This window comes from Rhododendron vialii, chromosome 13a (assembly GCF_030253575.1).
Source record: "Rhododendron vialii isolate Sample 1 chromosome 13a, ASM3025357v1".
NCBI classification, from domain to species: domain Eukaryota; kingdom Viridiplantae; phylum Streptophyta; class Magnoliopsida; order Ericales; family Ericaceae; genus Rhododendron; species Rhododendron vialii.
Window position 1 is genome coordinate 22,931,029 of NC_080569.1, and position 60,948 is coordinate 22,991,976.

Genomic DNA, 60,948 nt, shown 5'->3' on the forward strand with positions numbered 1-60,948 from the left:
AGCAGAACAACTTTATAACATCACTGCACCAGAGATGGTCAATAATACAACCGATGTATGTTATATAATACCTTTCCCTCATTACATAACCATGCCTAAATTAAATACAGTACAAATACCTAACATAAAACCCCACACAGGGTAATATGTCAGTTGAAATCATCCAAAAGCTATCGACTCCAATAAAATGGGCTATCATGCTGAGGGCATCAATGTACACCTATGGAACAATTAGCCAATGTGTATTCAGTGTGCACTCTATCTTCAACACAATTTCTGAACAGCAAGCACTTGAGGAAGTGTCAAGCTGGAATCTAGAACCAAAAGCCCCAAAGAAGCGTGGAACAAGAACAATCTGCACAACAAAATCACCAATAAATGACGCCACCATGGAAGAAGATGGAGCAGCTGAACCTTCTAAGAACAAGCAGAAGAAGGAATAGCTCTACAAATGAAACCTTTTGGTATATCTCTTGAAATAGTAGACGTTGCAGCAGAGCTTTTGGTGTCCATGCTTTGCAGCCATATTTACTATTCTAGCTCCAAGACTTTCCTAAAACTAAAGGAAAATCTTTTGCTTCACGTCCTTCGCCTTAAAACTCTACCAAACTCTTTTTCATGTAATTAACTTGCCTGTCACTTCAACGTCTTGTAAATATATGAAGACTGCTTCCAAAACAAATTGTGCTGTTACAATTCCAACACTACAAACACACATATAACACCTCCTACCAATATCAGGCATGAGACATCTCGTGCTGGCACGAGCCGGTCACCCTGTAGATTCATAATTAGGACCACATTGGATGACTGTCTCTTGGTGTCTAAGCTACCCGTCCAACAGTATCGTACACTTCAAAATCACAGGGTAAGATTATTTGTAACCACAAAATGATTTATAATGTTTGATTGCTTCATGTGGTTTTTAACCTTTCATGGGTTTTCCATGTATATCGGTTCATTCTTTGTTTGGTTGCTTCCGTTTTTGTGATTGGTAGAAATATTGATTGGTGGTTTAATTTTTTTTTATTATAAATAAAACATAACAAATCTATAAACCTAGACGAACTATGATTTTTCAACATTTAATCGAAATTTGATCAATACCTTATTGGGTTGCCAATCAAATTTTCTTCCTAGTTTGAACTACATTAAATCGAAAGCTCTCCGTTCCAAATGAGCGATATCACTTCAATTTGATGATTTTTTCTAAATTGTTCTTTTTCGTTCAAAAAAAGAAAATCGAATGATGAATGATGCTATTCTATTTTAGAAAAAAAGAAAAAAACTCTATCAGCACTTCCAAAAAAATAAAGAGGAAGACTAGACCGACTAATAAATTGTTCTTTTTCATACTTTTTCAGTCAACTAGTGGAATTGCACGTGCGTTGCACGTGGTATTTTGTCATCGTTAAGGGAAAATCAGGTGGAAACGTTTTCTCGATTAACTTACTGTGTGCATATTGCGGAATGTAAGTCCAACGTGAGTTGATAAGCTTCACTCACAAATTGAGAGAGAGAGAGAGAGAGAGAGAGAGAGAGAGAGAGAGCTTTATTCGTGTTGCGTCAACGTGTGAGGGGAAATAGTGGAAGAGGAGCAAGTGGATACACCTCTCATACCAAGATTTAACTGAGAAAGACCCATTCTTGTTATCCCATCTCCTTTAGCTGCTTCATTTCCATTCAAAGATACAAGAAAGCAGACATAATAACAAAAATGATTGGTTGACAAGGAATTTCCTTGATACTAAGTGAATTTCCAATCTGCAGTCACATTGTAAGAGATTGCTCCAGAACTTTCCTCCATATGAACACAAGTCACAAGGAAAAAGCTAACACAAGCTGCACCAGATGAAAAAAAATGTGTGAGCAATCATGTGAATGGACAATGAGGTCCAAAAGGAAGGAGCAAAAACCAACAGTTTCATAATTGAAAATATATACCACAGCATTACCATAAATGAAAATGATACCACAACGGTTCCATAGCATAAATGCATTTAACAGTTCCATAGCATAAATGCAAAATGCAAAATGCAATTCAGTAAACTGAAATCCATTGTTGTTCAAGGGAGAGAAAAACACCATGCAACATTGTTGGAGGGAAAAACACACACCAACTGAAATAAAAAGACACCAAATATTTCAATGAATCCCGACTTTCCAATTTTTGATTCGCGTTCAGGTTTCTTCATGCAAACCTCAATCCAAAAACTAAAAAGTAGCAAAATTGTATACGAAGCTTAAAAAGGATATAAAACATACACCAAAACTTGACCCCTTGGCGTTTGTCAAAAGGAGTTTTCTTCTCATGAAATTTGTAGTACTTGTGCACTTCACAAAGGTTTGATGTTAGACATAAATGCAAATTTCAACATTTCAAAGATAAAACTATGGCACTTTGATAGTAGTATGTTTCCAAAAGTTTCACAATGATGACCATAATGCTCAGCCATATTTATATTTCTAAACAAATGAAAAAAACTTTTAAATCGTTAGTAATTGACATAAATTTTGAATTGTTCATTTCGTGTTTTCTACAAAGAGAGTACTCTATACATCAACAAACACATTGTCCACGTAACAAGATCTTACAATCAAACCCCATAATTTATCAGCGCCAATCATTATTCACTCTTCTTCATCTATCTTTTCAGTCTCTCTTTTCAATTCCAATATTGGAACTGAAAAATGAGCCAAATCATTACTTTTTTTTTCTCGTCATCAATTTGTCTTTGCCTACAACTTCCTATATCTAACAATCTCATTACACAAATGTCTCGAATCATGTATCGCCTTTCTTTCTCTCTTTTTCAACTTCTCTTTTATCCTCATGCCTTTTTCCCATTTCTAATACAGATCCATCTCAGAATAATACGATGACTAATCACATGAAGATGTACAACCATTAATACCTCAGCCTCAAGTAGTTAGCTAACTCATTGTGATGATAACCGATCAAGGAAAAAAAGTATAGAAACAACCATCCAAACCAAAAAAGGGCATGAAAAATATAAATAAAAAGTAGGGAAAATGGAGTCTTAGAAAGACACCTATTGCTTCCCCACTCTTGGAGAACTTCTAAATCCCAATACATGGTTTCTTGCTTAAACTGTAATGGGGACAATTGTTAGAATGCCGGCGCTTTCGACTATGTATCTGATCAAAGAACTTCTCACCTGCCGGGCTTTTTCAACATTAGATTATGGAAATTATGCTCCTATTTCCCTGACATTTAGGCTCCTCTACATAACCTGCAATAACCATCCTGAACTACCAACGTTATCAAAAGGTGCTCACATAGGTCTTCCCCGAAAACCCCCAAAATCTTCTTGTTCTTTTGCATTGTTATAGTCTGATATGCCAAATTCCAAACTTTGGTAATTACATATCAGTAAGCATCTAGGAAGAGTGTTATTTCTAGTTATGGACAAGAAAATCAAAGTATCGACAGGTGTCCAGGACTGCCCAAGAAATGTCGGTGTCAAACGCATATAGGACATCCACACGTCACCTTCTTTGAAATGTCCATGCTTCTTAGCTATCATGTATCAACACATGACCAAAGAGAATATACATCTACAATGAAAAAGAAAGCTATGTGTCAAGAACTTAAGGTGCAACTCATTTCTTAAAATGAGAGAGATAATGATTTGGACATTGAGAGAGAGAGAGAGACCCAGTTCAATTGACAAAGACCCATTTTATCCCATCTTCTTTATCTGCTTCATTTCCATTCAAAAGATACAAGAAAGCGGACATAATAACAATGAACAATAACAAGAAAATATCACGTGCAGGGGAGTGGCATTAACAAAAAAGAGAGTGGCAAAATCAACAGCTATATATATATATATATATATATATATATATATATATATATGACATGAATCGTGTTTATGAAGCTCTCACACACCTAAGTCACCGCCGTATCCATGCAAGACATGCCAGGGATACCGAGCCCGCTACGAATACACGTGAACATGTATAGGACAGGACAAATTACTTTTCCACTTAAATACAATAAAACGTTGAGGATAAGTATGGGGACTCAACTTAGTGCCACTATGTAATGTAAAAAGTTTATCAAACATTTACCAAGCATTGTCTGCTAAACCAAAATTATACACTATGTTGATGAGATATTAACCAACGATTGATCCACTAATGAAATCAATTAATCGTTCCGAAGGTTGCAAGATGGGCTATCAATCCACACGTCTCTCGCACATTTCATTGAACATGTGAAATGCAAGTAGAAATGGGGGATTATGGGTGTTCACAAAGGCACACGGAATTTTGTGATATCAGGGAAGCAATTTATCTATTCTCAACAAGTGTTTCAATCAAAAAAATGATGGAAGGTTTTAAAAAGTAATATAGATACCGAATTTTGCAAGGAAACCTGATGCCTCCTTCGGAAAAATGGTGCCGGTTCTGTAACCCGGTGCGCTCTTCAGGATCCTTCGGAAAACCAAAATTTTCTATAGTCGATTTCGTAACAAAATGCTTTTCTCCATTCCATTTTCACCGCAAAGGATCCCAGATCTGCAATTTCTCTTCTCAAGTACAAACGCTCGTAATCTAGAATGGGAGAGAACACATATTCCACTGAAGTACCCATCAGTAGCAGTACCCAATTTCTGTATCAATGAAACCCCAACGGAAGATTGAAACTCGGAAAGCAAAATGAAAATGCATCCAAACCCAAGAATTAGAGAACCGATTACGTCGAATTGAAGCACGGAACCCAGGGGAAAATTCACAAGAAGATTCAACAAAACGTTAAAACCTAGGAAGCAAAATAAATCAGGGATCTAAACACAGCACAAAAATCGCGCTCGAATCCGACCAATTCTGATATCGAAGAGAGAGAGAGAGAGAGAGAGAGAGAGAGAGAGAGAGAGAGAGAGAGAGAGAGAGAGAGAATATTGAATGGTTGCTTCCCCAAAAAAAACAAACAATGAACGGTTGTCGGTTTTTTCGGTTTGTTCCCGGTTGGTACTCCTTTGAGACGTTTCGTAACTTTTGTTTCGTGGGTTTTCCTTATATTTCAGCATAAAGGGTTTTTTTTTTGTATTGCATCCATTGAGAAGAGGCATAAGAAGGGGTGGGAATTAATTGCAACTGATTGGGGTATTTTTGGAAAATAAAAAATAGGAAACGCTTTCGTACATTTAAAAAAAGTAGTATAGATTGCACGGGTCACATGAGCAATTTCACTAAAAAATTGTGTGTACACGAATTTAATTACAAACAAATGCTAGTGACACACACTCACACTCACTCACATACTTGAATATACACGTGTACCCACAGGTACTTGGAAGTCGACATAATGACTTTTGTTTAAACTAGCTATAATATTCAACATTCATGTCCTGCCGCTTCTTCCTCTTCCTCTTTTCCTGACGCCTATATCAAACCAGTGTGTTCGAATGCAAAATTCGGTGACTCTCTCACTCCTTCTGAGCTCTGATACCAATTGTTGTACCATGCATATGGGTCACTCATGCACACAACACACTGATTTCAAAAAAAACTCCCACGTATATATATACATAAACGTATACAAGATGAAAAACTCTCTGGGAGCCACATTCCGGGTCACCGCTCAACCTCACCCACTCAAGACTACATTCTGCTAACCCACACTCTTACACTGAGCATTACGCAACATTATATAGGCAAAGGGAGGGAGAATTAGTACAAAGAGCATTGAATGCTCTTTTCATGCGTGAGAGAGAGTCAAGATTTGCATGTTGCAAATCTTCTGCAATCCTAGCCAATCCAGCAGCCCATGTGGAGAAATCAGGAAAAGTCCACAACGTGTGGGTACACGTGCTTAAACACTGATCATTATTGCAGCGGAAAATGCGTTAATATGAAGATGGACATTTTGAATTGCGGGGCGTGTGGGAATAAGTGCGGGCTCAATTTGAACTGGTGTAATGGGAGAATTGTGAATTTTCAGACCAATGAGAAGCACTGTGGTGGGTGCCAAAACAAGTGCAAAAAAGACGATGCCTGCATGAATGAGATGTGCGAGTATGCATGATCAGTGGTTGATACGGTGATAGAGAATGTTAAATTTGTATTTGAAAGTTTTTATTTGATTTTTGTATGTACTGTTGTCTTCTTCTTTTTTAATTGGCGCCATGTATATTTGAAAGCATGACTTTGTGAAGTTACTAGGTACGGGGCGACGTGCAAGGCACGTATGTCATGCCCGTTGAAGAGAATGAGTTTGGATTTTGTAGAATCAAAATATAGGTTGTGGTCACAATGGTAAAAACAAATGAGTTTAACAAAAGCACCGCTATATTTATGAATGATCAGTATGAATTTGATTACAAGCATTTTATCAAACGCACCCGACTAAGTAATTTCCTGCACCTAGACCGAGCCTACTACAACTCCAGTGCCACACCTAAGACAAGCTTTCATAACAACAAAAATTACTTCCTCGGTCCCTATACTGTGAGGTTCAGTTCTTCACAATGGGTAGGACATGTCAAAATACAAATCGTAAAGTGACTAAGAACAATTATGCTAACGCCATACTTAGGGAATACCAGTTCACTAGCAAATATAGTTGTGAATCCATCAGCTATCTGACCAGAAAGCATGACCGCAGCAGTATCCCTGATAACTTTACAAGTTATGATTAACCTTCAAATTGCTCTGAACCTGCAGTTGTACATACCTTCTTTATTATGGGCAACTGGAGTCAAAGATGTCACATGGAAGTTATATGAAACTTACCGAGAAATGGACAACCATCCCATCCGAAGCAAAGAACAGTTTGTTTCTAATACAACAAAGTTCATGGTTAAGTAATCGAAGACCAACGCACAATAAAGGAACATAATATGAATTATAAAGAGAAATACTTTGGATTACAAGGGTCCACAACTACATACTATCCTAATCTCTTTGAGTCAATGTTCACACTTCCACGATTACAATAAGCTCAGCCGAGGACTCGAATAATTTATTGAACACTCCAGCCTTAGAGGTACACATATGCATGTGCAGAAAGTGTGTCCTAGGTACAACTGGATGTAGTGAAGTGAATCCATCAAGGTTTTGAGTATTTGAAATGAGTCATGCGCAATATTAGTCAGCTGAGCATCTAATGCCTCAAAATATTGCATAAAAAAGGCCACCAGGTAATCATAATCTCAGCTCCATCAAGAAATACAAGTGATAAACTGCACAAACTACCAAGGAGTGATCAAGTGAGAAATACTGCACATCTGCAATGAATTGCAAGCTAGGCTCGTGCCGGAGAATTCATTAAATGAAAATTATATTTTTCTACTGCAAAAGTTCTTGAAAATTGCATACTAAACATTATGAAGGACAAATATGTAGCCACAAAGATAGACCACCCGATTCTGGAACTATTGAATAATTGCTTAAAACTGTTGTATTCACACCGTGAACCATTTTCTTCACTCAACAAGCCCCTAAAATCTTCAATGTTGGAGTTCGAATGACTCATAACTCACACAAGTAGCACCTCTCTCTTTGCTCTATCCTTTTTTCTTTTTCTCAATTTGGGGTTGCCGAGAGTGTGTCAAGGGAGGATAAAGTGAAGCATACAGTTCTTTTGCAATTAATAGTCTATTGCTTGAACCAATGGTAAAAGATTTGTTCTCAAATGTGAGAAAGTTTATAGTCCAAGGCCAACAACTTCATCTAAATAGAATCGAAAGCCTAACTTTCACCCAAACACCTTCTAATAACTTCTCAAAGTCTTGGTAGGTTTGGTTCATTCTTGTATCTTTTGATGGAATCCGTATTGCCTTTGGGCTTTGTTTTGAATTGAATTGAATGTGTTAAAAAAAAAACCAACACCTGATTCAAGTTTAAACTTAGAAGTGCTAGAAGGACAGGGCAAATGCCAATAAAAAATAAAGGAGACAATAGAAAATAATCAAGCATGGGTGAGCCGGTGAGGTACATGACATGGCATAGAAACCTTGAACTTTAGAGCTAGCTTGTTGGACTGGACTCATATTGAAGGTACTTAGACCCATATGATATTTTGTCCATGGAACTGATAGCTATAGGTTTAATAATCCTGCATTACCATGGTACTATACATCCCATGCTTTGTAAAATTAGATATCATAAGTAGATTTAATCCAGTTTGTAAGAGTTGTAGCGAAACACCAGACATGTGGTCCCATTGGCTAAACAATTAAGTCCTATCCAATGCTCGTATCAGGTAAAACAAATGGACCCTTAGTATTGATATGGCTTTTGCCTAATGCTTTACCAATATCCATGTCACCAAACGCAAGTTTCTCAATGCTTCCTTATTAGCATTGAAAATAGCATCGAAACTGAGGCTGAAAAACTGGGTGTAATTGGTTCAAGGCAGAAAATGGAAAACTGATTATCAATAATCAAATTGCTATGATTATTGATTAATCAGAAAAAACTAATTACTACTTATGTCGTTCACAAGTTACATTAGTGGAAGCTTAGCAAAAAAAAAAGTTACATTAGTGTAATCGAAACCCTAGCATGCATATAAGTATACAGATATGTAGGCTTACAGCTTACCAATTATTTTGGTAAATCAGACTTCCTTTCCGTTGTGTACATCGATCGATCGAGTTTCAAGATCGTCTTTGAAGATGCTCGCCTGGAACACGCCCGATTTTGTACAGATTGAGACCCAAACAATGAAACAAATCTCTGCTATTAATTTGTACCAATCGCCTCCGCAGGGCTAGTGCTAGATCCTCAAATTTACTCTGCAAAAAAAAGTTACAAGAGGAGAGGAAGGGAAATGATTTGAGATCAGTGAGACATGCAGAACCTGTGCAACTTTTATAGTGCGACTGTGTGAGTGACTCACCGGCATGGTGATAGGTATGTTGGCGGCCGGAAATTTGGACTGCTCTGGAATAGAGTTGCATGTCCTGATCTGGAGAGAGAGAGAGAGAGAGAGAGAGAGGCCATGGAAGAAAAATCGCTGGTGAGAGAGAGACGACGCGAGGGAGTAGAACTATAGAAGGCGATCGTGGTTTCAACGCCTACGTGGCTGTGCGTGACGCACCCATCTAGGCCATTAAGGCAAGGAGGGGAAATTACCATTATGGACACCAGACTAAACTGCATGCCCCCCAATTAGGGGGTAAAATTGGAAAAATTGGGCAATTTGTGGCAAGCGGAAATTGAATCAAAGTGTTTCTTCTTAAGAAGGAGTAGGATTACATTTGAATTACTAATATATACATGAGAATAAAAATTGGCACTCATTGCGTAACCTCATGGAGTGTGATGTTAATTATGTTACATACTTACATGTGAGTAGCAATAGCGTGCCCAACCATGTAATGTTCTGTATTTTTATGGCGGATGTGAGACCCTTTTTGGTGAATATTATACTACCATTTTTTGATATTAATTTTTTTCTAGTCAATTTGTGATTTTTGGTTATGTCTTCGTGTTGGTTAATATTGTGCATTTAAATTGTGAAAATCAACGGGGATCATGACTCACCCTTGGTGATGAGGAAAAGTTCACCAAATTTGATGAAAAAATTAATTAAATCGAGTTTCACCCTCTTGACTCTTGAGTGTTCCTTAAAAGTTTGATGTTTGCAATGCCACTGGATTGATCATAGTTGTTAAATATGAGCGAATAAATGTTTTATTGAATTCGATAATAACATGTACACAGGCTTTTGTATTTATACAAGAGTGAAATCCTAAATTATGGAAACAAAATCAAATCCTATACTATGGAAAGATAATCAAATCCTTAATCCTAATCAATTACAATCGATTCAATCAACTATAATCAATCAGAATATTTTCATTATTCTAACAATAGTCTTGAATAGTAAACTTGGAATTAATCATCTTAATTTCCAAATTATTTATTTATATTTACAGCAATATTTATATATCTATGTATCTATCAATTAGCACTAGCACTTCGGCCCATTGAGTCCAGTTCGTATTTGAATACAGCGGAAGCATCCTTATCTCCACGCCCACTAATATTCACCACAACCTTTGTACCATTTGGTAAAGTGGGGCAAAGTTTATCTAGGAATGCCAGTGCATGGGAGGCCTCCAATGCTGGAAAAATTCCTTCAAGTCTGCATAGTCTTTTGAATGCTGCAATGGATCAATAAATAAATAAATAAATAATTAATTAAGCACTTGTATTAATGTGGTTAATTGTACAAGAAACAAGCACTGAAAAATATGTCAAAAGATAATCAAGGTGTCAATCAAAATTAGTTTAGGGGGGATTCCTACTAAACCCGATTGAATATAGCCGTACCACCGTTAAATTTCTTGTTACAAAGTTAAATCCAACTTGTCTCTGTTCCTAGCTTTCTTTTCTCAATAACGTATGTACATATAAGCCAATATTGTGGCTTACCATTCACAGCTTCTTGGTCCGTGACAGTGTAGAACTCTGCCCTTCCAATTTCTTTAAGGAAGCTCAGTTCTGGACTTACTCCTGGACACTCCAACCTGCATATTCTAAAATGTGTTAGTTCTTACCGATGATAAGATATTTAGAATATCGATCGATCTCTATGACTTTGATGCATTACAACTTGGTCTATGAGGTTTCATCCAAATTTACCTATATTCATCAATCTTTGTAGAATGAGATAAGTGATTTTTGTTATATTAGCAATTCACATGATGGCAATTTTTTTTTTTGTTAGATGTTCGAAAACATACCCAACAGCGATAGAATGTGCCCTAACGATCTGGCCTTCGTCATCTTGCAACAAATAGCTCATAGCTCCATGATACACGCCCACCTCTCCTGTAACCAGAGTTGCCGAATGTCTCCCGCTATCGATCCCGGAACCGCCACCCTCAACTCCAATCAATCTCACATCTTCATCTTTCAAGTATTCATGGAAAAGGCCCAGCGCATTAGACCCAGTTCCAACACAAGCGACCAACACATCAGGTTTCCCACCCCATTTTTCCATTGCCTGTTTTCTGGTCTCTTTTCCGATTATGGATTGGAACTCTCTAACCATTGTTGGACAAGGGTGGGGCCCCACTGCTGTGCCTGCTAAGTAGTAGCTGGTGTCTAGGTTCCCAACCCATTCTCGGAATGCTTCCGAGCATGCATCTTTGAAGTTTCCTTCAACAACTTTAACCTAAATGAAGGTGCAGAGCAGATAAGAATTTTATACGATAATAGAGACACAGAGTTTAACATGATAATGTCTCATGGACGAGTGTAAAAATCTGTCGTCTCTCTGCTTATTTTTTAAATTATTCACAAAATTTTTAGTTTGGTTCATAGTTTTTTGCTTTGATTTCTTTTGTTAAGACGAATTAATAATTTACAATAATTTGATGTAAGGGCTAACAAGTGCGAAAAATTTAAATTAAAGACAAGAAACATCGAAGTGACACTACAAGAAAAAACACCATTCCTGACTAATTGTTTAGTCGGGAAAAGTAGGCATTTTTGTCGGCAAAAGCCTTCCCCGACTAAAAATTTTGGTCGGCAAATTAATCGGTGAAACGCGTCGGCAAATGTCATGACCAGTTTTTATTGTTTATCTGTTACTTGTTTTAAAGAAGGATCCCCCCCCGAAGTACTGGCAAAATGTTATACAAGACCGCGCCAAAAAAAAACTAAAAAAAATGCTGTCTCGTAAGAGACCCCCAAAGGCCAAAAATGCCTCACCAGATTTTTTTTCGATAAAAAAAAGATGGAGCAGCATTTTTCCTTAGAAAAGAATAAAGGGCAACTCAATTACCTTGGCACCTAAGAGATTCATAAGGACCACATTGGACGATTGTCTCTCCATGTCTAAGCTACCCATCAATATCGTACATTCCAGAGATAGTTTAGCACATGCCGCGGCAGTTGCGACGCCGTGTTGCCCCGCTCCAGTGGCGGTAACGATGCTTTTTAGGCCCATTCGCTTGGCGAGCATTGCCTGCGCGATGGCGTTGTTGATCTTGTGGGCTCCGCCGTGGTTGAGATCCTCTCTCTTCAGGTAAATCTCCGGGCCTTCTCCGTTGCGATTCTTGTAGTGATCCGTTAGCCGTTGAGCGAAGTAAAGAGGGGTTTCTCGTCCAATGTAGTCTTTTAGTGCTGTTGCAAGCTCCTCCTACGTACAACGACAATGAAGTCATGGGTGAACACATCTTTTAACTAGTTCAGAGATTTATCAACAAGTCTAGAGATCAATGATGTATGTTTAATTTTCTCGTTGTGATGCTCTTTTTGCTTATTAGCACCGACACTCCGCTGGAAGTGACGTACTGGTATTAGACACGCTCTCGACATGGGTCCGAATTTTCAATAATTGGGGTCCGACACTTTATGAACTCTCAGGATACTTTAGAGGTAAAAATACAGTTATGAGAACATTTTAAATGTGGTAGACTGTAATAACTAAAACTTTTCAAATATATGGATCCAAGTGTAATTAAAAAAATATCCTTGGCATAAACGTTACACTGACACACAAAGATATAGACACGAAGAGGATAACGTTGGTTCCCTGATGAGAGCGATCGAGGGAAAGAGAGGAGCCAAAACCAAACCAACAGTCATCAATCGATTGGTATTGGTAAAGTTTGCATGTCGCTTCCCTGATTTCAATTGTTGAGATCTTGTGTCAACTTTTGTGTGGGTGAAATCGGTCACACACACACACACATATAGACATGTCTCTAAATGTGTCATGTCTCTATTTTTTGAAATTTTTATGTTGAAATGCTGATATCGTGTCTGTGCTACATAGGTTTTCGCATTTGTTTACTTCAGTAGGTGTATCTATCTTTCAGATCAAGGATATAACCAACGAATTTTTGCAAATATATACATACATACATATATACATACATACATACATATATATATATATATATGAGTTTCCTTCTTATAAGGACTACCTTATTTTAATAAAATGCGGACCTCCCTTTTCCGATCGAATTTCGATGATCCAAGCCGCTCAATGTGTTCGGAACGTGATTTTAAGGGTACACGCAAGAAATCAGCAAAATAAAAGACCTGGAAGGGCTTCATCCGAGCAGTTTTTGTTTATTTTTTATCGAACGGTTCAAATAACAACTGCTCAAATCAAGCCATTCCCGGTCATTTTTTTTGCCGATTTATATCAGAAATCTTCAGGTAAGGACCTTATATGCGGACCTCCTCATTTCTCGCATTTTTTGATTGGATTTCGATGATCCGAACAGCTCAATGTGTTCAGAACGTAATTTTAAGGGTACCCGCGAAAATCAGCAAAAAAAAAAAATGACCGAAAAGACTTGATTTGAACAGTTGTTATTTAAACCGTTCGATAAAAAATAAACAAAAATTACTCGGATAAAACACTTATATATATATATATATATGTATGTATATATAAAACCAACGAAAATCCTATGTATGCAGTACTGTGAAAGAGACCCGCAGTACTGAGAAAGACCCCAGGACCAGGTGGCTAAAGTCCACAATAACTAGGGGACCTTCACAATAACTAGGGGACCTTGTTTTTTTTGAAATTAACTTTTACATTTCCTTTTTTATCACATATATATATATATATATATATATATATATATATATATTTTTTATCTTTATTCATGTGAATTTACCGTTTTATCCTCTTATAAGTTCATTTTTTCACACATTAAGAAACAATAGAGTAAAAACATACCAAATTAAGATAAAAAAAAAATGTTCGTGGTAAAAATAAAAGTGTAAGAAGTCAATTTTCTCTGTGTGGCGAACAATAACCTGGGACTGATTAAAAAAAGACAAAAACATTAACCTCGGGACCCTATTAACAACGTTGGAGTGTCCAAAAAAGTTGTGTCCTACTAGTTGGACTTTCTGTCTTTCCTGTCTTCACAAAATTACAAACTATTAGGGCGAGTAAATTTCGATGATCCGAGCCGTTCAAAGTGTGCAGAACGTGATTTTAAGAGTACCCGCAAGAAATCAACAACAAAAAAAAAAGACCAGGAAGGGTTTGATTGAAGCAGTTTTTTATTGAACCGTTTAATAAAAATTGCTCCGATCAAGCCTTTCTCCGTCAATTTTTTTGTCAATTTCTCGCTTGTACACTTAAAATCACGTTCTGATCATATTGAGCGACTCGAATCATCAAAATTTGATCAGAAAAGCGAGGTCCACACGGTAAAACCGTGCGGGATCCCTCACTGGACAAGGATTATATATACACACACACATACAGTCCGGTTTCTATTAGGGCGACCTGATCGGAGCTCAGGTCCGGACCACCACTCAGCCGTTGGATCGTGTTTTCAATGGTCCTGATTTTAATGAAACTTTTCGGGGGAAAAGTTAATTATGATCGGTCATAGTTCCCAATCAAATTTAATGATCTAAGCCGCTCAATGTGATCAAAATGTGATTTTTAAGGGCATTTGCAAAAAATCAGCAAAAAAAAAAATACCAGAAAGGGCTTGATCTGAGCAGTTTTTAGCTTAGATTTGATGAAAAGTTCAATTAAAAGCTGCTCAAGACAAGCACTTTCTGGTCATATTTTTTGCAAAATTCTCGCAGGCACCCTTAAAATCACATTCTGCACACATTGAACGATTCGGATTACAAAAATTTTATCGAAAACTATGAGATTGAAATTTGAGGTGTTTTTTTAGGTGTTTAATTAAGATATTTTTATATGGGCTTTTTTTAAAGTTGCTCAAATTTTGTAAAGAATTTTTTGAGTTCTCTTGTCAAGAAAAATGATTAGGGAAAATGACGGTCAAAGACGTGTTTTGATAATTAATACCAACCAAGAATAAACTAAGAACATTTGTTAATGCTGAAAATGTCCTTGACTGGTATTAATTATCAAATCTGTCTTTGGCCGTCATTTTCCCAAATGATTACTTCTTGACAATAAGTGAGGTGCTACCGGTATGTGAGTTCTATTGTAGTAATATATGTTTCTGCAACACACGGCGATGCAAAAGAGCAAAGAAGGAAGAAGAAACAAACTAACAAACCTGAAATGCAGTGTCACGTAAGGCCGAGTTGAATTCATCTTCAAGCCCGTTCAAGCAAGAGATCAACGTCTCCGGTACAAACCTCCCTCCGTAACTCCCAAATTTTCCATTTCCACAGGACTTTCTCTCTTCTGCTTCCATCAGTCTTTTTGTCAGTGATCTTTTTGTGACCATAGGCCCCAGATCAATCTCTCTCCTAGTGGACGTCTCGATACGACTCGCTATAGAAGTCATTGCTGAGTGATCACTATTGGTGTCCTCACATGGACGTGGAGATTGCAAAATCGAATATACTTTCATCGTGTTCCTTGTGTACTTAGATGATGAGAGTTTTCCCAAAGGAAGAAAAACAGTTTGAGAGTTGCATGCCATGTGTGTGGTATAGCTAGGAGATATAATTTTTTTTTCAGAGAGAGAGAGAGAGAGAGAGAGAGATAAATTTTCGGTGATGCCTAGGAATTGTGGGACTAAGGGTACTTATATAGGAAAATGTAGAGGATGGAGTCAAGGTACGACGGAAGAAGAAGTTTGTCTGTCCATACAATTTTATTCAACTTTTGTTGCATGGTTGACATGACATGAACGTTTAAAAGCCACGTTTAAAACAACAACATTACATTAGAATGAGAAAAACGTTTTTTTTCCCCTGTGAGTCCAAGGCCAATAATTACCATACGGGAGTACCTCGGGATACTCGCCTCCTGTCCAAATTTATTTGTTTATTTTTCGGCATGCATGTCATCTGTAACTTAATAATATATATATTTTTTATGATTTTAAAATTTTTATTTAATAATCATTACGATCCATCTACCAGATAAGATCATATTGCATATAAAAGTATTATATAATAAAAAATATAATAACTTTTCGAGATGTCAAGAATACTTAAAATGGATAAGAATTTTTGTGAGTGGTGCTATGTGCACTGACCAAAAACATACCGACGGTGTACTGACCGGCGACCGCAGCGGCGGGCCCACTCCGGTCACCGGACGGCTGATCCGAGCCTTCCAAAAATTCTAAAAAAAAAACGAGGGGCCTTACGCGAGAATCAACGGCATCTGATGTGTGTAGATGCTCGATCCAAACACCACTTACATATATATACGAAAAAATATGGTGTTTGGATCGAGCACCTACACACATCGAATGCCGTTGATTCTCGCGCAAGGCCTCTCGTTTTTTTTTTTTTGAATTTTTGGACGGCTCGGATCGGTCATCCGGTGGCTGGAGTGGATCCGCCGCGGCGGTCGGTACACCGTCGGTATGTTTTTGGTCGGTACCAATATGATTTTGGAATTTTTGAGGTGGAGGGAGTATTATTTTTCATTTTGCTTGTTGGAATATTTTTGTGGTGGGTCATTGCGCCAGAAAACACCAACTGAAGTTGGCAAACATGAGATTCCTGGTACGGATACTCCTAGCTTTTCTTTGAGCTTTAAAAAGTTATACTCCCTCCGTCCTCTAAAGGTATTTTTTTTATTTATATTTTTCTGAATTTTTTGAATAAAAAAATGCATATTTTTAAAGGTTTAAGTTTTTTGTCCAGACATTTATTTAGAAACAGAGAGAGTACAATTCGAAAACATAAATTAATCGTACCTATTTTTTTCGTCCTTAAAGTATTTTATTGTGTCACATGTTAACCTTCTTAAATTTCTTTCCTAGCTTTACCCCTCGTTCTGATATGGGCTTCTTACGAGTCGTCCCCAATTTGTCCACGCCCAACCCGCAAAAGGACACCTCGTGTCAACCTCATCCCGGATAAGGATCGCTTTCACGAAAATACACCGCCAACGCCTGTCTAAGCGCTTTTTGGGTTTAAGATTTAAAAAAAATTATAACATGCGGATGAAACATCCCATTTTGCAACGTTTCAACCTATGATCACTGGTTAATATTCCGGGACCCATTACTTTTTGTTAGTGGTTTGAGAAACAAATTGAAAGTTGGCATTTGACGAGTGATGAAGCATTGTTTGGAAACTACCAAATAATATTTCTAATTTATAACTTTTTCTAACTCTCTTTAAAATTGTCACATGTTTACGTACACATTCTTATTCATACATACACATACATAATTATATATAAATCTCATATATTGTTAAACTTTAAACAGTTATAATTTTTGTTGTACATATCGAAAATTCATAAAAAATATATTTTTGAAACCTACTCGATGAGATCTTTCAAATAAGATCTAGTTTGAATATGAAATTATGTACACATAAAAAAAAGTTATTTTACACTGCTTAATTAAAAATTCACACCAATTCAGAACAATTCACACCCTCTAAAATGAAAGAATTCACATCCCTCAAAAGAATTCACACATCATAAATCACTCATTTAAATGCACAATTCACATCCCAAGGTGAAAGAATTCACGTCCTTCAAATGCAAAATTCACACCTTCTAAAATAAAAGAATTCACACCCTTGTTGAACACAAGTCACACCCTAAATAGGAATGCGAATTCTTTGTTTTGTTGGGTGAATTTTGTCAAATATGGCATGTGAATTTTGTCAGATAGGGCATGTAAATTCTATCAAATAGACAGAATTCTATTTTTTAGGGGTGTGAATTTTATCATTTAGGGCATGTGAATTCTGTCAAATAAGGTGGGTGAATTATGTTTTTAGGGGGTGCGAATTCTTTCAAATATGACATGCGAATTTTGTCAAACAGAGCATGTGAATTATGTCAAATAGGAACTCTAAGAATATTGAAAAGAACTAAAAAACTAAAAATAGATGGATGAACCCTAGGGGGTGAACCGAATGTTACGCACAACTGCTTATCGTTATGGGCTTAAGGGTTTAGGGTTCGCGAAATGCCAAATCTAAACCCTAAACCCTAAGCCCCAACTCTAAGAATATTGAAAAAAAACTAAAAAACTAAAAATAGAAGGATGAATCCTAAGTGTGGATTGTTAAATTGTGAGTGTGAATTTTATTTTTTTCAAAGTTTTGAATTCTTTAAATTTGTTAAATTTTGAGTGTGAAAATGCAAAATTCACACATTCTCTACACAACTCACTCCCCAAAATACAGAATTCACACTCCAAAATGAAAGAATTCACACCTTCAAATGCATAATTCACACCTTCCAAAATAAAGTAATTCACACCCATTAAAATGCAGAATTCACACATCTCAAATGAAGAATTTGCACTCCCAAAAATTATTATTTTTTACACAATTTTATATTTAATATGGATATTGTTTAATAGATCTCATTAAGTGAGTTCCAAAAATATAAATTAGCTATTGGATTCAAAGTTTTGGCTGGAAGCTGATTTTTTGTTTTTGATTTTGCAATAAACAGTATGAGCTTTTATTACAACGTAATCATAATTCGAAAGTTATAGTAAACATGTATATATGGTTCTACTAAAATTTAAAATCTAGAATCTATAATAAAATCTGAAGTTAGAATATATGTATCCATAGCTATCATAAACATGCTCTTAGTCTTTTAGTCCTATGTAATAATTGAAATGGGAATAAGGGAAAAATAGTGACGTTTCAGATTTTTTCAGGGTTTGTCAATGTAATTTACCCCCAAATTAAATGTTAACCGAATTTCTTTGTCGAGAGTGTTTTATTTGGTTACAAGAAGAGAAAAAATAAGAAGAAAGGGTATTGTGGACTTCATTTCCTTTAAAAAAATTGTTTAATAAGAGAAGGGAAAATAAGAAAAACTGAGAACATTTAGACTAATAGGACAAAGAAATAGAATCCGTGTTCAAAAGAACACTATTGCCCAATTCGAGATCCTAAACCTAGGATTGGCAAGAAACCAATCCAAAGATATCCATATGGGACGTAGCCCATCCAAGTATGTAACGCCTCCAATTTTGGGTACGTTAAAGAAAACATTTTATTACAAAAACAAGGTGAGTCTGGCTCATTATTACAACATAACTCTTATGAGAGTACTTTTATTACACAAGGGAAGGGGACTAAGTTCCTAACTACAGCTCCGCCTGCTCCTCCATCTGAGCCAGCTCTTCAGCTTCAAAAGCCTCCAAGGTGTACTGCTCACCTTGATCATCTACAAAGTCTGACACATTATACCAGCGTCGCCACCGATATAATATGTCAGGGTCACCGAAGGTAACACCGTGAGCTACAAAAGCTCAGCAGAACAAATCCATACCCGCTAACCCATAACTTACAAACAACAGGTTATACAATCATCGATTTCCACATGATACATGTATATACAGCTAACAATGACACATCCATATTCATTAATCATCTATCGTTGGTGTTCAAGATTTCCGTGTTTCTCCTACGCGACTCGTCGTAGACCGTGTCAACATTTTCATTTACAAATCAATCTTTCAAACACCATTTGTTTAACACACCCAACCTCGGTTCCGCCGTTCCGGGTTTTCGAGTATCCTCACAATGGTTCCGCCGCACCGGGTTCCCATTGGCACACAAAATCTTGCATTGACTCCTCTCCGCGGATAACCAAGCCATACCTCACCATGGTTCCGCCGGTCCGGGTTCCTATGGGAACGCACACAACCTCACAATGGTTCCGCTATTCCGGATCTCCATTGGAACACACCCAACCTCACAATGGTTCCGCTTTTCCCGGATTCCCATTGGAACACACACAACCTCACAATGGTTCCGCTTTTCCCGGATTCTCATTGGAACACACACAACCTCACAATGGTTCCGCTTTTCCCGGATTCCCATTGGAACACACACACCCAACTCACATTATGCCACCAAAACCGATTATAATGTAGTTTCAAAAATATTTCCTTCCTCGGAAAACATTTCCTTTCATTAATCATACCCTAGGTGCCATGTTTTTACTTTCTCGGTTCTCGTGTCTTGTTTACATGCAAAGACTCCGCGATAGGACAAAAGTAAGCATGAAACATTCTAACAGATCATCCAATTCTATAATATACCACAAGTAATACATTCGATTCATGTATGCAAGCTCATACTCCTTGGAATATCAAAATACGAATACTTCGATTCACATGGTAACGTTTTAACTTTCGAAAACCGTTCTTTCTTAAAGATCAAACAACATATGTTTTACTTGGAATAAGTAAGCAAGTGAGTAAGGATAAACTTAGGGTTAGGGGTAAGAATAATCTACCTTGATCCGAAACTAGTCGGGGCCGAATAAGCTAGTTGGAAGTTTTCTACGGCGGTGAAACTCGCAAATCTGGACCAAACTTTGGATGGCAGTAACTCGGTCAATATTTGGCCGAATATGATCGTTCTTGGATCGAAACTGAAGCTCTCGAAGTGCTCTACAACTTTCGTGAAGGAAGTTGATCCTAGAAACTAATTTAGGTAGGAGAAAAATGGTGATAAAGGAAGAGACAGTGTGCTGTCAGAAAATGGAAATCCGAGATTTTTACTGAACTTCGGATGCCAATATCTTTGTCATTTCTTCACCGATTGGGGTTGTTCTTGAGTCTAACTTGAAGGTTTCGAAGTGCTCTACAACTTTCCCGAAGGGAGTTGGTTCTAAAAACTAACTTAAGAGAGAGAAAATTGAGGATTTTCAAAGGGCAGTAAGCTGCCTGGAAAAACAGAAATGGTTTCTAGAGAGAAGTGAGAGCAAGTGAAGGTGTGAGTTGAAATTTGAAGTGAGTTTGCTATTTATAGGCAAACGTCTTGGCTCCCTCTCCCTCCATATGGCCGGCCATATCTCTCTCTCTCTCTCTCTCCCATGGATTTGTTCCATTGAGTGGTCATTTCAAGTCTTAAATCAAATCCTAGCCTTCCTTCATTTGTCATTTCCATCCTAGGCCAAATCTTAGGCCATCATGAAGGGTTTTTGACTTGTCAAGTCTATGGGGAGGTTGCTTGCAAGAAAGAATATAATCATGGGCTAGCTTTGTACCTTGGAAGACTAGAATGGGTTGGCATGTAGTAAATAGGCTTAGGGCTATTAAGGTTGCTTGTGTAAGTGTCCAAAACACAATCACACACTCCACCTCCCTCTCCCATTCGGCCTTTCTCTCTCTCTCTCTCTCTCTCTCTCTCTCTCTCTCTCTCTCTCTCTCTCTCTCTTGTGTCTATATTCATCTAAGAAAATCTAGGAAAGTAAATCTAGGATTATTAGGTTTAAGACTTGAACATAGGTGTGCATGCATGGCAAAGCTAGCCTTGCTTCCTTTGGAAGCAAAATGATGAGATTCCATGTATGACTTGTCTTGTCATGCATATTGGCAAGTCAAAGGTTTATTAACCAAGGGATAAAAATTCCCTTAACAATTATGGACCAAGGGGTAAAGGAATATTAGGGTTTGAAATGACCTGTCATGGGGTATAATGATTACCCTTAAAAGTCTAAGGGTTTAATAGGGTTTGGAGGGGTTCATAAGGCTCAAAGATGGTCTAAAAGGTCTAATTAGGGTTAGGGTAATGTAACTAGGTGAATTGGTGGTCCGGTTCCTCCAACTAATCGGTTGGGAGCTAAGTCTAATTGCCACGTAAGACTCTTAGTCAAGAAAAATATTTTTTAAGGACTTAAATCTAATTATGACGGATTATTAGAAATTAAAATGGACTTTTGAAAGTAATACCAAGTAATTAAAATAAAATTCAAATATTTAACGAAATTTTTATTTACTGAAAATCAGGGTCGTTACAAACTATCCCCCTTAAAATAATTTCATCCTCGAAATTGGTGCGTGACTACGGACTAGATACAATCGCTATGCTCCAAAACGCTTTTGGCATCACACAGCCACTATCTAAGGCTTCGGCAGGTCTTAGAAGTATGTTGGAGTAAGATGACTGCGTTTCAGGCATCCATCACAAACCTCTGTAAGTTTTGTTAATTAAGACTCATCACCTGCTTAACAAAACGGGGTTGAAGTTTCTTCAGCCGTTGAACAACTTGCCTTGTTGTACGCCTGTGATGGAGGTTTCCATCGTAAATGTCAACGTCAAAGGCAAAACTTCTACCAAATCATCATGCGGGTTCGTACCCTATAAACGCTTCCTTAGCACGTCCTTGTTGAATCAGCATGCTTCCCCACCTAACGATATTAAACCCATTTCCAAAACTAGAAAACAATAGATCCACTTGAGCAGAATAGCTTTATAATCGTAAGGCATAAGTACTCCATCTTCATTTCGGGGAAAATCGAGAACATCAGCAAGTAAGCCCTATGATATTCTACAACTTGGAAATTATTAGCAAAGGCACTGAAAGAACCTATGCTGTCCCCGGAAAATAAGACTTTGGAAGTGTCGACTTCTGGCGGTAATTTCAGAGGTACGGTTGCTTCCAATCCAGTACTGTCTTGACCTTACTTTCGTTTACCTCAATTTCGTCCCTGGATGCCACGTGCCCCAAGAACTTAACCACTTCTAGCCAGAACTCGCATATTCTTGCCTTGGCATAAAGTTGGCTATCTCAGAGTTCTTGTTGTACCATCCAAAGGTGTTCTTCGTGCTCCTCCTCATCGGCAGAGTATATCCAGATGTCATCAATGAACACCACTACAAATTCGCCTAAGTAGGGTTGAAAAATCTTGTTCATGAGACAAACGAATACTACTGGAGCATTTATCAGCCCGAGTGGCATCACTACAAACTCGTAGTGTCCGTATCTCGTACTAAAGGCTATCTTAGTGATATTCTCATCTCGGATCCTTAATTGATGATAACCTGATTGAAGATCGATCTTGGAGAAATGGGTTACTCCTCTCAATGAGAACCTCGATCCTAGGCAATGGATATCGATTCTTGACTGTGACTTGGTTTTCCCTCTATGGTCGATACATAGTCGAAAAGTTCCTTCTTTCTTCTTCATGAACAATGCCGGCGTTCCCCATGGTGGCGTACTTAGCCAATGAAACAGCTCATTCAATTGGGTCTTGAGCTCCTTTAGTTCTACAGGGGCCTTTCGGTACGGTGCCATAGAGTTTGGTGTCGTTCTCGATTGGAGTTTTATAGAGAAGTCTATCTCTTTTTGGGGTGGTAAGCTAGGAAGTTCTTTAGGAAAAACGTCAGCGTACTTGCAAACGATGTGTGGTAATCCCACTTCTATTCTATCGACTTCTTCCAATTGAAGGCTAGCTAGCCATCCAAACCGTTGGTTCTGCCACTTCGATCTTTTCATCACCGAACTCGTTGTCCGTCTATCCCCCTTAAATGGAGACGAGTCCTTCTATGGTATAAGCTGTCATTATCTTCTGAGGGCAGTCTATAACCGCACGATGTGCTGATTGCCACTCCAGGATTACGTCGAAATCCGGTCGCTCAAAGGTCACAGGTTAGGCGCAAGTTGGCTATTCCTAATTCGCACCCTCTACACACGAGACTAACAGCTATATTCCCCCAAATGGTGATGTTACCTTCACACACGTACTTAGGGGTCCTGTTTCTAGTGCTAGTGCAGTTTTGTAGGCAGTAGATACAAGCGAGTGAGATGCTCTAGAGTCTAACAAAGCTTGTACGCAGGTATTAAAGTAGTGTACCTTGGATCACAGAGGGATCCTGCTCTTGTTCCTCCGTCTGTAGTGCAAAAATACGCCCTCCAGTGCTTTGCTGGTTCCCCATGAGCTGCTTTCCCTTGTTCTGCCCATTCTGTTGCTGTGATGGACCTCCGGGGTTTTGCTTCACAAAATTGGCCTGTCCAGGTTGTTGAGCTTTTTGATCCCAAAGGTTCCCATCCCTCCTCCTTTGAGGCTGTGGGCAGTTGCGCCTAATGTGGCCCATAGCCTGACAGTTGAAACACCGAATTGTTGCTATGTTCTGGCCGCCTCTCTGTGGTTCGCCATGTCCTGGTGCGGCAGTCTTCCAAGGTTGGTTGTTCTGAGACGGGGTAAAGGGTTTAGTAGGGTAGGTCCACGGTTATTGTTGGGTGGCAGGGTTCGGATTGGTCCGCCAGTGTTGCCTGTCACCTTCCTCCACCGAGTTTTAAAGTCCGTCTCCTCACCTTTTAGCTGGAGAGCACACTTTACGACCTCAGCATAGGTGGTAAAGGCTTGAGCCACCACAGCCTTTCGAGCAGTCGTCAGTCCCCACTCGAATCTCCTAGCCTTTTTGTCCTCGTTCGGGATGGAGTCTAGGGCGTAACGTGACAGTTCTTCAAACTTGGTCGCGTACTGGGCGACGGTCATCGTTCCTTGTTTCAGGTTCAGGAACTCTTGTTCCTTGGCTAGGCGAAGGGGTGTGGGAAAGTACTTGTCGAGAAATAGGGTCTCGAACTCGGCGAAGGTCATGGTGACTATGGTGTGGGTTGCCTCCATCAGATCCCACCAGTATCGGGCCTCTCCCTTCAGCTGGTACGTGGCCAAAGCCACACGATCTCCATCTTGGGTGATCCCTAAGGTTCTAAGGATCATTTTGACCTCATTTAGCCATGTCTCGGCCACAACGGGATTGGTATCCCCGTGAAAAGTCGGGGGTCGACGTTTGCAGAACTCGTTCATTGCTCGGGTTCGAGTCATAGGTTCGTCGTTGTGGTTTTGGTTTTGGCGGTTAGCACTCAAAGCAGCTATGAACGCTTGTATGATTTGGGGTAGGTCGGGGTTCGCGTTAGAGGGTCCTCCATTATCGTGTCCTAGTCCATTGCGTCGGTTCGCCATCTACGAGTAGAAATCGAAAGGGGAAGGTTTTAGTCCACTAAAACAATTTTCATTTTGCAAATGGTGCTTCTTTTCAAAAGTCAAAAGTAGTTTATCGAGTAGTATGCAACAATACTCTCTTAATAAAAACAAGCTTTCCACAAATAAGCATAGAGTTTTACTATAATGGCAAGTAGGAAAACGAGGATAAGCGCGTACGTGAACAGTGACTAAATACTAAATGTATCATACAAGGACAAGTAGTACTCAAATAAGCCCTTCATTAATAACATAGGAAGAGTACAAATTTAAACAGATAGGAGTGATCCTAATTCTCGACATCCTATATCCCGAAGGATTACAATCGGCCCAAGATATGCCTAATTGGCGTCGTTGGTTTCGGGTCTCGCCCATCCTCGAGATTTTCTACCATCTTTCATTGTAAGCTTGGCGCAACCGACGTTCATACTCCTTTATGACTGCGGCGAGTGCGACGGCCACGACGAGAGTCTAGTACCAGAAGGTGTTGAGACGGTTATTTACGGCGAACCACCGTGGCATGCTTATTATGAGCACCGCACAAAATATGATGAGGGCGAAGAGTTGCAACCATAGGGTTTGGATTGTTATGGTGAGTTCGGCTAGCTCGATTTCTTGGAACACGGCGTCTTCCGGAAATCCTCGTCGTCGGGTTGCCATGGCTCGATATGATAGGATAGGAATTAGAGGGGTTAAGATGGTGTGGGAGATGAAGAGATGGAAGAGGTGGTGGGGTATATATAGGGGACGAAAAATGGTGTTGTGGAGGGAAAAAATTGAAAATTTAAATTTGAAATTTGAATTTTGGAGGTTGAAATTTTGAAATTTGAAGGTTAGGGGGGGTTCGGTTTGCCGCGCCTAATGGGGTTGTGTTCGGCACTTGGTGTTAGGTTCCGCTCTCGTCGTTTAAGAGGCGTGGAGAATATTTATCCAAGAACGAGCCGCAAGGTTTACTAACACCAAAAATATTTTCGAGTTTCTAAGTTCCACATTCGATTCTTGATTTAAGTCATCATCCAATTGTTCGGGAATTTCCAGCTCGGCTGTACTGCCAATTCCGCGCCTTGCTTCAATCCGAAGATTGTTTTGACAGAATTTCACCCAATTTGAAACGGTAAACTTAAACTCAATTCTCATTTGTGCAACGGACAACTATCTTATGGTTCTACCCATTCTACCCATGGCCGAGGTTTTGAACCTAAAGCTCTGATACCAAGTTGTAACGCCCCCAATTTTGGGTACGTTAAAGAAAACATTTTATTACAAAAACAAGGTGAGTCTGGCTCATTATTACAACATAACTCTTATGAGAGTACTTTTATTACACAAGGGAAGGGGACTAAGTTCCTAACTACAGCTCCGCCTGCTCCTCCATCTAAGCCAGCTCTTCAGCTCCAAAGGCCTCCAAGGTGTACTGCTCACCTTGATCATCTACAAAGTCTGACACATTATACCAGCGTCGCCACCGATATAATATGTCAGGGTCACCGAAGGTAACACCATGAGCTACAAAAGCTCAGCAGAACAAACCCATACCCGCTAACCCATAACTTACAAACAACAGGTTATACAATCATCGATTTTCACATGATACATGTATATACAGCTAACAATGACACATCCATATTCATTAATCATCTATCGTTGGTGTTCAAGATTTCCATGTTTCTCCTACGCGACTCATCGTAGACCGTGTCAACATTTTCATTTACAAATCAATCTTTCAAAAACCATTTGTTTAACACACCCAATCTCGGTTCCGCCGTTCCGGGTTCCCGAGTATCCTCACAATGGTTCCGCCGCACCGGGTTCCCATTGGCACACAAAATCTTGCATTGACTCCTCTTTGCGGATAACCAAGCCATACCTCACCATGGTTCCGCCGGTCCGGGTTCCTATGGGAACGCACACAACCTCACAATGGTTCCGCTATTTCGGATCTCCATTGGAACACACCCAACCTCACAATGGTTTCGCTTTTCCCGGATTCCCATTGGAACACACACAACCTCACAATGGTTCTGCTTTTCCCGGATTCCCATTGGAACACACACACCCAACTCACATTATGCCACCAAAACCGATCATAATGTAGTTTCAAAAATATTTCCTTCCTCGGAAAACATTTCCTTTCATTAATCATACCCTAGGTGCCATGTTTTTACTTTCTCGGTTCTCGTGTCTTGTTTACATGCAAAGACTCCGCGATAGGACAAAAGTAAGCATGAAACATTCTAACAGATCATCCAATTCTATAATATACCACAAGTAATACATTCGATTCATGTATGCAAGCTCATACTCCTTGAAATATCAAAATACGAATACTTCGATTCACATGGTAACGTTTTAACTTTCGAAAACCGTTCTTTCTTAAAGATCAAACAACATATGTTTTACTTGGAATAAGTAAGCAAGTGAGTAAGGATAAACTTAGGGTTAGGGGTAAGAATAATCTACCTTGATCCAAAACTAGTCGGGGCCGAATAAGCTAGTTGGAAGTTTTCTACGGCGGTGAAACTCGCAAATCTGGACCAAACTTTGGATGGCAGTAACTCGGTCAATATTTGGCCGAATATGATCGTTCTTGGATCGAAACTGAAGCTCTCGAAGTACTCTACAACTTTCGTGAAGGAAGTTGATCCTAGAAACTAATTTAGGTAGGAGAAAAATGGTGATAAAGGAAGAGACAGTGTGCTGTCAGAAAATGGAAATCCGAGAGTTTTACTGAACTTCGGATGCCAATATCTTTGTCATTTCTTCACCGATTGGGGTGGTTCTTGGGTCTAACTTGAAGGTTTCGAAGTGCTCTACAACTTTCCCGAAGGGAGTTGGTTCTAAAAACTAACTTAATAGAGAGAAAATTGAGGATTTTCAAAGGGCAGTAAGCTGCCTGGAAAAACAGAAATGGTTTCTAGAGAGAAGTGAGAGCAAGTGAAGGTGTGAGTTGAAATTTGAAGTGAGTTTGCTATTTATAGGCAAACGTCTTGGCTCCCTCTCCCTCCATATGGCCGACCATATCTCTCTCTCTCTCTCTCCCATGGATTTGTTCCATTGAGCGGTCATTTCAAGTCTTAAATCAAATCCTAGCTTTCCTTCACTTGTCATTTCCATCCTAGGCCAAATCTTAGGCCATCATGAAGGGTTTTTGACTTGGCAAGTCTATGGGGAGGTTGCTTGCAAGAAAGAATATAATCATGGGCTAGCTTTGTACCTTGGAAGACTAGAATGGGTTGGCATGTAGTAAATAGGCTTAGGGCTATTAAGGTTGCTTGTGTAAGTGTCCAAAACACAATCACACACTCCACCTCCCTCTCCCATTCGGCCTTTCTCTCTCTCTCTCCATCCGGCCCTCTCTCTCTCTCTCTCTCTCTCTCTCTCTCGTGTCTATATTCATCTAAGAAAATCTAGGAAAGTAAGTCTAGGATTATTAGGTTTAAGACTAGAACATAGGTGTGCATGCATGGCAAAGCTAGCCTTGATTCCTTTGGAAGCAAAATGATGAGATTCCATGTATGACTTGTCTTGTCATGCATATTGGCAAGTCAAAGATTTATTAACCAAGGGATAAAAATTTCCCTAACAATTATGGACCAAGGGGTAAAGGAATATTAGGGTTTGAAATGACCTATCATGGGGTATAATGATTACCCTTAAAAGCCTAAGGGTTCAATAGGGTTTGGAGGGGTTCATAAGGCTCAAAGATGGTCTAAAAGGTCTAATTAGGATTAGGGTAATGTAACTAGGTGAATTGGTGGTCCGGTTCCTCCAACTAATCGGTTGGGAGCTAAGTCTAATTGCCACGTAAGACTCTTAGTCAAGAAAAATATTTTTAAGGACTTAAATCTAATTATGACGGATTATTAGAAATTAAAATGGACTTTTGAAAATAATACCAAGTAATTAAAATAAAATTCAAATATTTAACGAAATTTTTATTTACTGAAAATCAGGGTTGTTACAAAGTAGGCCAAAGCCCAAATACTCTGTATGGGTCTAAAACCCAGATCATGCAAATTCAGCACATACAATGCAAAGCCTAAAAGCCCAAATTTGAAAATATCATTGATGGGTATTAACTATTAAAATACGTCAATAGCCGTCATTTTCCCTAAACTTCTCCAAACATGGGCCCAAACACCACTTTCCTGAGAAAGCTCTGTATTGCGAAAGCTAGAGAGAAAAGGAAGAAGAAGCGTCTGCTGAATGGATTTCCTCTTTGCCTTTCATCTTTCTAGGAAAGAGACTTCACCGACCGACGACCGTACAAATTTTGTAAGAAGGATTGGCCTAATAAGTTAGTAAAACAATATGAGAATAAATTCTTTACAACGCCGGTATAAACATTTGTTTCCTTCAAATCAATTGCATTACGACGCGTGTCAAAATAGTGGTCCCAATTAATAAAATATGGCGACGTGGCGCAATGCAATTGATTTGGAGGAAACCGAGAAGATTGTTTTACGCCGTTGGGATACTGATATGTTAAGATGGATGCGAGATTACACATGTTTGTTGGATGGCATGAGTTTCTACAGAAGAGAGGTTTGCTATATATATATAGGTCCAAAGCCAGGAACATGAACAGAAACGACACGAAATTATTTAACCGAACATGGACTACTTTGAGCATAGTTGTGACACACAGAGTTTAAGTGCTGAATTAGTGATGGCCTTGGCTCTTTATGCTCTTTGATCTTTTTAATTGCGCTATCTGTAAATCCAGTCGCTATCGATAGCCAGTCTCAGCCCCTATCGGTACGCAATTTATGCCCCTACCGGTAGCCAGACTCCAGAACCAAAATCTGATCGTTTTCCCCTACTGGTAGGAGGTTTTTCGTCCTACCGCTAGTGCCTACAGTTATTTTGAAAAACTTCTATTTTGCATAGTTTAAGGTCGTTGGTTCTTATGAATTGAATTGTTTCTACTTAATTACATGAAATTGAGCTCTTGAATGCTTATTTGATGTGTGTGGTACGATGAATGGATGACTAATTTATGAGAACTAGAAAGAATGGCGTGTGTGAGTGAGTTCTTCGACTTCCAACGTTATGATAGTGCCGTAAATTTGTATCATGCATTAAATATCATTGCTCCTATCACGACCTTCATTCCCACTTGTCACCTCATTTGCATTTAGAGTTAGTTGAAGATTTTTTTACTAGGCAAGTGTATACATATATACACGAAAAATAGGATGCTTGGATCAAGCATCTACACACATTGAATTCCGTTTATTCCCGTGAGAAGCCCTCATTTTTTTTTTTAAAGAATTTTCGGACGGTTCGGTTCGACTGTCTGGTGGCCGGAGACGGTCCGGAGAGGCCGTCTGTACAATTTCGGTGGGAAACGCGTCGGTCCTCATGGACGGACTTGTTACTTTAACTCTATCAACAATGACATCTCTCCGCTTTTAACCAAGAAGGAGTGCTTCTCTCGTATCTCGGAATGAGAATTGTTTTCCCAATCTTCTGCTTAATTTACAGCGTGGTTCTCCACAGGTTGTACACATTGGGTGGGTTCCTCCACCTGTGGGCTGTTTTAAATTAAATTAAACGTGAATAGTAAACATGGAATTAATCATCTTAATTTCCAAATTATTTATTTATATTTACAACAATATTAATATATATCCGGACGGTTTTGCGGACAACCAATTAAACACCTAAAAAAACACCCCAAATCTCAATCTCATAGTTCCCAATCAAATTTTTATGATCTGAACCGTTCAATGTATGCATAATGTGATTTTAAGAGTGCCCGCAAGAAATTAGCAAAAAAAATGACCGGGAATTGCTTGTTTTGAGCAGTTTTTAATTGAATCGTTCATCAAATCTTAGCTAAAAACTGCTCAGATCAAGCCCTTCTCGGTCTTTTTTTGCTGATTTCACGTGGGTACATCTAAAATCACATTCTGATCACATTGAGCAATTCGGATCATTAAAATTTGATCGGGAACTATGAGGTATTTTTTTAGGTGTCTAATTAGTTGTTTCCGGAACTGCCATGAATACACACACACACACACACACATATATATATATATATATATATATATATCTATATATATGCATCAATTAGCACTAGCACTTCGGCCCATTGAGTCCAGTTCGTATTTGAATACAGTAGAAGCATCTTTATCTCCACACCCACTAATATTCACCACAACCTTTGTACCACTTGGTAAAGTGGGGCAAAGTTTGTCTAGGAATGCCAGTGCATGGGAGGCCTCCAATGCTGGAAAAATTCCTTCAAGTCTGCATAGTCTTTTGAATGCTGCAATGGATCAATAATTAATTAATTAATTAATTAAGCACCTGTATTAATGTGGTTAATCGTACAAGAAACAAGCACTGAAAAACATGTAAAAAGATAATCAAGGTGTCAATCAAAATTAGTTTGTCTAGGAATAACAATGCATGGGAGGCCTCCAACGCTGGGAAAATTCCTTCAAGTCTGCATAGTCTTTTGTATGCTGCTAGGGAATTAATAACGAAATTAATTAATAATTATGCACCTGTATTAATTAATATGTTAATTGTACAAGAAGCAAGTACTGAAAAACATGTCAAAAGATAATAAAAATAGTTTAGGGCGGATTCCTACTAAACCCGACCGATTGAATCTGTTTTTTCTTTCTTTTCCAACTGTTTGTTGGTCTCACTCTTCTCCCTTTAGGATCGTTGGCTTGCATATGATTGGAGTGGTATTTTCCTCTCAATGATGCGTGCTTACCATTTCCTTTTCAATGTACCCATTATCGAGTGTAAAATTTCTTTGCATATATATATATATATATATATATAGCTGTACCACCACTGATTTTTTTTTTTTTTTGTTGTAAAATTAAATTCAACTTTGTCTCTGTTCCTAGCTATGCTTTCTCAATAATGTATGACTTACAAGCACTGTTTTTTTTTTCTTTTTTGGGTACTTATAAGCCAATATTGTGGCTTACCATTCACGGCTTCTTGGTCCATGACAGTGTAGAACTCTGCCCTTCCAATTTCTTTAAGGAAGCTCAATTCTGGACTTACTCCTGGATACTCCAACCTGCATATTCTAAAATGCGTTAGTTCTTAAGGATGATACGATCGATCTCTATGACTTTGATGCATTACAACTTGGTCTATGAGATATTTTTTTAAGTAGCTATGGCTTTGAGGCATTACGATTTGGTATATGAGGTTTTCATCCATCTCTACTTATATTCATCAATCTTTTTGAATGAGATAAGTGAAAATTTTTTTTATTAGCTATTCAAATGATGCCAATATTGTTTTTAGATGTTCAAAAATACACCCAACAGCGATAGAATGTGCCCCAACAATCTGGCCTTCGTCATCTTGCAACAAATAGCTCACAGCTCCATGATACACACCCACCTCTCCTATAACTAGAGTCGCTGAATGCCTCCCGCTATCGATCCCGGAACCGCCACCCTCAACTCCAATCAATCTCACATCTTCATCTTTCAAGTATTCATGGAAAAGGCCCAACGCATTAGACCCAGTTCCAACACAAGCGACCAACACATCAGGTTTCCCACCCCATTTTTCCATTGCCTGTTTTCTGGTCTCTTTTCCGATTATGGATTGGAACTCTCTAACCATTGTTGGACAGGGGTGGGGCCCCACTGCTGTGCCTGCTAAGTAGTAGCTGGTGTCTAGGTTCCCAACCCATTCTCGGAATGCTTCCGAGCATGCATCTTTAAAGTTTCCTTCAACAACTTTAACCTAAACGAATAGAGAAGACACCCAGAGTACTGTTAACCTGATAATATCTCATCGAAGTGACATTGTTTATTTGTTATTTTAAGAAGATTTCTGAAACGGGACCTAAAGACCCAAAAAAAGAAGGTGATGGAATCTTTTTTTTCCGGGTTTTTAATTTAATCTTTGGAATGTAATTTTTTTTTTTTCCCCAAATAGGTGCAAAAACTAAAAAATGCTGTCTCGTAAGAGACCCCCAAAGGCCAAAACCTTCTAATTAACAATTTTTAGATAGGGAAAAAAATGCCCCAACATTTTTTTTTCCCGATAAAAAAAAGAAGATGGAACAGCATTTTTCCTTAGAAAGGAATAAAGGTCAACTCAATTACCTTAGCACCTAAGAGATTCATAAGAATCACATTGGACGATTGTCTCTCCATGTCTAAGCTACCCATCAATATCGTACATTCCAGAGATAGTTTAGCACACGCGGCGGCGGTTGCAACGCCATGCTGCCCCGCTCCAGTTGCGGTAACGATGCTTTTCAAGCCCATTCGTTTGGCGAGCATCGCCTGCGCGATGGCGTTGTTGATCTTGTGGGCTCCGCCATGGTTGAGATCCTCTCTCTTCAGGTAAATCTCTGGGCCTTCTCCATTGCGGTTCTTGTAGTGATCCGTTAGCCATTGGGCGAAGTAGAGAGGGGTTTCTCGTCCGACGTAGTCTCTTAGTGCTGTTGCAAGCTCCTCCTACATACAACAACAATGAAGTCATGGGTGAACACATCTTCTAACTACTTTAGAGATTTATCTCAAGTCTAGAGATCAAGGATGCATGTTTGATTTTCTCATTGTGATGCTGTTTTTGCCTACGTAGCACTGATACTTTGCCGGAAGCGACGTACCGGTATCAGACACGCTCTTGACACATGTACATTTCTCTCGAGTTGTCCCTTTTTTTTTTTGCAATATTTGAGGTCCGACACTATTCTGACACTTTCCGACACTTAATGGACACTTTGGAGGTAATGAGTATAGAAAAAAATAGAGTAATGATTAAAAATAGAGTAGTATTTTTGTGGGTGCCAAAACTCAAATGCACAAAAAACTTGTATCATGTGCACTAGAGAATGAGAGTAATGATTGAAAAAAAAAAGGATAATGATTAAAATCCAAAATTCAATACCCATAAACGAACGGAGTCTTTGTTAATTAGTTGGGTGGTTGATGGAAATGTTGATGGATGGCGGTGGATTTCCGTTGGTTAATAAGGCGTTTGATGGGCAGATGGGATCCAAGGTAGTATAAGAATTTCTAAGAAAACAAAAATTCTAATCGTAAGGAAGATTTGCAGGGAACCACGCAAGGAAAAATGTGTTGGGACTCATTCTGGATCCCACAAAAATCTAGAAAAATATTTATAAATTTTTGAATGTTATTTTATGGGGCCTTGTAAAAAATCAACTCTAACGGATATCGATAAATATTACTTTTGAATTTATAGGGACGAACTGTGCAAATCTTCCTTGCGAATAGCAGGGCTACCTCATGAAATTATAGCCTTGCATGGCTAGATTTTAAGTTTAATGGTGAAGATACATGTGTCCCACAAGGTACAAAACTCATCAATTAATTCAAACCCATCTCTCCCTCACTCTCTCCTTCGGCCCTCCCCTCTCACATTTCTCACACATTTAACTCTCCCCGTTTTAGGGGATTTTAAGTACAACACTTGAATAGAAAATTATCCATAGGAGAATCCTAGGGGTTTAATAGTCTTGGAGAAGAAGAAAACCTTTTTTTTTTTTAATGACAAAATTGTTACAAAGATTAAAAGGATAAGAAGAATGGCAACAGGTGTCTAGTCCGAGACCTAATCCCTGCCAACTAAAGAAACACCCAAATGAACTGACCCATAAAATATATGAGATGTAGCCCAAAACACCTAAAAGCCTAGATAACAAAGGATAAAACCCAAACAATTAAGCTTCAACAACTAAATCTCCTAAAAGCCCAGATAATGGGACAAGCCCAATCAATTTAGCCCAAAACACCCGAACCCTTGCAAGCACATCACAGCCACCGACCTCCAAAACCTCCGGACTCCCCATTGGCTCCCCCACCGCACACCGACAAAACCCAGTTGCACACCGCCAACCACCACCAAAGCAGCTAGCCAGAAGAAACCCGACCACGGTTGCTGCCTAGCCAAACCGTTAGGCCAAAACCGATCTGAACCCAGGAGAAAAGACTGGCGGAGATGCGCGAGCCTTGCCACCGCAAACCATGGAGGATCTGCCTGGCCGTTAAGTAGAACCGGTAACGCCAACAAGTAAAATCGGCTGCGGACCACCAAGGCAGAGAAAGTGAGACCAAGGAGCAGAGAAGAAGAAAATCTTGTAGTACAAGATTCTATGGGTTTTAAAGAGGAGGTACAAGTTGTAAGATTTTAGCTTGGCTGGGTTGGCACAATCATGTATACTTAGAAGGCGGGGCACACGTGATGCGTGTGGAAGTCGGATTTTGACAATTTGCCCAATAGTTTCTCATTTATTGTTTGGTCGAATTTTTACAAATTTTGTCAAAATCCGACTTGCACACGTAATCGTGTGCCCCTCTAGTTTTTTAAAAAGTCGGCACAATTACAAATAGTGGAGACACCAAAGTGGTGCTCCTCCCTCCTTCTAATATTAGAACAGATGTAATCCTAAGCCCAAGGAAGGTACGAGAAACAGAGGTTGTGATGGTACCCCAATCGTAAAATTACTATCAAATACCATGACAGTTTGTTACGTGTTAGACTATTTTATAATTTTGATATGGGTACAGATGGACCGGGAAAAGGGGAAGAGGGCGGGGGCGGGGGCAGGAGGGGGGTGGTGGGGGATGCAATACCAAAAATTAGAAGCAGACAAAAAAACCACCCTCGGTCAAAAGTCTTCGGTGAGACAAAAAAAGGCAAGCCAGGCCTACTGGTGGAAGCAAATTCACAGACCACCTTTTTTTTGGGATCAAAATTCACAGACCACCTTCTGGTTGGTATTTGATTAGGAAGAAGACCAAAAATGTGTGGCCATTGTTCGTTGTTTAGGAAGAAGCAGTGGTGGAGACAAACAAGAGAACAGAGGTGGTAGTTATGCGGAGTGTGCATGGGTAAGCAAGCTCAAGATTTTTGGGCGAAAAACAGTACCCAAATAAGTTAAATCAAGAAACAATTCTTTGGTTTCTTATGGAACATGAAGAAACAATTCTGATAAAAAAAGAAAGGAAAGAAAAGAAAGTTTGAAATTATACTACGAACTACTATGACATTTTATCAAATAGGTAATCTACTAATGTGGAGATGGGAAAAAAATATATGCAATTTAAAAAAACTCAAAAATAGAATTGAGAACAGCAGTTTTAGGAGAAAGAAATGGGTAATAGACGAAGCTTACCTTAGGGCTTGCGATGCTAGAGGCAGCGTTGGGATGGTTTTGTGCGGGGAACACATCGAAGGGGTCGTCCGTGTTCTTGTGTCCAGAGAGAGAGAGAGAGAGAGAGAGAGAGAGAGAGGCTGTGGTTAATGCATGTGGAAGTTATATGTGCATAGACAGTTATTGTGTTTTTGTTGTACGAATTTACCCTTTAGAGTTGGGTTAAGAGTTGTGAAACTGTAAGGATATTTTAGGAAAACAAAAAGCATGATAGGGCTTCAAGAAAGGGAGACACCAAAGTGGTTCTCTCCCTTTATATATTAGAATATATATATATATATATACATATATATATATATATATATACATATTATAGTTTTTAGGTTTAGGTTCAATTTTAAGTTTAAACTAAATAAGCTATTGATTTAAATAATAAAATGTTCAATTTTATTCGAAAAAAAATTGTCCCAAAATTTGGGTCATTACATATATATTTTGAACATCATTTTGAACCTTTAGACATTAAAATTAGTAATTTTGATGAATATGAAAGTTATAGCCCTTTGTGTTATTGTTCAAACCCAATTTAAATTATCTGAATACGAGTTCGGAGCAAAAAGTTATGCCCGAAATATATATTTGGTGACAAAGTGCAATTCATAAATTTCATTACCAAAGTTAAACATCTGGTGACAAAAAAAATATTTCGCGGCCAAATTGGTCCCATTTGGCAACGAAATATTTTTTTCATCACCAAATGATTATCTTTATAGGCCTTTAGTTAAGGTCCTGTTCCACTAATAAATTTTTCCACTTTTTTGGGTATTGTCCTTGAATTTTTTTCACGTAGTTTTTCGACTGACTTTTGTGACTTATATTGATTAGTCCCGTCGAGACGAATTGGAAAAGTAAAAAAAAATTTACTTTCAACCAAATATTTTTAGAAATAATCACTTTTTAGCAAAACAAAAAAGTCGACTTGTCTTATCCAAAATAGTTGTTATTTTCCAAAATATTTGGTTAAAGGTAAAAAAAATTTACTTTTCCGATTTGTCTTGTCAAGATGAGTAAATAAATAAGTAACAAAAGTTTGACGCAAAATTAACAAACGCGAAAAAATTCAAATAAGGACAAAACCACAACTTTTAGGACTCTTCGAAACAATTTGGAAAATTATTGTAGGTATAAATTTTATTCCATATTGTCAACATTTCTCCAAAATTTTCAAATTGGTAGTTTGGTTGTCTTTTGAGTTTTGTTAGTTTAGAATCAATTTTTTTGAAGTAATTATTCTTTTTCATTAAAGAAATCTACAAAGCGAAAATTCATGAATGTCAAAAACAAAATAAAATCCACTAATGAACCTAATTTCTAAAATTTACTTAATTGTGCAATTTTTTAATTAGTATTATCACAATATTTTTAGGCAATTGATTTTCACACCCCTTTTGTCTATGTGCACTTCATTTTTTGTCTTCGTTATGCAGAATTACAAACTATAATTCATAAATTTTTTCCTTCACACATAAAAAGGATAATCATGTAATTTCATATCACCAAAAAAAAGAAAAGTTTGAAAATCAATTCTTTATTTTTATTGTACGCAGCCGTCGGCCAAATTTACGTGCATATGTAGTTATATATACTATATAATACTGTTAGACTAACCCAAAACCCTAAGGCCTAGCATAACCTAGACCTGGTCTAATTACGTAGCCACCCAAAGACCGTGATATATAATTAACCTAAAGAGTAGACCATCATAGCTTGGACATAAACCTAGTCTTATCCGTTCTGCTAACTAAGTCAATTAACTTATTTTTTTGTTTTTATTCAAATTTTTTTCATATTTGTTAGTTTTTCGTCAATTTTTTTTGAGATTATTGCATCGTCATGACAAGAAAAATCTAAAAAGTAAAAAAATTACGATTGAAACTTAATTTTTTTGAATAAAGACAAAAATAAGCCAATAGGCCAATTTTTTCATCTTCATTAAAAAAAAATTAAATTTCGATCATAATTTTTTACTTTCTAGATTCTTCTCATCATGACGATGCAATAATCTCACAAAAATTGACGAAAAACTAACAAATACAAATTTTTTTTGAATAAAGACAAAAAATAATCCAATTAGCTTATTTAGCCGAATGGGTAACACCAAAGGGCTCATTTGGATGCGGTATGAGTTTTGAAAAGTACTTCCTATGTCCTATTTTTATTGTCCATTTTTGAATTGCGTTCCAGTTTTGAATTGCTTATATTTTTCAATCTATAATATTTTTCATAATTTTGAAAACTTTGTATAATCGAGATCTATCAAAAAAAATTCATATTGCATATTTTTCAATATTCACATTAGCTAAAAGATATAGACAAAAGATATAAAAGAGATAAATAGAATAATGGACAATGAAAATGAGATGGAGGGAATCTTATTTAAGGAGGGGATAAGATAGTAAATGTATTATTTACGGAGGGTAGACCTATATTGATGTAACTTGCTTCGTTCGCTCCGATGATAATAATAATGCGGAATAATACCCCAAGCGTAGGGTTTAACACGTCGTTTGAAGCATAATAAACCGGAAATCCGGGATCGTACCCAAGGGAATAATTATATGGCTTGGTCGGATTTGTATATGGAAGTACGGGCTTTCGGCTTTTAGACAGCCAACTTTGTTTTACTTTAAACGGTGGAGATAAAAGGCTAAATTAAAAAGGAATTAACTAGAGAAAAGATAGGCTAGGTCTAGGAATTATTAACACCCAAGACCCGAGCTAAATCACACTCGTCACCCAATTACACAATTCAAGATACTTTGTTAAAGTTCTCAAATCGGAAAATAAAATGATTTGAGAATCAAGCTAGCTCTAGAATTCATTTGGCAAATACCTCGTGCGAAAGAGCTCTAAGCATCATGTGTGGTGGGTAGGCGAAGCTCCCACCTACACATGATCAAAGAGGTTAACACCTCGGTGATTTGACAAACGAACCCGAACCCCACATCAATTTTCAAATCAAAGTTTAAAGCTTTATTGGGTGCAAAATGCAATTTTCGCCCGAGTCATGAGATGCTAATCATCCCATGACTTAACCCTTGAAACAACTCACTCATATCTAGAGAGATAAAAGCAAGCAAAAATCTACTCAACATAATTGAAAAGCAACACCAGAAGAAAATTAGAGATTAAGATAGATCGGGAGAAGATAAACAACTTTAATTAAGGCGACAATATCAAAAAGTAACAACTAAGGGCAGAAAATTAAAAGTTAAGAGCTGGAAAAATGAAGAACAATAAGAACACTCAAGAACAATTTGAATCTAGATCTAGATCTAAAATTAGGTAAGCAAATCTAAGTCTAATTTTTTGTACAAAACAATGAAATAAACTTTTATACTTCTAAGCTCCGCGCCTGGAATATTCTCCAGATGCTCCGAAAATCCCATGCTAAGCCCCTCGGCATCGATGGCAACGGCCTTAGCATGCCCTGAAATGGTGCTCGGCATCGATGTAAAGAATTGGAGTCCATCGATGCCGAAGCAATTAACGGCCTAAACAATTAAGCTGCTCGGCAGCGATGTAACATGGATCTCTCCATCGATGCCGAGGTCGTTAACTCGACGCTTGGCTGCCTCTCTCTGCCTCTTGCTCGGGCAAGTCTTGTTTTGCTCGGGCGAAACTTCTTCTGCCTTGGCCATTTTTGGTTCTGCTCGGGCTGTTTCCACCTTGACATGCCTTAGGCCTCAAAGACTCCTTTATTTGGCGATTTATCTACAAAACATAACCAAAGCACTATACGAGCAAACACGTTAATAATAACTAATAAGTAATTAAATTAGACTAAAAACTAGATACTAGCGCACCCTACATTACATTCTCGGGTGCTTATCATAACTTTTATAAAGAGTGAATAAAAAAAGTAGCGGTTAGTATGGATGAAGTATTAAAAAAAAGGGAATAAAATAGTATTTATTTTGGATGAGAGATAAAATGAAAGGTTTTGTTTGTTTTGTAGTTTGAATGGATGGATAAGGTGGGGGAGGGGGGATGAGGAGTGCATAGGGGTACCGGAAGGGATATAGTTTCTCAAAAGTGTTTTTAAGTGCGGAAAGGACATCGTTGACTTTTTTTTATGATTGGAAAGTTGTGAGGTGTTTTTGGTAATGAATAAGAGATAATAAATTGTTGAAAAATATTAATAAATTATTTTCGGTAATGAATAAATTGTTGACGGGTATATATAAGTGAAAAAGTTGTCGATAAAAATTTTTTTGTTAGTAGAAATGAGATGATATAAAATGTTAAAATTTTTTGTTAGTAAAAATGAGATAATAAAATACGTTAAATTTTTAGCATTTTCTATTAATGAAAATGAGGAGTTAAGATCATAAATTTGTAACAAGTTCAAAAAATGCGGCTGGGCCCGCAAAATGGTTGCAGGGAGAAAAACACTTAAGGCCCTGTTCGGCTAAAAAAGTCATTGGCTTTTTCGCCAAAAATAAGCCGAATAAACCCACATAAAAACAAAAATAAGTCAATAAGCCATTTTTTTCGTCTTTATTCAAAAAATATTGGATTTCAATCAAAATTTTATACTTTTTAGATTCCTTTCGTCATGAAAATGCAATAATCCCCCAAAAAATGAGGATAAGCCAAGTGATACGAAAAAAATTTGAATAAGGACAAAAAATAAGCCACTTTGGCTTATTTGTCCGAACACCTCCAAAAATGTTAAAAAAAAAAAAAAAAGTCGACCAAACCCGCAAAAGGCTGCCTACAGAGCCCCCTTATCCCCGGGACAAGGTGAATCTGGTCGGATGTGATTCCAGACTACGGTCCGGGTTTATAGTTGCTCTTGTTTCACAAAGTTTGTAAAAGTTGGTCAAATAGTAATTTTTTTTTAATAGTTTCAAAGGTGGTTGTCATGAACCGTGAAACGCCCCAAGTAGATCACCAGTTTAATTCCTTAATTTTGATCCACATACTCCATACCACATGGCTTGACATGCTTAAGCATAAAGTATTAGTAGTAGCTCACATGATTTATTATTGTCACGTCTTTAATTTTAACATAATAGCTTTTTCTCATAAATAAAAACATCCTCTTCTCCATATATAAATACCCATCAATACATGACAAACCCGTTCCATGGACTAACGTCCTTTCAAAATAATAGTAATTCAGAAGGGTCACAACTCAATATTTAACAAGTATCAAAAGAGAGAGAAGGAAATACATTTTTGAAAAGCAAAGAAAGTAATATTAATTGATTGATATAACAAAATATTACAAGAAGAAAGAAATAGATGAGACAACCCTAAGAAATTCCAAAATATAGTTGACAAGGTACCAAGCTACCAAAATTTCTCCCACAATATTTTCCATATGAATTTACCATTACACTCTAAATATCAAATTTTTCATAGGAAGACTCCTGCATCTTCTTTGTGCTCTAAAAAGATCCAAACGATTAGAATACCAAAAACACCCCTTTAACGTCTTCTTGCCCTTAACCTTTTAACTTGCTTTGCATTTGAAATCTTCCCCAAATTCTTATTTGGCTGCACCCCTCGAATTGAATTCTCACTTTTCTTGTCAAACACGACCTCTCTTTCTTTTAGAGCTCCTACATCCACCGAATTTCCACCGGACGCTGGGGGCTGTTGTCCCCAAATTCGGGTCCATTCCGGTCTCGCTCTGATGATCGGAAGCGTTCACTTCGTAGAGCTCGTCGAGTAGAATAACTATGCAAAAAATTAGCTTAATTGGATATCATTAAGTGCCTGATCGGAACCCATATAGCTCTCGGTCCATGGGTTACAGTGAATTTGATCTAGTGTTTCGGATCCATTCTTTTCAAGATAAAAAGGTTCCGATCAGGCACTTAATGATATCCAATTAAGCTGATTTTTTGCATAGTTGTTCTACTCGACGAGCTCTACGAAGTGAATGTTTTCGATTATCGGAGCGAGACCGGAGTGGACCCCGAATTCGGAGACAGCAGCTCTCTGCTGCCCCTAAGGGGACAGCAGCCCCCAGCGTCCATTCCCACCCAAGGAAGATGAAGGGATAGTAACAATTGATGCGTTCAAAGTGTTGCCCGCTCGTACTTCATTCTTTTGGGTCACTTGAATAGGCCCATCAATCGTTACATTCTTTTGGAGAGAAGGAAATACATGTCGTTACATTCGTCCAAAATCAAATAATATAAAAAGAAATTCATGTTCATATCAAAACGGAATCTACACATGAGGATGAAGAAATTCTTCGAAGTGAGCTTTCAAAAGATATTTGGCAATACACATCAAGTACTCCAGACTATGAATCTTGATTAGTACCTAAAATTTTTTCTTCACTGTTCAAAAAAAAATTAAAATTGAACCTTGAATAGTACCTGAAAATGGAAGCGTTTGAGCAAACACTTGGCAAGTAAAAAAAACTCCCGACATAACCAGGGGCGGAGCTATGTTGGCCCCGGGCCCTAGCTTCCCGAGTGTCAAAGTTTTAAAATTTTTATTTTGTACATACTTGATTTTGAATATTATTGATAATTATTTGTGTATAGCTACTTATAATCTTAATAATTTTGGTCTGATTTGATAAAAAACCAATTATTTTACATTCTCGTTTATCAATTTCTTTCATAAATAAAAAATAAGCATGTGACAGTTGAATTAGCCTAAAGAATCATTTTAATGTACAAATGTAGTGAATCGAAAAATGAAAACCTTATAATATAATAAGTCTATGTTTCGGTAAAAAATATATGTCTAGCTTGCCCCCTGGAGTCAAAATATTCAAACATTTTAGCTAGACTTTTTGGCTCTGAGTCTTGACTTTTTGGCTTATTTTTATCTTTTTTCAAAAATTTATGAGTTTCGATCATAATTTATTATTTTTCTTATTCCTCATGTCAAGACGAATCAATAATCCACAAAAATTTGATACAAAACTAAGAAATGCAATTTTTTTTAAATAAAAACAAAGATAATATGCCAAAATAGGCCACATGCATGTCTTTTTTTTGATAAGTGCACAAAATTTTATTAGGCTCAAACCAAGAAACAAAGTATAAGGGATAGAATCCCCTTACAAGAAACAACAAAACAGGCAGCCATACTTAACAGCTCTAAACAAGAAAACAAAATCCAAGAACACCCTATAAAAAAAAACTATACAGATTGCATGATCCTATGAGGCAAGCCCCATATCTCACAAATACTCCGATTTTGCAAGGATTGTTTTACATTCCTTCTGGAGCTAAGGAAAGCACGAATCCCATTGGCTATATCTGTTGCCACCTGAGTATGATCCTTCATTTTTGCACAGAAAATACGAGAGTTTCTTTCCTGCCAAAGACCATAAACAGTAGCTGTCAATGTACTCTTCAAACTAACAAATCTGAAAGTATCCCAAGATACATTGCCCTGCAACCAATCAAGGACATCTCCCATATTATTAGGAATGCCAGCCACTCTATTCTTTGACACCAAGTACTACCAAACACGTGTAGAATATGAACAATCAAAGAACAAGTGATGATGTGATTCCTCCTCATCCTGGCAGAGGCAGCAAAGAGCATCCAAAGCCATACCCCAGTTTCTCAATCTGTCCTTAGTACTCAGTCTGTGAAGAGCTGCCAACCAAAGTATAAAAGACCATCTAGGGACATTATGACTACCCCAAATAACCTTGAATCGAGGCTGAATAGGGAATTTCTCCCGAATAGCTTCCCAAGCAGACTTAATAGTGAAAATACCACTAGGATGAGGCACCCAAATTACTGAATCCACCATCTCAGGGTGTGGAACCAAATTCTGAGTGTGAGAGACGATGGTCTGAATAAGGTGGTTTCTTAATCTAGGCCATCTCCAAGCCCCATTTTCCACTATTGAAGCCACCTTAGCCCTTAAAGATCTGCCAACATTATGCACCACTCTATCCCCAAATCGATCATATAAGAGACCAAGAGGGTGCCAATTATCCCACCACAAGAAGGTCCTTTCTCCATTACCAATCTGATATTTAATGAGGGATTGACCCAACCTTCTAAGGCCAAGCAGCTTTCTCATAGTCCAAGAGGCATCACACGGAACCTCCATAGCCCAAAGACACTGATCTTTAATGATGTATGTGTGCACCCATTTGATCCATAAAGTGTCTGCCACAAGCATGTCTTACACGACTTAAGCCAAAGTGGCTTACTATTCTCTTTAGATGTAGTTCTCTTATTCGAGAGATCCTTCCTTTTAGCCTCTAGCAACAGCCTAGGAGTAATTGTTAATATATATTGCCTGTCTTCCTTAATCAAGTTCGTCTGTCTGCAAAATCTTATGAGAAACTTTCAGAGGAGATGGGCATCGATTAAATTCTTTGCTTCAAGAAATTTTTTTTTTTCGCAAGTGAAAAAATTAACTCCTAGGTGCCACCCAACAATCCATTGCTATATTACAGAGTCACAACTTGCAATCAAGAAATGCATAGTTGTGACAGTCAGGGCACTACTACAATAAACCATAAAGATCACAGCTATTAGCCGTGATTGTAAATTTTCCATCACACTCCTACTACTGTGATGGATTTGGGTGTGATTGTAAGTCACTCTCTTTTATCACGGTTAATTGAAAGAGATAAACAATCACGGCCAAAAGGTGTGATCGTTTCTCTTTTATCATATAACCGTGATTGTTTCTCTTGGGCGTGATCATTTATCTTTTCTGGGTGTGATTGTATGTTACTTTAGATCACGGTTTATAACCGTGATTGAAAGTTCAAAATGATCACATCACCATAACCGTGATTGAAAGTTCAAAATGATCACACCACCATAAACTGAGATGAAAAATCATTGCGCGTGATCTTTTCTTTGTATCACTAGACCATCTTTTCTTGTCATTGTCAAGTTTCGAACTCATGCACCATTAGTTGATTTCTCATGCCCTTACCACTATGCTAGCCAAGAACTTCTGTTACACTAGGAAAACAAAAATATTTATACTTACTTCCTAAATTGAGAATTTTTTTTTCTTTTTCTTAAAATTTTTTGAATTTTTTGAAATACAATTAACATGATATTAAAATATATAAAAATACATATATAAACATTGTTTAAAAAATTTTAAAAATATGACAATAGATCTTTTGTCAATCAAAATTAGTTGTTGGTCACCAAAAGATTTTCTTGGGGCGAAAAATTTAGTTTTAGCTAGTAAATTTAGTAGACAATAGTGTTTTTTGTTGTAGTGTATGCTTTGTATTTTTATGAAAATTATCACAACCTATAGATTGTTACATTCTAGACAAACTTTAGATTTTTTTTTAAACTAACTATTTCACATGGATTTTGTGTTTAGATTGAATTTCAATGGAGGCTTCTCAATTGGATTTTAATCCTTTTCAGATAAGGCTAAGCCATAGTAATATAATTACTTTTTTACCTAATATGTTAAACGTATACTTGGAAGACATCCGAAATAACTAAATTCCACTACTACAATAAACCATAAAGATCACGGCTCGCCCACTTGAAAATCGGACACTAGTGGAACAGTCCGCTTGTCATCAAAGAAACAACTGGCACTGGAGGAACCCAGTTGTGGGATTTACCTTCTCTCTCTCTCTCAATCTTTTTGAGTGTGAAGATGAAGATGAAACATAAATTTTTTTTGGGATGAGTGTAATTAGGGTTTATTTTCTTAACTTTTGTAAAAAAGAAAAAAAAAACTTTTCAAAGTTTGTAAACGACATCGCTTTTCTCACATAAATTTTCAAAATCTGCCTAAATGAGTACCAACCCGTTCACGTGAAAATTCAGATTGCGCGCCTAAATAGGTAGGCTTTTTATCTCGCCGTAAGAGTGAGATCATTTATCTCACTTTTTTCCGCGTTAAAGTTTTTAATTACGCTACAAGAGTGAGGTCATTTCTCTTTTATCTCACCACAAGGGCGAGATCTTTTATCTCATTCTTTTCCACCCTAAAATCTTTTATCACACCACAAAGGTGAGATCTTTTCTCTTTTTTATCAGGCCACAAGAGTGAGGTCTTTTCTCTTTTATCTCGCCACAAGAGTGAGATCTTTTATTTCATTTTTTTTCGCCCTAAAATCTTTTATCATGCCACAAGGGTGAGATTGTTTTTCTTCTATCTCGCCGCAAGAATGAGGTCTTTTATTTCGCGCTAAAATTCACTTTTTATCTCAACTTTGGACTTAAACTGAGATAAAAAAAATTAAGCACCACTTTTTATCACGCTTTCACTGAAAACCGTGATCTTTGTGAATCTCCTTAGTGTGACGCATATCTATTATTGTAGTAGTGGGGTTTAGTACTGAATTAGTGATGGCCTTAGCTCTTTATGCTCTTTCTTTTTACTGGTTGTGATGTGAGTGAGCTTGTAAGTCCTGTTCAAGTTAAGGGTGGGTACGGTGTTCGAGATCAGAGGATAAACATGAGCCTGTAGGAAGGATATCATCTATAGATATCCAGGCGAAATTGCCGAACATGAGTTTTTCCCCCTGCGTTGCCTAGCTAGAACTTGTTCAGAATCTGGAAGGGTAATTCGAATATTGCTTTTAGGGCGCATTCAGATAATAACATTTTCGATGAAGCATAGAAGTCGGACCATATAGCAACCTGCCTAATCACGTTTGTCTTAGAAAGAGTATACTGTTCTCGTATTTGTTTGTGTCTGTACTGAATAGTTTCAAAATACGTGGAATCAGATATCATCAACCTAAAATCAATTTTATACGTTACGCCCATCAGGGACGGACCGAAGCGGGGGCACGCGGGGACACGTGCCCCCACTCGAATGCGTGCCCCCCGCTCAAAATTAAAATATATATTTTGTATAAATTAACATAATTATAAAAGCGTGCTAATATATAAACATACGCACTTGCATATATCTCGAAAAAAAAACATACAAAATTAGTTTTATGTTTGAATTTCATCATATGGTGTATTTTATACTTGTTACTTTACGAGCCGTTTGTCTATTTGGAGCTATTCTTTCTTGATTTTTTTCATTTTTAACCGTTTGAGAGAAATATTGTAAAACAGAATTATTAACAAAACTAGTTCGGACATTCTAAAACTTGTCGATGTTCATTTAAAACATATTTTAAAAATTTTGTATGAGATTTTGTGCTCATTTTTACCTAATTTAACATAAAATATGCGTTATAAACTTTTGTAGTTAGTAATACACGCCTTAATTTTGTACGATCTTATTGTGGTTGACTATAAAAATAAATTTTTACCATTATGATTAACAAGTGCCCCCACTACACTACGTTCCTGAATCCGTCCCTAACGCCCATCTAAAAGGTACGTAGATGCATGTCACAGCAGAATTTACAGCTTCCAAACTTGATTGCCGGACGAAACTTGGTAGAATCCGGACTCAGTTTTGAGTTGATTTATAAATTCGACCCATTTGTGCTCACATCACTTTCTACAAGCCAATTCAACGTAGGTCCATTGATTTGAACTTCACCCAATATTTCTTGTTCCAATTTCTTGCCAATTTGACTTGGCTTTATCGATAGCTCAGGCAATTTTCACGTTTAATCTCACAGGAAACATCTGATAGCCGATTATTGGTGTCCAGGGCTAATATGGGTGGACCCATGAACTCTGCTGAGTGCTTTCAGGCCCCGTTCTCTTAAACTTAACTTAAATCTGGAAGTTTTGTTTTTATTTGAATTTTTTTCGTATTTGTTAGTTTTGCGCCAAACTTTTGTAGGTTATCGATTCGTATCGACGAGAGGAATCGGAAAAGTAAATTTATTTTACATTTACCCAAGTATTTTGAAAAATAAATTTTTTTAGCTCGTAAATGGCATTTTTTTTTTTTTTTTTGCATACAGAGGTACTTCAGTTCCAACTTATACAGTGAGGCCTTATTTCCATGCGTGGGATGAGCTCGTAGTACAGTTCCAACTTGCAAATTTCTACTCACATGCTTTCCTAAAATTTTGGATACCATCTTTCGCTACACACACACACACACACGGTCTGTTTTACTTCTCGTGCCATTTCTAATTGCGCACATGGTCAGATGCAAAGCAATTTTTGTTATCGTAGCGGACCGTTTACTTTTCCGCATACGACAAAGAGTATCGTACTCAGGCGTAAAGTGTTTTGCAAGAACAGGCAATTCTGGATGGAGACGCATGCAATCATTGGTGGGCATTGTAACTAGTTTTTTAGGTACATATACTTCAAATTTCCTCTAATGTGTCTAAGGCCCAAGGGACTTCTCTACCTGGCTTAACTGGACCAGGGTCTGGGCTGGGTCACCAGGATGTGGTCATGGACACTTATTCAATCTGTCGAACGGGCTTCGATGTGTCGGGCCGGTCTAGGTTTGAGCTGCCACCTGGCCCAACCCCTACATCTAATTAATAAAGAATTTAACAACCCTAACCAGTAACCATGCACCCAGCTCACGCTGCACAGTTGCTGGAAAAGCTAAAGTACTAAACCTAACAACCTTTAATTTCTCTGATGTACTCATTCAAAGCACCATAGCTATTGCAAGCCTGCAGCAGCCAACGCCCTCAACCGATATACTGTCTCTCCATAATGAGAAGAAAGAGAAAAAGTGAAGGAGGAACCGGAAAGAGAAGGACATAAACTGGGTTCTGCATCAGAAACTCCTGCCGACTTCTGTGGTTATCTAGCTAGTCTCTGCCACTGGTTTTTAATGCATGCATTTGCTCCTATCCTCTCAGCTATTCTGTTCTGATAGTCACAGGTACGGTGTTTTCCCTTAACTTTCCTCCGACAAATTCTTGAATTACCGGTAGGAAACTCTTGGAGAAGTTAGTTAATACACAACACCGGCGATTCATTTGCATGATAGAGTGGGTACGGAAAGCCATATACTACCATGCAATTTAATCTGTTGCTTACAGCATCGTCATATATGTGACCTACATATACTAGTAATCTGCCTTTGCAGATGCTGGATATGCATGTCCATGAAACTACCGACATTATTTATTTTTCTGCAACAAAGAACTACCCCGTATGATAATGCCCAGTTTGTTCTGAGCTGAGAATCTTTACTTTTGGCAGGTTCATAATAGGACTAAGGGGGTGTTCGGACAAATAAGCCAAAGTGGCTTATTTTTTGTCTTTATTCAAATTTTTTTCGTTTCACTTGGCTTATTGTCATTTTTTTGGGGATTATTGCATCTTCACGATAAGAGGAATCTAAAAAGTAAAAAATTTTGACCGAAATCTAATTTTTTTTGAATAAAGACGAAAAAATTAGCTTATTAATTTTTTTTCGTCTTTATTCAAAAAAAATTGGATTTCGGTCAAAAAATTTTACTTTTTAGATTCCTCTTGTCGTGATGATGCAATAATCCCAAAAAAAATGACAATAAGCCAAGTGATACGAAAAAAATTTGAATAAAGACAAAAAATAAGTTATTTTGGCTTATTTGTCCGAACACCTCCTAAAATATTTACTATTCTGTATCCTAATTAGGTGAATTGCGTCATGATTTGCAAGTTTCTGCCAAAGTATAATCATGCAACATGGTCAGATCTGTATAGGATGAAATAAGCACATCCATCACAAAAGATTCTCTAATTTTATTTTTTCTTGGGTACGTGCGGCTTTCTTATCAAGCAAAAAATTAAAAATATGAAAACTTTATATCCATCTTAAAATCAATTAATAATGAGTGGAGAGATTATGAATATTATTAAATGATCACTCATTCCACTCTCAAGCAATGAAGAACTCTTAACAACAACCACGGAAGCAAATGAATCAAACGGCATTGTTTGTTTTGGGGTCTCAAAACCCCTGGATATGATTCTCTAATAAATTTTCTTTTTCTCTCCCTACTAAACACTCTCAAAAACCCCCCCGAAACCCAAACCAAACCGGGGAGATCACAAATTTGTGATCAGTGAGCTCTTTATTAACGAAAGTGTAGTTCTTTAATGACATGTTATTAGTTATATCGGTAAGTTTCAAAAGGCTTTCTTTATTCACGTATTAAAATCTCCTTAATTCCAATACATTATCAATTGATGTTGTAACGTTTTCCTGCATCTCCAATTGTCTTACTGCTTGTCTCCTGGTTCCCTCTACTGTTGTATGGAAAGCATGAGATACCCTTCCTTTTCCTTTGACTGTACATTTGGTTTGATCATTTCATTAAGAGGTTTCAGGTATGCATAGTCTCTAAATTTCATTTCCATTTTTCACATACGACAAAAAATATTTCAGCAGAATAGTACATCAATTTGTTATACATTCTAGCTATGTGACTCCCGATTAGGCACAGTGGTTCTACTAGTTTCGAAATGTTTGGTGACGCATACACGTCATGGATGTCCTGCTTTTCTATGTTCTATAAATTTGCATGTAACTATTGAGAGTGAAGATATTGTACATATAATATTACTGTCATATCAAAAAGTTATCTTTTACTTTAAAATGATGAATGTGTAGAAACCAAACAAGTAATTGTTGAGATACGTACGTGTGGGAACATCCACTTTAAATTTAAAAGAGAGTTCGAAAACATATTTATTCTTAGTCAGGTGGGGAACTGCATTAGAGTACCGATGTGTGTCATGCACCCGAATTTACATATGATAATGTTCATCTCCCCATATGGTAATGCACGTACCTGAATTTATGATGGGTTACACTAGGCATTGTTGGTTTTCCTGCTTCTGGAATATGGGGAGTTGTTTCATACAGGCACATGGTACTAGTTCAACGCACACGCATGTGAGGTGAAAAAAACGGTAAAATGAACCTATTGACAAGTATATTTTGTTTTCCTTTTTTGCATCCGAAGTTGATCAATACATTCTAGAATGGATCTCCGGTCTCTCTTCCTCACGCAGAGTTATAGGTAAAAACTCATTTAAGCCCAACCCTTCTTTTCAGTGGTACTGGTCTAATAGTGATTCAACAATCTGTAAATCAGTGGCAATATGGAAACGTCAAATGGGTTTGAATTCAGATCCTGGCATAGGTTTTTAGTTAGTTCACATATAAGCTTTCATTTTCGGGTGGATCGGTGATTGCTCTTTTTGCTAAATGCTAGCATACCATCTGGATAACCAAACCAAACCAATCGAGCCTTATGTCTCAATCACTTGGGGTCGGTTACATGAATCATTTTTCTCTATTAAGCTCTGTCAAAGGCCAATTGTTCACACACATTATACTCATATCTTTGCGCAGTACACTATCTAATGTCAATTTAGGTCTACCACTCCCTATAGCATTGCTACCCAAAGCTATCATATCCGCTCTCTTAACTACTGCATTTTCTGATCTACGGTAGACATGCCCAAACAACTTTAGCCTATTTTCCCTCAACTTTTCCTCTATAGGTGCTACATCTATCATCTTATGAACCGTTCCATTTCTAATCATGTCTCATCTAGTCTTACCACAAATTCATCTCAACATTCTCATTTCCGCTACGCTCATCTTGCTCACCTGTTGTTTCTTAATAGGCCAAAATTTTGTCCCGTAAAACATCGCTGGTCTGATGGCAGTTCTATAGAATTTTCCTTTCAATTTTGTGGATACCCTCTTGTCATATAGTACACCAGTAGCGCTCCTCCACTTGAGTCACCCCATCGCTCCCTATAAAAAATAAGCTCAATCACATATCTGTAGGTGTGTTTTTTGAATTCATAGGAGCGAAACTATTCTGTTTCTAAAATAAGAGGGACCCTCCAAATACAGCCGTGGGCCGAGCTTTCCCTTTCGTAGGGCCCTAAATAGTTACTGCTTATTCATTAGTCTCAACAACCCGGATGTTCAACCAAAAGTTTATACTGTCTATGTCACCTTATCCAAATTGGTGGCAAATACTTTAAGTTCTTTGCATGCATAACCAGGTTTCTATTCTTGCTTTTTCTTCATTTTATGTCAGTTGTTTTTCATTTTACTGCAATTAGGTTGTCTATTTTCATTTATGCATTGGTTTGAAAGTTGACACTACATGCTAGCTAGTGGAGTAAAAGGAACAGATTGAAATTTTTTACGAATGAGTGCATTCTATTGAATGCCCATTGGACTGTGGGTAACGTATAAAAAAACCAATGGACCATTTTTTTTTTTTAATTATCGACAGTCGAGTGGGTGGTGTTTCGTATATTCTTTTTCTGATTATCTCAAAGAAGCCGATAACTCCGAACTGAACGTCGACCACCAGGGGGGCATAGTTTGACAAAAACGAAGCACCTTTATTTGAACATGTTAATCGCATATATAGCTCCTACATGTACAATTTTGGGAAAGGGTACAAGCGTCGGGCGTGATTGCATGACGATCATTAATGGTAATTCCAATTACAAACTGTGCTTACAAGGAAAATATGCAACTAAGCATATCAGGCATGAGTCTGCAGACACACATATATATACTTGTAGCAGAGACAAAGTAACATAGGCTGCTAGTCATATGGAGTCATGGACCTAATCTTTGTATAGCACTGTTGGAGGTGTAGCCCCAAGACCTGCTTATATTATTGCAACTTTTTTTTTTTTTTTATGCACTTCACAGCTAAAGCGCATTTGTTTGGCTTTTATTTATTTATTTATTTATTTATTTATTTTTGAGAAGTGCATTTGTTGAGTTGATGAGCATGATATTATCGTCAACGCCAGTTGGGATATGAATATGCTTAAGATTGAAAGGTTCGTCTTCTTAAGACCACAAGCAAAAGACAACAAAGATTGCACAGATTGGAATAGCTGCTACAATTTTGGAAAGAAACTAGCATTGTTATTAGTCAGTCTGAGCTACCACTAGTCCAAAATGAAACAACGAAAACCTCTTCAAAAAAAAAAAAAAAAACATACATACGAATTCTAAAATCTAGTACCGAATGAAACGAAAGGAGTGGGAGGATCAAAGTTATCTTGGTTTACTTATTGTTTGCTAATGGAAGTCAATACCCGAACCTATCAACCTTGCAGGGCGGTGAAATGCTTTGTTGCTGCTTCTCTGCCCCAAACAAACACCGTAAGGCAAGGACCATTAAGGTGCGCTCTTGACTTCTTCCCTTTGCTTTGCACCTCAGAGTAAACACCGCCTTGATTATTATTATTTTTTGTAAACTTCTGTTGATTTTCGCTGTAATAAAGAAGAAGAAATGAGAAAAAGTAAAGGACCCTTTAGCTATTTAAGAGACAAAAACGGTACTGTTCTAAGATGCATGGAATTGACAGAGTTTGATGAACACATCAATATAATCCTTGATAAGCAGTTAAGCACCTATTGTTTCACCGTCACTGCTTTCTGTTTCATTTTTCGTTGTGGTTAACATTGTCAATATTTACCATGGATGCTGCTATCTCACGAAGAAGCAGCTTTCATTTTCCGCTTGACCAAAAAAAAAAGAAAAGAAGCAGCAGCTTCTGTGGTACAATAATAGAATAATTTGAAATTCACGGTTTTCCCTTTATCATTGTAGGGAAACAAACGTGAAATTCCAGTTCATGGACATAAATTAATTTGAAACTCACACATATCATGGAAAACAACACGACGTTAAAAAAAATCTAAACAAGAACCCTATGTAGCAACTAGCACAGACATAGACCATTGTCGGAAGTCCTGCACCGTTGACATTAAAGTGTCCTATTTTTTTTGAACACTTTTCATAATTAGGACACTCCGACGCTTGTTGGACACTGACACTTTCCAGAAGCTCTCCAAACACGTGTTTGATACTTAAATCTTAAGTGTCATAGTTTTTCTAAACGTTTTCCATGAGGACACTCAGGAGACACTTAAAAAATGCTTAGGATACTCTTGGGATACTCGCAAAGCAGGTCGATGCTCTTATACAAACTCTAATTAAAACTTAGGGTAGTTTTATTTTTGGTGTGACAAATGATGGTTTACTGATTATAAGGACACATGAAGTGAACTCTGTTTATTGAAATAGTACTTTTTGAATGTTGTAACGATAAATATTGTTTAAGGTATATATGGTATAACATGTCTAGAACTACAACCTTTATTTTCTAATTTTTATTCATAAAATAGCGTGTGATAATATATTTCTTAAACGCGTTAATTCTCTAACGTGTCGCATCCTCCATTTTTTATAATTTATGAGTCTAAGCGTTGGTATCATGTCCCGTGTCTGTATCGGTGCTGCATATAGCCTAAAACCCAATTTGAAAGCAATATTGACTTCAATATGTGAAGTGCAAATCTTAATACCGAAAGAAATCCAAAAGTGCAAATCTGAATATCAAAAAAGAAGCCTCCATCAAAACCTCCTCTTTTATTTTATTTTTTTCCAGGTACATTTTGACAAACTCTGATCAATGCAATTAAGGTGCAATGAACAGTGGCGGACACAAAAATTAGAAACCAATTTTCTTTTTATCGATATCTCAATTCGAAAGTTTCAAGATTTGCAAGTCCCTGGACTAAAATTCTGGTTCCACCACTTGCACTGAGGTTGAAGGAAAGTACTTTCTTCCGCAGTTCCATGGGCACCTAAAACACATGAAGTTTGTCGAGAAATGGAAACCATGACAATAAGATTAAAAGACAAGTCCGAGAAGAGTGGCTTACCCTTGAGAATGCCCTTTGGTCATGCAATCTCACCACCCACAGCGCTCTTAATACGTTCAACTGTGCACTTAATAAGGCTGTTAACCGTCGCCACCGATCCCAGAGAGAGTTTTGCTGTTGGAACCGAATCTACTAAGATTTGAAATGCTACGGTAAGTAATGATCCCCCAGATCCAGCGTCTGGAATTCCTCCTCTGTGATGTGCAGGCCCATCCGGAAGTATAGCAAAGCCAGACGGTAGGAGGGCGACATAATCCGGGTCTCCACCATTCAAAACCACATTCATGGCCACAATATCAACCGGAGCATATATGACATAAGAGGAAGTGGCGTCGATGCAACTTTCTTGTAGTATCAGCATGTTGCTCTGGCTTGAGTTTGCGCTCTGTTTTTCCATTTTCAAAATTCATCAACGTACATTTTAAGTATCTTATAGCATTCTCTAGTTAAAGATTATGATCTGAAGGATATAGAGGAAGCGTAAAAGCGTACATTAACTCGTAATAGGGAAACTGAGTTGCCAGGATCACGACCATTCGCAATATGTGCCATTTCTTGAACTAGGCCACCGTTTGAGAGGATATCCCACTGTATTACAAGAAAAACACACGGATTATCGTGATAGATACTTCTGATATGGCGAATGTTAGGACTTCAATTCTGACTGCCAATTCTGAATTGTGCAGCATTTGAAATTGCAGGAATTATGCAAATAACTGTGAATAATGAGTTATGTTATGTTGCACTGGAAATCGAAGAACATTGGCTCTGTTCTGATCTGTTCTATTAAGAAAGGATGTTTGGTTTAGTACCTCACTTCGAGAATTCTCATCGCGAAGGAAATCAAACACTCGTTTTGGCAGGACTGGGAGCCAAAACGAGGTTGCAGCGCTGAGTACGATCCCAGGTGGCCTCCCAGGATCATCCATACTCTTTCTGGTCATGACCCTTACATCGTCAGCCCCACTTCCCGACAATGTGGTCCAGGTGTGCGCCGTAGAAGCACCTACACCCGTGCAGAAGCTCATCGCCATTCTCTCAGCCAGTTTCAACATACTCTTCCTTCCTTCTGGAGTTGTTATGACTGTATTAAGGTACATACTGTAAATTCTCTAGGGCGGGAGCCACGTTTTTTCGACGACATTTTAAGCTATCGAAAATAGTATTACCTCCAACATCACCTGCTGGTATGTTATGGGCCATCGCGCTTGCTAGGCGTTCACACTGTCGGTCCAATGTTGCTACCCAACGTTTTGCTCCGAACGCAAGACCTGAATTGACTAGTGGTCTGTAAATAGTGTGAACAGCCCTATCGTCCACTTCCACGTGTTCAACCCATATGACCTAGAAAATAGCATCATGAAAACAGGATTTAGTGATGTAACCATGTCAAACCAGTATGCGTGCTACAAAAAAAAGCCCCCCAAGGGTTTTCACCTTTGAGTAGCCATTTGGTAATTCCTGAATCAAACAACCGGATGGCCGCCTTCTGCATCGGGATATTGCACTGGGGCGCAAATTGTCAAGGGATACATCCACCACTGCCCAAGTTCCATCGGCATGCTGTTTACAGTACCTTACAAAGTAGTTTTCTCGAGTTGGAACGAGTGGCGAAGGGACCTGAAACTCAGCTGTCATCTGAAAAAAGGAAGAAAAAAAAAATCGCTAGTTTGGTTTCTGAAAATCATTCAGCACTATTTTAAGTTGCATTTTCATCAAGGATTTGTCGAATATATACCACTTGCAGAGCTCCGTTATAGTTCCCTGCCACTCCAGTAGACAGAACCTCCAAAGTCACTGCCCTCGAAACAATGCCCGAAAAAACATTCGTCCATTGATTCTATAAAATCAATCAGTAAGTTAAAAAAAAGTTCTTTCTTTAAAATGTAAGGGAACGAAGTTAATTAAACTTACCACATCCATTAGAATCTCAACAAGGCTAATGTGATTCATTATAACCACTGCAGATTCACGCGAAGCCTCGGACTTCAAGCCCAGAGGTTTCGGCCCAATTCCTCGAGGGAAGGTCTGTATGTAGTCATCTTCGCTCAAAATCTCGGTGGATTTGTCTGGGCTCGGGATCCATAAGGGTTCGCCAGCTTGCGCCATCCTGATCACTTCTTCCATTGCTGCTACTGCAAGCTCAATGATCATGGGCTTGTCTGCCTCAGTTGGGCCGGACACGGATCTGAGAAGGTCATTCGCCCCGAATAAGTCCCCTACCAAGCCCGGCTGTGGCCCGAAACTGCCAAACCCTATGTCAAGTGATCTTGGTGTTCCATGGGGATAGGAAAGCATAGGTTTGCTTACATACTTTGCAGCAATTCCGGATATCCTGTCGATCTGTAAACAGAAAGGGATTCGTTTAGGCATCCGCGGGGAGCATTTATTCCCCATTTTGCTGCCCAATTTTACTGTATACCTTGTCTCCAAAAAAGAAAGAAAGAGAGGAGGTGCTTGGAACACGAGGATCCCGCTATCATACGGGCCTTGTCTAAATTCCCCATAAACCGCTATTACATGTGACTATCTATTTGTATGATATTGACCTAGTTTCAGGACACCATATGCTCATGTGCAGTCGGTCCTGTACATATGACGTGGGGGGCCTGCTGCCTTTGGCCAAGGCAAGCGCTGCTATCCCTCTACATGGCAGCACCTGTCTTAGCCACAAAGGCAGCAGGCCCCCCGCGTCATGGGTACACGTTGCCAGAATTAGGTGTCTCAATTTCTTGTGTAATGGAGTTTATACTTAATACATTCTTCATGTTGAAAGAAAAACTAGGCGAGATAGCATACAAAGATGTATTTATGAATCTCTCTCTTGATTTTATACCTCTTCCCGAAGACGAACGTTTTCGACCCTCAATTGCTGCTCGTCAAAGGACATCTCACCAATGGCAGCGGGGCCTCCACAGTTGGGACACGAAGCATTGCTGAGGGCTTCTTTGTACCTGATGTTCTCCACTCGAAGCTTTTCGTTCTCGGCCCTGAGCTGTGAGTTCTCACTCCGCTCGTGATGGGACTGTAAAAAATGGCACGATATGGTTATTGATTCAATTTACACTTGATTACGAAATTCTGAAAAATCATTTCATTTTAAGGCAGTTAAAGGACTTATTAGAGAACTTGTGTAACTTGTTAGAAGTTCCTTAAAGATTAGCTTATTCCATTCTTCCAATCAATGCTCAAAATTTTCAAAGCGGGATAGTTGAATTTCGTACTTTGGTTGTTACTGAATCTTTTGCGCAAATTAGTACTTCTTACAGCATCTCCAGCCCTTACTCAAATATTTACTCAATTCGAGTAAAAGTTTCATTTGGTATGAAGTGTTTTCCAACAGACAAATCTAAATACAGCAAATTTTACTAAAGACTTCGTTAATGGTCTAGTTGTAAATTATGTAAAGCAAAACAAACCTTCAAATTTTGAGTAAAAGTTTGAGTCGCCCTTGATTTTGTGAAAAAATATTGGGTGAAACTCAATATGATACGAATTTGAGTCAAGGAGGAGTAAGCTTAAATCCGATCAATTGCCATCTCCCACCTTCCTTGACAGGTGAATGACTATATTACCCTCACTCGTGATTGACTAAAATAAGGGGTTCAACAACTTCAATGGTTCATGCGGAGAGTGGAACTCACTCATGATTAATGGTTTAAATCTGTTGAATATTTTTACAAGTAAAAAGTATATTATTTCCGATAAAAACATGAAAACAAATCTGGACTATTAAAAATACTATCCAACGATTGCAATCACTTGAAGTACTGAGGATTGAACAAATCCAAACTATCCACACACATGCACATGTACCTTAGTGTAATTACCTTCATCTGTGTGCGCTTGTTTTGAAACCAAAATTTAACTTGCAAAGGCTCCAACCCTAATCTTCTCCCCAAATCCTTCCTTTGCTTATCATCTGGATGTGGGCACTCCTTGAAAAAACTGCAACACAAAATTCCATTAATACCAACTAGAATCGAATCCACCGTCATCATTAGTGGCGGAGCTAGAATTCGTATTTGGCATGTCATCATAAGTGGCGGAGCTAAGATTGGTATTTGGGAGAGGCACAATAATGTACCTTCATTATTACATATTCTTTCGATCCTTGTATGATTGCTTACATATGTAGTATTAAAGTTATTAAGTACTGATATCAGAACAATGGTATTGGGAAGCGTAAAGGTATCAGAATTATCAAATGATACATAACGGAATCAGTTGTAGAGGTCGTGAACTCTCTTTGTTTTTACAAAAACAACTTTTCCGTGCTAAATCTTTATATCTTTATAGTGGTCTGGTATCGACAGCGAAACTATCTGTGAATCAGAAATGGATCGTTTTGCAATGGGAATCAATCAATACACATGTGATATTTCAATCTCACTAATATAGCACGATGTAATGGTATCTAAAGGCGCAAAAAGTGTACAATAAACATATCTCTCTCTCTTTCTCTCTGTCCAAACACACAAGAGCAGTATGATCACTTACGCTTCCATTTCCTGGATCTGGTGCTGCGTGTGGCGGTGGTACCGCTTCTTTTTGGACCGTTGATTGTTGTTTAGATCTTGATCATCACCGGATGGGGCTTCCATGATATCAGTCCCAGATTTGCTTTCGAATTCTTCATCTCTGATCAAATCCATCTCACTTTCTGGGGTTTTGTGGACCATATCTAGTATGTGATGCCCATCAAACATGTTTGGCTGAAACATCTTGATATATCCTTAGGGCTAAAATTTCTCCAATTTATGTTCTTCAATCTACAGAACCATTTATATGTTTATCAGATTGTTAAAACTAATGAACGATGCAAGGACAAAGAAATGAAATTAGAAGAAAATCCCAAGTGGTAAAATTCAAGTAATTAATTGTAAGTGAACGATTTTAGCTAAGGAAAAGTTAAGAATACAGGAAAAATTTAAATAAAATAGAACAGAAAATAATCCAGATTCAAACTGAAGGTGTAGTGGAACTAATCTTCCATTAAAATTTCGAATTCTGTCCTTTCAGGGACGTCCGATAAAATTGAAACAATACAAAGAGAAAAAGATGTCGAATTCTTTTTACTTTTTGAATATTTTTTGCATTAATTAATTCTGTGTACGGACCATAGCACACAAATTAATTTCTCTCTACCTATATCATACCCTTTTCCTCTCTCCCTGAAAAAGAGAAGTTTTTTGCGTCTCTATCGAGAAGGATTTTGCTTGAATCATCTTTACCATATATAAAGATCTAATTCTAATAGAACCATCACTAAATTAAATAATATATTGAAGGAGCAATGATATACATAAAAAATACAATATGCATAGAAGTCTTAAACAGTCCGTGAAATTCAATAAAGAATGAAAGAAAGAAGAACAACCCTATTCACATATAGGGTCTCATTCCATTATTCAATGGAGAGAGAGAGGCTTTGAGTACCTTGACTGGAAAATGACTAGCTCCGTAGAAAATCCAAATCCATTCCTTCTCGGCCTTTAAGTCAGACACCCCTAGCTACATCATACTGTTCATTCTCTCTCTCTCTCTCTCTCTCTCTCTCTCTAGAGTCTAGAAAGTGATGACGTTAAGTGGGGCGTTGAGTTTTTAATAGATTCTCTGGCACTGTCTGAGCCTGAGCACCAAAGCTAAATGAGATTGGTTACATGTAAAAACAGAACCAAAACATGGACTTTTGTTTCCGGCTTTCAAACAAGAAAAATCCCCCTTTTCTTTATCCTTCCAGTCTGTCGTTACTTCCTACAAAAGTAGCACCGCAGAGCTGACTCGGTGTCAACTCGCCTTTGACAAATTTCAAAACCAGCTTTTCTGTAACCCCCACGAAGATCTCGCTCCTCTCTCTATCTCTCTCTCTCTCTCTCTTCAAAACATAACGGAAAAATAAATATGGGATTAGGCGGAGTGGACTTTTTTGTGGAGAAGAGAGAGAAAAACCCTATTGAAGTTATAGGGGTTCAAAAAAGTGGGAGATAGGTAAGATCTGATATTCAGGGCAAAAGGGTCAAAGGGAAAAACTACTTTTTGGAAGAGGATGCGTGAGTGGTGGTTTTAAAGGTGGGTTGTGATTTGGGTTTTTTTTTTTGCTTTCATGTGAAGAGAATTTAAGAAGAATTCTTGGGGGATGAGAGAGAAAGTAAACGGACGAGAAAAAAGAGGAGATAGAATGAAGAGAGAGACAGACAGAGGATGGATATGAAGGGAGAGGGTGAGGAGGGGAAGAAAGGGAAAGGGAACAGGCGGAGAAGATGTGGCAGGGAGAGAGGAGTTATTGCTCTGAGAGAGAGAGAGAGAGAGAGAGAGAGAGAGAGAGAAGAAGGTGATATTGCATTTATTGAGAGTGGGGGAAGAGAGGCGTACATGTTATTGCTTAGGGGAGAGAAAAATTGTCGTCTGATATGATATGGTATATAAATTCATCCTGTACGTGTATGGTGAAAGTACTCGTGGATTCTTAACTCCTGTACTTACATTTTTTTTTTTTTTTTTGATCAGAAGTACTTTCACTCCCCCCAAAATTTTCTTCAAAATTTTTACATCAAGTAGCTCTCTGTGAAGATATTTGCAAGTGTTACAAAATGAGATTCA

At 37.9% G+C, this 60,948-nt stretch overlaps 6 protein-coding genes across 10 annotated transcripts in view; 1 reads left to right on the forward strand and 5 right to left on the reverse strand.

The window, feature by feature from the left end:
* LOC131313452 (uncharacterized) overlaps positions 1-682 on the forward strand; it is an 8,138-nt gene extending 7,456 nt beyond the window's left edge. For 3 of the 4 annotated variants that reach the window (XM_058341763.1, XM_058341762.1, XM_058341764.1), the window contains 2 exons: positions 1-55; positions 141-682. The exon at positions 1-55 is cut by the window's left edge and continues 60 nt beyond it. In XM_058341763.1, the coding sequence (XP_058197746.1) occupies positions 1-55; positions 141-443 (358 nt within the window). In that variant the 3' untranslated portion in view covers positions 444-682. The remainder of the gene's footprint in view (positions 56-140) is intronic. The other variant, XR_009196202.1, reaches the window with a different exon arrangement.
* Positions 683-9,656: 8,974 nt separating this feature from the next.
* On the reverse strand, positions 9,657-15,468 carry LOC131313453 (tryptophan synthase beta chain 1-like). Its single transcript, XM_058341765.1, has 6 exons — positions 15,423-15,468; positions 15,009-15,387; positions 11,774-12,130; positions 10,728-11,161; positions 10,417-10,511; positions 9,657-10,145 (listed from the first exon to the last, which is right to left on the reverse strand). The coding sequence occupies exons 2-6, from the start codon at positions 15,378-15,380 to the stop codon at positions 9,943-9,945; spliced, it is 1,461 nt and encodes a 486-aa protein (XP_058197748.1). The 5' UTR covers positions 15,381-15,387; positions 15,423-15,468; the 3' UTR covers positions 9,657-9,942.
* Positions 15,469-30,658: 15,190 nt separating this feature from the next.
* LOC131314006 (tryptophan synthase beta chain 2, chloroplastic) lies at positions 30,659-33,450 on the reverse strand. Its single transcript, XM_058342503.1, has 5 exons — positions 33,442-33,450; positions 32,726-33,082; positions 31,927-32,360; positions 31,583-31,677; positions 30,659-30,900 (listed from the first exon to the last, which is right to left on the reverse strand). The coding sequence occupies exons 1-5, from the start codon at positions 33,448-33,450 to the stop codon at positions 30,698-30,700; spliced, it is 1,098 nt and encodes a 365-aa protein (XP_058198486.1). The 3' UTR covers positions 30,659-30,697.
* A 663-nt stretch (positions 33,451-34,113) lies between these two features.
* Positions 34,114-35,903, reverse strand: LOC131314900 (uncharacterized). The gene is made up of 2 exons (XM_058343819.1): positions 35,770-35,903; positions 34,114-34,674 (listed from the first exon to the last, which is right to left on the reverse strand). Exons 1-2 carry the CDS (start codon positions 35,823-35,825, stop codon positions 34,368-34,370), a joined length of 363 nt encoding a protein of 120 aa, XP_058199802.1. The 5' UTR covers positions 35,826-35,903; the 3' UTR covers positions 34,114-34,367.
* A 7,021-nt stretch (positions 35,904-42,924) lies between these two features.
* LOC131314007 (uncharacterized) lies at positions 42,925-43,926 on the reverse strand. The gene is made up of 2 exons (XM_058342504.1): positions 43,258-43,926; positions 42,925-43,179 (listed from the first exon to the last, which is right to left on the reverse strand). The coding sequence occupies exons 1-2, from the start codon at positions 43,924-43,926 to the stop codon at positions 42,925-42,927; spliced, it is 924 nt and encodes a 307-aa protein (XP_058198487.1).
* Positions 43,927-54,345: 10,419 nt separating this feature from the next.
* On the reverse strand, positions 54,346-60,656 carry LOC131314672 (homeobox-leucine zipper protein MERISTEM L1-like). Of its 2 annotated transcripts, none has more exons than XM_058343489.1 (11): positions 59,785-60,656; positions 58,846-59,117; positions 58,176-58,293; positions 57,182-57,370; positions 56,260-56,688; positions 56,084-56,185; positions 55,783-55,983; positions 55,515-55,689; positions 55,158-55,414; positions 54,838-54,933; positions 54,346-54,730 (listed from the first exon to the last, which is right to left on the reverse strand). In XM_058343489.1, exons 2-11 carry the CDS (start codon positions 59,067-59,069, stop codon positions 54,365-54,367), a joined length of 2,157 nt encoding a protein of 718 aa, XP_058199472.1. In that variant the 5' UTR covers positions 59,070-59,117; positions 59,785-60,656; the 3' UTR covers positions 54,346-54,364. The 2 variants fall into 2 exon arrangements, with proteins under 2 accessions (XP_058199472.1, XP_058199471.1); XM_058343488.1 differs by having other exon boundaries at positions 55,158-55,429; positions 59,785-60,655.
* Between the last annotated feature and the right edge of the window lie 292 nt (positions 60,657-60,948).

Coding starts and splice junctions, on each gene's coding strand:
- LOC131314672 (XM_058343488.1), bottom strand. CDS start 59,069: ATGTTTCAGCCAAACATGTTTGATGGGCATCACATACTAGATATGGTC. Junction 57,371..58,175: donor ACAAGCGCACACAGATGAAG/GTAATTACACTA, acceptor CATTTTTTACAG/TCCCATCACGAGCGGAGTGA. Junction 56,689..57,181: donor ACGTTCGTCTTCGGGAAGAG/GTATAAAATCAA, acceptor TTCTGTTTACAG/ATCGACAGGATATCCGGAAT.
- LOC131314006 (XM_058342503.1), bottom strand. Junction 31,678..31,926: donor GCACATTCTATCGCTGTTGG/GTGTATTTTTGA, acceptor TAGAATATGCAG/GTTGGAGTATCCAGGAGTAA. Junction 30,901..31,582: donor GGACCAAGAAGCCGTGAATG/GTAAGCCACAAT, acceptor GATCCATTGCAG/CATTCAAAAGACTATGCAGA.
- LOC131314007 (XM_058342504.1), bottom strand. CDS start 43,926: ATGCTTGTGGCAGACACTTTATGGATCAAATGGGTGCACACATACATC. Junction 43,180..43,257: donor ATTGTTCATATTCTACACGT/GTTTGGTAGTAC, acceptor GATTGGTTGCAG/GGCAATGTATCTTGGGATAC.
- LOC131314900 (XM_058343819.1), bottom strand. CDS start 35,825: ATGTGTTCCCCGCACAAAACCATCCCAACGCTGCCTCTAGCATCGCAA. Junction 34,675..35,769: donor CTAGCATCGCAAGCCCTAAG/GTAAGCTTCGTC, acceptor GGTGGTCCGCAG/CCGATTTTACTTGTTGGCGT.
- LOC131313453 (XM_058341765.1), bottom strand. CDS start 15,380: ATGGCATGCAACTCTCAAACTGTTTTTCTTCCTTTGGGAAAACTCTCA. Junction 12,131..15,008: donor TACGTGACACTGCATTTCAG/GTTTGTTAGTTT, acceptor CGTTGTACGTAG/GAGGAGCTTGCAACAGCACT. Junction 10,146..10,416: donor GGACCAAGAAGCTGTGAATG/GTAAGCCACAAT, acceptor GATCCATTGCAG/CATTCAAAAGACTATGCAGA.